Below are 66,048 nucleotides of genomic sequence, written 5' to 3'. Positions count from 1 at the left end.
TTCCAATAGATGACCTACATGTTACAATATATGACTAAATTTGTTTGATAATTTCCAACAGATATGTCGTCTGTTGCAACAGATGCATTATCTGTTGTAATATTTGAATCCAATTTTTCATTTTAATTAATAAGTTCAAATCAAAGGATAAAATAAAATTCACAAATAAAATAAAATAAATCAAAGTCTTCAAAAATTACATAAAATAAAACAACAAATAAATGAAATGTAAAAAATTATTATGGGTACATATGATCTACTCAACAAATAAATCAACAATTTAATTTTTGATGTCAACAATTCCTAAGAAGAAGTTATTCCTTTGACAGACTCAAGCTATAAAGATCTACTCAATATGGATAAGTTTTTCTTCATTCGGTGCTATGGAGTCGGCGTACATCTTTAATGTCGCTTGCGTACGGTTTCTGAGCTTTAGCTTCTCCGTATTTCCATAAAAGAGTAGCATATCTTTTACGAAGTAATCTGACATCAAGTCCATCATTTGGTACTTATAATTCATCGCTCGAATACTCAGCGTAAGCGGCAACAAAAAGACCCCAATCCTTATGTTTGTAAAAATTAGATAATCCATATTTTGTAATTAATGTAAGCGTTGTGAAATTTACGAAATAAAACTAAATCATGATACTTACAGGCTACTAATGGATTGTTGAGCAATTCCTTCAACATATTCTACATCAAATGGATTATCCATTTTATCCCGATATGCTTCAATCATCGACCAATCAGTACGAACCTTTTGATCCAAAAAGCCACCTATATCAAGGTAAGTAGGCAATATTTTGGACAACTTTTGTATCTTAGATGCCAGACCAGAGCATCTCCTTCTCAACATCGAGTCGTAAACTCAGATGTACCTCTCTTTTAGAACGAAGACAGCTAACACCTAATGGAATTCATCACCATAATTAATTGGGATATACACTTCATCGATCAAATGCCAAGGTAAGCTATCTAGAATGCTAAAACCTTTGATGATGTTGATTAAGCATTCCTCATTTTGGAAAACTTACGGTTGTTGTTGACAATACCTATCATAGGCATTATTGATGTAAACTTTGTAAGAATAATTGCATGTCGTGTATCTGTATTGTTCTTGTATTAGCAACTTGAACTTCTTTCGGATGTAGTAAAAAATGACATTGATATGCTGCACATATTATCAAATATTTCAAATTATGTGACAATAGAATTAAAGCACAGATACAACTAAATAAAGTATTAATAGTAAGATGTATGACATTTAAACCCCATTATTCCAGCAAGTTTGGGGTGTGACATTAAATGAAACTAATTCTTTATTCTGGGATGTGCAACAACAAAGTCGAACATATCAAAACCAAGACTCGATTGGTTCACTTTATAGTATTCATCATTTTATTTTATATATGATTTATATGTGTTAACGTGATGTTCTTACAAAAAGAATTGTATAAATTAGTATATTAAAAATGATTTATGTACCTGCTGGCATGAGGCTTTAACAGCCCTTGACAATCCATTCTGAATAGTCATTAATCAACTTTGTTAGTTTTTTTGGAGCCTCATCCGAGATATTGAATCCTTTAAATGGGTAATTCTTCTGTTCTTCTAGAATGACCGACTTCACTTTTTCTTCATCTTTGGAAGCAGTTGATGGATTATCAATTATGATATTATGCTGTTCAGCAATAGTTTTTATTGTGACATCCACCTGGAAAACCAGAATTGTCAATGCTAATCATAAAAATACAAAAAATGAAAAAAGATAACTCATCTGTTGGAGAATCAAATAGGTCTTTCTCCAGTTTTAAATTATCCCAACAGATGACCTATATGTTGTAACAAATAGATTATCTGTTGGGACAAATTAAAATAGGAAGAAGACCTGTATGATAATTTCCAAAAGATGACCTATTTGTTGCAACATATGACACATCTGTTTGGACAAACTAAAATAGTAGAAAGTCTTGATTTAATTTGTCCTAATAGATGACCCATCTGTTACAGAAAATAGGTCATCTGTTTGTACAAATTAAAATAGTAGAAAGACCTATTTGATTTACTAAAATAGACGAGACATATGTTGAAAGAAATAATGCATATGATGCAACAGTTTAGTCAACTGTTGCAATAGATGTATATATTGGTTTGATAATTTTCAGAAGATGTGTCATCTGTTGAAACAGATATGTAGTCTATTTTTATTAGAATAGATGATATATATTCACCTTCTTCAGCTCATGCTTCTCTCTTGTGACCATTGTACATTGATAAAAAGTGCAAGACAAAGATAGAGGAGTTGCAATTTTGCTTTGATAATACCTTGAAAAATTCTTTTCTTCTCCTCTTAGCCGCCTTAATCTTTAATAGAGTGTATGGATATGAAATCCTCTTTGATGGAATGACACCCCTCTTAGATGTCAATTTCTTTACAGAAGTAGTTAATGCATTAATAGCATTAATCACTCCATCATATTTACTTACAGTTTTGACATTTGCATGTAAACATTCGCTAGGTTGGGCAAAATTTGTAAAATCAGTATGATCATAATCATAAAGGTTTGTTGTTTCAAAAACTGCAAGGAGAGCATCATTATCCCCAACAGCAGCACCACTACCACCACCAACAGCTCCATCACCACTAACACCATTAGCAACAACAAGCCTACCCTCCAAAATTATTTTCTTGTGATGGTTATTGCTCCAAACAATTCTTTTTTTTATTCTATCAATGACCTTAGGGTCCAATAAAGTTTGCACAGGCTGTAAAGTAAAAAAAAATAGCATCTTCAACTCTCAATTGGTTAGAACAAGTCACGAATGCACAATCTAAAATAAATCAGTACATATATTAGAATAATAATTAAATTATTTAAAAAATTATTAATTAAAATAAAAACTTAATTAGAATTAGACTTACTGCTTCCTCTGGGGGTGAAGAGATTAAGAAATTTTGTTTTTTTTATCAATTGTGACCGACAACTATCTCAGGATTCTTGGACATGAAACTTTTTTCGTGTAGTTCACTTATTGAATCAAATAAGGAATGACTTCAAATACCCAAGCCCATAAAATAATGCCAATAAATTAAAAACATTATTAAATAAAAATAAATGAATCATAATAAAAGAAATATTTACCATGAAAGCCCATGAAAAGTCATATAAGTTGACTGTCATTAGCGTTAACGGAGTCAATAAATATTTAACAGTAATTTTAAAGCTTTAATAACCCCAAGGATACTTGTTAAATGCCTCAAGATCCTCGGAGAGCTTTATTAAACCAAGTGGTATGTTGTTGTTAACATCTCTCGCCCAAAGAATACTATGTACAAACCAAACCAAGCACAATGATTGCTTGTGCTTCTTTGAAAGTCTTTACCTTTCAGCGCTTCTATCAAATTTTTGTTTTTGAAGTTTGGACCAACAAGGGACACCAAGTCATCACCATCACTTGACTTGCCTTCACTTTTTTTAGAGTGCAGGTACTTTTTGGGGTTAGAATAGATATAAGCTGAGAAGGAGAAGGAGGATAACATTTTAGTCTAGTAACTATGGCAAACTCCCTCCAACCAAAACAAAAAGGCATGCCACAGTAATTTATCTACACCTCATCCATCTTATCTTTATTTCCATACATAAACCTATGCTTGAGAAGATCATATACTATAGACATTTGGAAACAAGCATCGTTGTCCTCCGACAAATCAAGATATTGCCCAAAGCAGTTGTCTTTGGTCTCAAAGTATTTTTCTGAAGGCATCAAAAAAAATTTCCATGGCTAACTTAACCACCAAATCACCAGTTAAATCTGTGGCACCATCGTACTGCATTCTCGCAGGATAACGATCAATGCTGAAGGTTTTGACCAACTCTTCAGTGGAAGGACTATTAGCATTTGGACTATCTATTTTAAAGCATTCCTCATCTCCATGTTCATTATCTTCTAATTCACATTGAGATATCGCTTGCAAAGCAATCTCATAGAGTGGTGGATATAGCCTAGCTGCTTCACTTGTTCCTTTACTTGGACTTAATTTATTTTTTTCATTTGAGAGCCATATTGTCTAAAAATAACAGAAAAATAAAAAAGATTATAATTGATTAATGCATCGTTAAAAAAAAGGATAACAGTAAATCTAACATGTACAACACAGTAAAATAACAGTTTCAACATATCGGACATCTATTCCAATAGGTGAGTTATTTGTTGCAACATATAACTAACTTATTGCAGCGGATGAGTAATCTATTGAAAACAATAAGAACACACCACATATTTGTTGAAACAGATATTGGTCTATGCAATAGATCATTCATCTGTTGCAACATATGAGTAATCTGTTGGAACAATTATCAACTGTCAATATTATTTTAGATTTCTTCCAATAGAAGGGTCATCTATCACAACAGATAAATGATTTTTTAGAAGAAATTAAAGTCTTAGACATGTCGTCCTATTGGAATAGTTGATAGAATTTCATCCAAAAGATTGTTTATTTATTGCATCAGATGGTTCATCTGTTACATCAAATGGTAAATATGTTGCATCAGATGATTAATCTATTGCAGAAAAAAATCAGTAGCAAGATTTTTTTTAATAGAACAACAACAATATCGCCATTTAATATCATATATACCATTTTTACTAAGAACGACAACAAATCAACCCAGCAACACCAAGACAACACACACTAAGAACATCAACAATGACCAAAAACACCAACATTGTTGTTTTATTTGTACAAACACAAACTTCAAAAAACTCAATAGACACCAACAAATCGAATCAACAATTCGACAACAAGAACTACAATAACAATAAAAAATATATTTCACTCCGGAAAGAGAAGATAAGAAATATCAGAAATTAGGATTTTCTCCAGTCCCCATTTCAAATTTAAGCAACAAATATTGAGATTGTTTACCAATACTAGAAGAGAAGTTGGCTCAAGTTCCTCTTTTTTTTTCATAACTAAAAGGCCATAATTTTTTACCTGTGAAAGAAGAAAAGGGACGATGAAGAACTCGAAGTTGTTGTCGCTGGAGAGCAATGTTGTCACGTCGATTGATAGTTGAAAGTCGAAAAGAAACTCGAAGCCTAACTATTTGTCGCCGGTGGCTGAAGTCGCTGCGGATTGAAAGGAGAAATTTGCAGAACTGTTGGTTGGGAGAAGTTGAGAGAAACTGTCGAGAGAGAGGAGGGAGATGAGAGAGACGGTTGATTTGGAGAGGAAAAGGGTGTGGATTGATTTGTATTTTTGAAAAAATTAGAAAGTTTTGAAAATATTAATCAAGTCCACAATTAACTTAATTAAGTTTCCTAATTGTGTTTGACCATTTAAGTTGGTCAATGTCATCAATCCTTCATTCAAGAATTAAAAGACACATTTCCTTCAATTTTCTCAAGTAAACAACTTGATACTTACCACCTTCTAAAAAATGTAATTTTCTTGAATTTTGAGTGGCCCATTTTTAAATTTTTTATTATTTATGATGTAAAAATGTGTGAATTTATCAAATTTCTTATCATAGTCTTCATTTTTAGTTTGAATTACAATGAAAAAAATTTCTTCCAAGAAAATTCATTGATAATCTTGAAAATCAGAAACTACAAAATATTTGCTTTCACAATTGATATTACGATGATAATGACGAAATATCAATGATGAATGTTATGGAGTTGATTTTTGCAACGGTGATGTTAGTGATGGCTCTTGTAAAATCAATAAACAAAGATGATAAGGAATAGGATAGTAAGTTATCTATGGGCTAGTGGAATGAAAGTGGTGGAGTAGGGCGGGAAAAAAGATGGAGGAAGAGGAAAGAAAGAGGCTCCATAAAAGAAGAGCGATACTATGTGCAGTGAGCTGCAATGGAGAAAAGATAAATTGAAAAATACAATCAAGATTTTCAAAAAATAAGAATTAACAGAAATGTGAGACCATAAATTTCATTATTTTAAAATAAAAATTCCAATATCTAATATATCATGAAACGAATATTAAAAATCTTAGTTATATGTTAGCGAATAAAATAATGCCATGTGTATGATTTTGTCAATTGAGATTTTTTTCTTCTCTTTCCACACACTTTTCTATATAATAGAAGCACTGGTTTCGACGAGTGCTTCATCAATTACTATACTACCCCTAATTATTTCGTAATTTATTATATTATCCCTAATTAATTATTATAATTCATTTATATATTAAAATTAATACTATTTTTTATTATATTTTTTGGATTAATTATTATAAGTCATTTATATATTAGAATTAATAATATTTAATTAAAAAAAGATATTTATAACGTTTGTTTCAGCTGCTTTAATTTGATTTTACTATATCATCCCTAATTAATTATTATAAGTCATTTATGTATTAAAAAATTAATAATATTTAATTAAAAAATAGATGGCAAGTCTGCCTATATTGCCCCTAATTGCTTCGTGATTTATTATATCACCCCTAATTAATTATTATAAGTCATTTATATATTAGAATTAATAATATTTTTTACTATATTTCCCTAATTAATTATTATAAGTCATTTATATATTAAAATTAATAATATTTAATTAAAAAATAGATATTTATGATGTTTCTTTCAGTTGCTTTAACCCTGATTTTACTATATCATCCCTGATTAATTATTATAAATCATTTATGTATTAAAAAACTAATAATATTTAATTAAAAAAATCAGCTGTTTCGTTATTTACTATATTATCCCTAATTGCTCCGTGATTTATTATATAACCCCTAATTAATTATTATAAGTCATTTATATATTAAAATTAATAATATTTTTTATTATATTATCCCTAATTAATTATTATAAGTTATTTATATATTAGAATTAATATTATTTAATTAAAAATAGATATTTATGACGTTTGTTTCAGCTGCTTTAACCGTGATTTTACTATATCATTCCTAATTAATTATTATAAGTCATTTATTTATTAAAAAATTAATAATATTTAATTAAAAAAGTAGATGACAAGTCTGTCTATGGTTTCTACCAGTGCTTCGTCTATATTACCCCTAATTAATTATTATAATTCATTTATATATTAGAATTAATAATATTTTTTATCATATTACCCCTAATTAATTATTATATGTCATTTATATATTAAAATAAATAATATTTAATAAAAAAAATAGATATTTATGACATTTGTTTCAGCTGCTTTAACCGTGATTTTACTATATCATCCCTAATTAATTAATAGAAGTTATTTATGTATTAAAAAAATAATGATATTTAATTAAAAAATGGATGACATGTTTGCCTATATTACCCCTAATTGCTCCGTGATTTATTATATTATCCCTAATTAATTATTATATGTCATTTATATAGTAGAATTAATAATATTTTTTACTATATTACCCATAATTAATTATTATAAGTCATTTATATATTAGAATTAATAATATTTAATTAAAAAATAGATATTTATGACGTTTGTTTCAGCTGCTTTAACCGTGATTTTACTATATCATATCTAATTAATTATTATAAGTTATTTATGTATTAAAAATTAATAATATTTAATTAAAAAATAGATGACATGTCTGCCTATATTAACCCTAATTGCTCCGTGATTTACTATATTACCCTAAATTAATTATTTTAAGTCATTTATATATTAGAATTAATAATTTTTTTACTATATTACCCTTTATTAATTATTATAATTCATTTATATAATAGAATTAATAATATTTAATTAAAAATTTGATATTTATGATGTCTGTTTCAACTGCTTTAACCATGATTTTACTATATCATCCCTAATTAATCATTATAGGTTATTTATGTATTAAAAAATTAATAATATTTAATTGAAAAAATAGATGACATGTCTGTTGCAGCTGCTTCAACCATAATTTTGCTAAATATCGCTTATAATTAATTATTATGAGTCATCTAAGTGTTAAAAATTTAATCATTTTCTTAAAAATAAAATAGACATAAAATGATAAATTAACTCTTAATGTGTTAAATTAAGTTGACCTCCTTCAACCGTGATTTATCTGTATCACCCCTAATTAATTATTATAAGTCATTTATGTATTAAAAATTTCATAATATTTAATTAAAATATTGGTTTCTACATGGCTGCTTCAAGAGTTGCGCCGTGATTTTACTATATCACCCCTAATTAATTATTATAAGTTATTTATGTATTAAAAAATTAATAGTATTTAATTAAAATAAGAAAAATATGTGTTTATGACATGTTTGTTGCAGCTTCTTCAACCATAATCATCTTTGAGAAGATGATCCAAGACTCTATTGTTAATTGAAGTATCTTTTGTTCGAGTTTTTATATGAAATAATCCTATGAATATTCGCTCTACATCTTTTCTATATTTTGTAACAGGTCTCAATCTTATCATCAAACAATTAAAATAATCCGACTACATAACACATCACACTTTTTTATCATGTGGAAAAAAACTATCTTATAAAACTTCACTCTTTAGCGAATACCGTCAAATAGTTATTATTTAAAAAATTATCATTTTAAATCAATGTACATTTATGTTTGTATCTCATCAATATCGAATATTGGTGCTAAAAGATGTCTATAGTGTTGGGCCCGTGCTGACACGGGACATGCACCTCTAGTATTGAAAAATAAGTACATTCTCTCTGCTTATGAGATACTTAGGGTGTGTTTGGTACGAAGAAAAATGTTTTCCTTCCTAGAAAACAAGTTGGTTTCTTACTTATTTTCTCATGTTTGGTTGGTGAGTGGAAAATATATATTTTTTAAAAAATGTTTTCTACTGTTTTGGTTGACGAATGAAAAAATATTTTTCAGAAAATACAATTTAGTGTTTAGCTACAGAGTAAAAATACATTTTAAAAAAATAATTTTTGATCCCAAAAAATAGTTTCTTGAGGGTGTGTTCGATATGAAGGAGGAAAAACGTTTTCTAGAAAAATAAGTTGCTTCTTACTTATATTCTTGTGTTCGTTATGCAAAATGGGTAAGTATATGTTTTCTAAAAGTATTTGTATATATTTAAAAAAAATAATGAGAATGAATAGGATAAGAAAAAAATTGAATTTAAAAAAAAAAACAAATTAAAAGAATGATTTTTTGAGGAAGAGGGTTGGTAGGTAGGGGTTGCAGTGGCGGATATAGAAATTTTCTTCAGGGGGTTTGAAAAAATAAAAATATAAATGTGTAAATACGTCAACAAAATATAATTTCAAGGATGTAATAGTATATAGTTTATAGATATAAAATACTTAAACTTAAATAAGAGTAATTAATAAGTAAAGCAAAAAGTCAACCCTTTACAAAGTTGTACAAAACATCCAAACATGAGTCTTTTTTTTATATATTAATTTTAGCTACAGGACAGCTACTAAAGTTGTACGAAACAGATATTAAAAAAAAAAAAAGCCTGCGGCCCTATTGAGAATCAAACCCGCGACACAGGGACCGAAGGAGCAACCCAAGAAGTGGACTTAGAACCAGTGAGCTATCCAACAACCTTATTTCAGGTGGTTCAAATTTAATATATGTACATAAATACTGATTTTCTATCTTATATATACAAGGTAATTTTTTGCTGGCTACACCGTGGGTCCCCCCCTGAGGGGTTTGGATTATCAAAATAGGTGGTAGGGGTGCGATAAGAAATTTTTTAAATTTTTTTAAAAAAATAAATTATTTTAGGAGGGGGAGGGACAGGCTAATAGGAGGTGGGGGTTAGGGTAGGGGAATGGGGGGTGGAGTAAGAAAAAAATTAAAAAAAAATAATTTTCTCTTTTTATTAGGGTGGGGGGTAAAAAAGAGTTTGAAATATTTTTTTTGGATCGGGGATGGTAAGGGGTGGGGCCAGGGTAGGAGAGTGAGAGGGTAAGAAAAAAATTAGAATTTTTTAAAAAATAAATTTTAAAAAGTTCTTTTTGGGGGGTGAGGGTGGGTAGGGGGAGGGACGAGGGGATTGGTAGAGGTGGAGGGTCGGGTAGAGGGTAAGAAAAAAGTTTGTATTTTCTTAAAAAAAATTAAATATTCTTTTTGGAAGGGAAGAAGGGGGGTAGGGTTTTGGATTTTGGATAGGAAATGAGGTAAAAAAATTAAAATATTTTTTATGGATGGCGGGTCGTAGGGTGGGGTAGGGGTAGGGGATTGGGGGTCGGAGTAGAGGGTGAGTGATTTTGAGAGTTGTATGAACATTTTAACTTAAGAGTGAGGTTCAAAGAGAGTTTTGGAAAATATTTTCGTTACTTTTTGAAGGAAAGTCATTTTCCTTAGATTTGAGAAAAATAAGTTTATTTGGAAAACATTTGCCAAAACAATTAAGTCAACCAAACATGAGAAAATTGAAAAACATTTTTCAGAAAATGTTTTCCTTCGCACCAAACACTCTTAATTCGGTCAAAAGTTGTTTAGAAGTTTGTATTTTCTTAAAAAATATTAAATATTCTTTTTGGAGGGGAAGAAAGGGGGTAGGGTTTTGGATTTTGGATAGGAAATGAGGTAAAAAAAAAATTAAAATATTTTTTATGGATGGCGGGTGGTAGGGTGGGGTGAGGGTAGGGGTAGGGAATGGGGGGTCGGAGTAGAGGGTGGGTGATTTTGAGAGTTGTATGAACATTTCAACTTAAGAGTGAGGTTCAAAGAGAGTTTTGGAAAATATTTTCGTTACTTTTTGAAGGAAAGTCATTTTCCTTAGATTTGAAGAAAATAAGTTTATTTGGAAAACATTTGTCAAAATAATTAAGTCAACTAAACATGAGAAAATTGGAAAACATTTTTCAGAAAATGTTTTCCTTCGTACCAAACACACTCTTAATTCACTCAAAAGTTGTTTAGAAATATTTATATGTCCGTAGAATTAAAAGTCTAAAGTAAATTAGTATTTTTCTCATAAATATAAATATATATATATATATATATATATATATATGACTTATTATACCTTCTAAAACACAGTATACCTTCTAACATACCTTTATATTAATTTAGATTTAGATTTTAGAGAATTTTAAAAAATATATTTTTTTCTACACTAACGTAATAATCGGGAGTACCTTTTTCTGACTCGAAATACTTATATTTACTATGGCATCTTCAATCAAATTAAAAAAGAGTTAATATATAAAAATTACCCTAAACTTGACACCAAATTATAACTTTGACCTTAAACTTTGATAGTGCACAAATATGACCTTTAACTATTCAAAATTGCACAAATATGACCTCCAATCCTACGTGACAAAACGTGTGTTCAACACGCAAAACTAAGCGCTTTAGCTTAAAATCTAAGGACATAATACATAAATATGACCTTAAACTTTGACAATGCACAAATATGACCTTTAACTATTCAAAACTGCACAAATATGACCTTTAAATGACTTTTCACTATTATTTTTTTATTATTTTTGGCTAAAAGATGAAAATAACATCTAATTTTTTTGTCATTACGGAAAAAGAGCAATATTGAAGATTTATTAATTAGGTGGGTCAGTCTCATACGAAAAAATCGCGTGGGTATGTATATATATTATAAAGCAGAGGGCAAATTTAAGTTATATAATATATCTAAATATAATTTATTTAAATATTAAATTAAAGATGAAATTATACTACTAATAAAAAAATTATAGTTTTAATAAAATGTTATTAAATTAACGTTATTAAGGATTGTAGTAGTCTATTAAATTAACGTTATTACAATGTTATTAAATTAACGTTATTAAAATATTATTAAATTAACGCAAGGGCGGACCTATGTGGTTGCCATGGGGTTCACCCGAACCCCGTCGGTAAAAAAATTATGTTATATATATAAGGTAGAAAATCTATATTTATGTACGTATATTAATGTTGAACCACATGAAACAAGGCACTTAGATAGCCCAGTGGTGTTATTTTCTCTTCTTGGGCGCTTCCTTAAGCCTATTGCGCGGGTCCAATTTTTTTAATAAAAAAAAAAGCTAGGTGTTGCAGCTATAGAAATAAAAAAAAATAATACTAATTAAAAAAAAAAAAAAACTCCTTTTTAACACAAAAAGCAAAACTTTGATAGTGCACAAATATGACCTTTAACTATTCAAAACTGCACAAATATGACCTCCCTCAAAGTCAGCCCTTTTAACGATGTGGCATCGTGTGATTGGATTACCTTTCCACGTAGGCGTGGGTGAAACTCATGCATGGGGTTGCAAAATCGGAGGTCATATTTGTTCAGATTTTGAATAGTTAAAGGTTTTATTTGTGCACTATCAAAGTTTAAGGTCAAAGTTATAATTTTGTGTCAAGTTTAGGGTCATTTTTATGTATTTATATTTTTGCATTGGAAAGTCTTCTCCATGAATGATCTTTATGCGTACTATGGGTAATTTTCTCGAGGCCAAAGTCATCGACAGACACTCAAACTTGTTGCCAAAATTCACTTAGACGCCTCAACTATGGCATGTACCCTCCTTACCCCCACCCCCATCCGATACCCTACGCCTCAACTATGGCATGTACCCTCCTTACCCCCACCCCCATCCGATACCCTTCTTCTTCTTCTTCTTCTTCTCCACTCTTCTTCCTCATTTTTTTTCTTAAACTTAAATTTGTTTATCTGACACTTTTGTGAAAAAAACCCAAAGTAAACTTGAGGAGCAATATATGTGCTACTTTGGTCTAGAAGTTCCATGGATAGTGTAGCAGCAAATTACCAAAAGTTCAATTGATATACACAAGTTTTCCAACTCAATTGACTCCAAACAGTTCGAACATTGTGTACAAGAATTAACTCAAATTAAATGCATTTGTTGAACATTATTGTATCCAATTTCTCCAAACAGTCAAAGTAATAGAGTTGTTGGTCATCATCATCCATGATTCACCGCCGTTTAGTGACGATAGACTCCGTTTCATCAAAATGCCAAATTGGGTGTAAGGGAAAATTGGTCTAGAATTTAATGGGCAAGAAAACAATTTTCTTGAACTATACCTAAAAGGGTGTCAATATGAATAATTATATGAAGAGTTCAAACAAGTAATTTTACGAAAGTTAGGATCTTTAATACATAAAAGAGTTAATTTTGACCTTGAATGAACAAAATGGTGCCTAAAAATAAACATTTTACATTGAATAGCTGGAAAATAGATCAAGAAAATGTTTACTATTTGGAATTCCAGTTGTGAGTGATTTTTTGGATTGATAGATTATGTAGCCTTTGGTAATTTTTTGAAATGACCCAATTGAATCTGGGTTCATATTGCTAGCTATAGATGGAAGAACAAGACTCGCTGGAAGAAATAGAGAAAGTGACTCGTCGAAAAACTCTCGCCGAAAATAGAGTGAAAACGAAGAAGAAGGTTTATTTTTTTAATTTAAAATATTTTTTTTTAATTTAATATATTTTAAAATAATTTTTATACTCTTACAGCCACGTGTCATTATTCTATTTGTTAAATTGCCACGTCACCACGAGTGTAATTCACATACTTTAAATCTATAGTTGATTGTCAAAAAAATGCCCAATTGAAACAAAATTTGGGGGGTTTAGGGGTCTGATAGGTATAGGCCATAGTTGAGGGGTCTAAGTGAATTTTGGTAATAAGTTTGAGTGCCTATAGATGACTTTGGCCTTTTCTCGCTGACATGTCATGCATTGCTATGTATGACTAAACAACATAAATGACCCTTATAATTGGGTGGTCTTACTTTTTTTTTGCTGAATACATAGACAGATCCATGAACTTTTTGACTTTTTCCGTATTAACACCTCAATTAGGGCATGTACTTATTGAATTCTTTTATCATTCACAAAACGTGTCAATTAAGCACAAATTACACAATTTCATATTATATTTGGCACGTGAAATTCACTTGCCCCGGCATGGAAATTATAACCAATGAAAAAATTACATGTCATAAACAAAGAAATCAAAAAAATCATTTCTTTTCCTTTCTTCCTAGCTCTACTCTTGCACCATTAAACCTCACTTTCAATTCTTTATTTTTCCACCAAAACAACACCCAACAACCATCAAAGGAAGAAAAAGAGTACCTATTCAACACACGCTCATATACAACAAGCAACAATAATAATTAAAAAAAATCCATTTTTTTGTCTTCTTCTTCCTCTAGTCTTCCACCATTAAAATTCATCTTTACTCCTCCATTTTCCACCAAAACAACACCCAACAATCTTTCTTTTGAAAAATTAAGCGATGGCATCAAGAATTTTTCAGTGGTGTTGATGTTGCACTATTGGTCTTGCTGCAGCGTTCATGTCTGATTTTTTCGGCGAAAATTTCATCGGAAAATTCATTTCAACACAATTAACCACCCTCCAACACCACTAAATCACCACCAAAACACCGGCAATAGCCTCCAACTCATTTTCCGGCGAGCTGCCGGTGAGACCAATTTAAAACCATCATCCACTTCACCGAAAAACAATCATTTTTCTCTATATTTATACGTTCCGTCATCAATTTTCACTAACCAACATCAATTTTTAATGTTGAATTTTTCCACAGAAATTCAATTGTAATATTGAGAATTTTGCCCTCGACTGATATGAAAAAAAATATAAAAAAAAGAAAAATTACAGTAAATTATGGCTTCTTATTCTCCCTATGGAGAGTGTACTACACATGTCATGTCATATCAGTGTCATGTCAACAATTGTACTTATTTGACATGATTTGTGAATGATAAAAGTTCAATAGGTAGATAGCCTAATTGAGGTGCTAATGCGAAAAAAGTTAAAAAGTTCAGGGTCTGTCTATGTATTCAACCATTTTTTTTCTCTTATAAGAATAGTCATATAAAACTAGTCTCCCTTCTTTTTTTTACATAACACAATTACCTATTTGCCCCTCAATATCTCAAATATTTTAAAACAATTTCATACTTATTTATCTTCCACCTTTTATTTTATTTTCTCTTTTTTATTTCACTTTAATTTTTATCTTTTCTTTTCTCTCTCTTTCTCTTTTTTTTTTTCTCAATCCTTACTAATCCTTACTTTTTTTTCCCTTTTCTTCTCTCAACTTCTATTTTATAAAAAAAAATCTCTTTTTATTTTTCTTTAATTTTTATTTCTTTTTAGTTTTTCTCAACCCTTACTTTTTTTTCTCCTCTCAACTTCTATTTTTTTTATTTTTTATTTTTCTTTGATTTTTTTTTTTATCTTTTTTTACTTTTTAATTTTTCTCAATCTTAATTTTTTTTCCTTTCCCCCCTCTTCTTCTATATTTTCTTTATTTTTTTTATTTTCTTTGATTTATTTTAAAATATTTCTTCTTTTTTTTTTTTGCAGTTTTATTATGTTTTTCTTTTCTTAGATTTCTTCCAATCAAGTTCTGCCCCATGAACAAGAGTTGACACTACCATATTGTAGAGACAAGACTTAAGACTTTCAAATAAGAAGTTACATTTCATGTACAAGAATTGACACTATTACATTGTAGAGGCAAGACTTATGACTTTCAAACAAAAAGTTACGTTTCATGTGAAAGAGTTGACACTATCACATTATGTTTTGATTTATGCGATGTTCTATAACTCTGACCTTAGAGGCACTTAAGAACTTCATACAATAAATTATGTCCCACGGACAAGAGTTGACTCTGCTACGTTATGTTTTTATTTATGAGATGTTTTACGACTCTTGCCTTAGAGGCAAGACTTAGCTCAAGGACTTTCAAACAATAAATTATGCCCCACGAACAAGAGTTGACACTACCAAATTATGTTTTTATTTATGAGATATTCTACAACTCTTGCCTTAGAGGCAAGACTTAGCTCAAGGACATTCAAACAATAAATTATACCCCATGGGTAAGAGTTGACACTACCGCATTATGTTTTCATTTATGAGATGTTCTACAAATCTTGCCTTAGGGGTAAGATTTAGCTCAAGGACTTTCAAACAATAAATTATGCCCCGCAGACAAAAGTTGATACTACCACGTTATGTCTTCATTTATGAGATGTTCTACGACTCTTGCCTTAGAGGCAAGACTTAGCTCAAGAACTTTCAAACAATAAATTATGCCCCACAAGCAAGAGTTGACACTACCACGTTATGTCTTCATTTATGAGATGTTCTACAACTCTTGTCTTAGGGTCACGACTTATCCCAAGAATTTTTGAACAAGTTATGTATATTGGGCAAGAGTCGACACTAACACATTGTGTTTTTTTGCTTATGAAATGCTATATAACTCTTGTCTTAGAGATACGACTCAACCCAAGGAACATTAAACAATAAGTTATGTCTCATGGACAAGAGTTAACACCACCACATTGTGGATTGATTTATGAGATGTTTTATAACTATTTCCTTAGAGGCAAAACCTAGATCAAAGGCTTTCAAGCAACAAGTTGTGCCCTATGGGCAAGAGTTGACATTACCACGTTGTGTTTTGATTTATGAGATATTCTATAACTCTTTCCTTAGAGGCAAGACTTAACCCAAGGACTTTTAAACAACAAATTATGCTCCATGGATAAGAGTTGATACTATCACATTATGTTTTGATTTATGAGATATTCTATAACTCTTGCCTTAGTGGCAAGATTTAGCCCAAGGACTTTTAAACAACAAGTTACACTCTATGGGCAAGATTTGATACTATCACATTATATCTTAAGTTATGAGATGTTTTATAAATCAAGGACTTTCAAACAACAAGTTATGCCCCATGGGTAAGAGCTGACACTACCACATTATGTATTGATTTATGAGATGTTTTATAACTCTTGCCTTAAAGGCACGAATTAGTCCAAAGACTTTCAAACAACACGTTACGCTCCATGGACAAGAGTTGATACTATCACATCGTGTCTTGAGTTATAAGATATTTTATAACTCTTGCCTTAAAGACAAGATTTAGTCGACAAGTTACGCCCCATGGACAAGATTCAACACTATCATATTGTGTCTTGATTTATGTGATGCTCTATTATTCTTGCCTCTAAGACAAGACTTAGTCCAAGAACCTCCCAAAGAACAGGTTACGCTCAATGGACTAGTGTTGACACTACCACATTGTTTCTTGATTTATGAGATGTTCTATAATTCTTGCTTTAAAAGCAAGACTTAACTCAAGGAATTTCAAATAACAAGTTATGCTCCTGAAGCAAAACTTAACACTACCACATTGTGTCTTGATTTATGTGATGCTCTATTATTCTTGCCTCTAAGACAAGACTTAGTCCAAGAACCTCCCAAAGAACAGGTTACGCTCAATGGACTAGTGTTGACACTACCACATTGTTTCTTGATTTATGAGATGTTCTATAATTCTTGCTTTAAAAGCAAGACTTAACTCAAGGAATTTCAAATAACAAGTTATGCTCCTGAAGCAAAACTTAACACTACCACATTGTGTCTTAATTTATTGTTGTTTTATAATTTTTCCCTTATAGGCAAGACTTATCCCAAAAGACTTCCTAACAACAAGTCATGCCCTTAAATTTGCTTTGATGTAAAACAAAAAAAAAAGATTCCTTTGCGGATTATTCAACTTTTTATCTATTAGCAAAATATAATAGACGTTGAGAAAAAAAAAAGAACAAACAAAATAGAGAAATAAAAAAAAAAAAGAGATTGAGAAAAAAAGAAAAAAAAGACAAGAAAAAATAAAGGTTAAGAAAAAAGAAAAGGATAAATAACCAAAAGAAATTGAGAAAACAAACATGAGAAGGAAAAAAAAAGTTTGAGAAAACAGAAAAAGAAAAAAAAAGATTGAGACCAATGAATTAAAAAAAAAAAAAGAGAAATGAAGAAATAAATAATGTTTGAGAAAAGAAAAAAGAGAAAAAAAAATAAAAGAAAACTAAAAGTTGATACAAATGAATTAAAACAAGAAAAAAAAAGGCAAAGTAAAAAAATAAAAAAAAATTAAAATAGAAGTTGAGAGACAAATGAGATGAAAAGTTTAAAAATATTTGAGATGTACAGAAACAAAAACTTATTTATACTGTATATTAAAAAAAAGGCTAATTCTTAAAAAAAATAAAAATTCATAGAGTTCAAAAATCTAAAGACACTCACTATTACAATCATCTGATTATTTGATTAGAAAACATGCATTCACAATATTCTGAATTGTTTTCTTTGTTACACGAGGAATTGATGACCTTATTGTATAAATCACATTTTACTTTCACTTCTCGATTTGTTATTTTAATCAAAAGTCATTATTCATATAACTGATGAAGGAAAGGGTACTAGTGTCAAAAGGAGAAGAGCTACTGCCAAGTGTTTAGGTTTTTTATGTCTTATATTTTGGTTTAGTCTTTATTTTATTTTTTATTTGCATCGAAAATAGATTTTAAAATACCTAATTAAATCAAATTGAAGGTAAAAAAAAATGAAATTAAAATTATAAAAAGTCGAACTAAACTGAATTAGTTAGACTCTAGCAAAGCTACACGTTTCTGCAAAATCAAAAATTGAGAAACAAATTAAAATTTAATAAAACTGAACCAAAGAATTGAAAGTCCGCTCCGATCACGAACCCAATATACACGAACCCAATATACACATACGAATAAGCATCTCCACGTAGAAATAGAAAAAATAGTGTACGTGCTAGCCCAGGATAACTTAACATGCACCCTCTCTCTTTCACAAGTGGAAAATGGCAACAAAAAGCATAACAAAACAAACAAACAAACACATTGCAGCTGTTATAAGAAAGCTCAAACACATTACAAAAAACACAATTCCATTAACCTTCCATTTACGCTTTCCAATTTCAACCCTTCACGCCTCCTCCACCGCCACCGCCACCGCCAACCGCCAACCGCCAACCGCCAACCGCCGTTGTCACTCGCCGTCCGATCGCCGGAGATTCATAGGAAGTAGAAGCGTCAAAAACGGTGTCGTTGTTGTTGTGAGGGTTTAGATGGCGAAGAAAAGGAAGTCGGTGGCAACGAGTATCGATGAGGTGGATCGAACCATGTATTCGACGTTTTGTAGCACTGCCAATTCGCTTTCCCAGCTTTATAGTCAAGCTATGAATCAACAGAAGCTTTCCTTTCAGGCCGGTGAACGCCATGGATTGGTATTTTATTTATTTATTCATTTAATTAATGTTAGATATTTGTTAATTGTTTTCTTTTGTGTGTGTGTGTGATACTTTGCGTTTACATTTTTGATTAATTAAGCAAAAGAAAAATTGACAATTAGTTGTTTGATAAATGCTGGTGTTATGGAATTGATGTTCTTGTGTATTTTTGAGACTTGAGAGGTTTTAGTGTGAAGAATTATATAATACTCCCGATGTTCCAAAATACTTGTCACGATTCCTTTTTGAGAGTCAAATGATATGAGCTTCACCGACATTTTAAGATAATAGTTTTTCATTATATTTATGTGAGAAAAATTGCAATTTATAGTACTTTGTGTATAGCTTTTGAATATTTAAATTTAATTTTAAAATATCGAATTAATCTTTAGTCACTTTGACTCTCGAGAAATGAAATATGACAACTGTTTTGACATGGAGGGAGGATATATTTTTTTTATATGGTAAACCTCAATCTCGAACTGATCTCCGTCAGAGTGTAACAGTGGGGTTTTCAGCTTTTGTTGAACCCCTGACCTCATGGTTGAACGTAGAGGTCCGTATCACATGATTGCTATTTCCAGTTGTCAAGAATTTCTTCTTCTTTTTTCTCCTTTTGGATAATTAATCTGAATAAGCTGGCCTAACCCCTGTTGGCCTACAGGTTTGGAATTCGGGAAAGTATGAGTAAATACTAGGCTCCTTGTTAACTATGTTGCTCAGATTTCAAAATGTCAAATGAACCGTGTCGGATTCTCCAAAAATAACTTAAATACTAGGCTCCTTGTTAGCTATGTTGCCCGGACTTCAAAATGTCAAACGAACCGTGTCAGATTCCCAAAAATAACTTAAATACTAGGCTCCTTGTTAGCTATGTTGCTCGGAATCTTCAAAATGTCAACGGGTGTATATCAGATTCTCCAAAAGTAGTGTAATTTTGGAGAATCCGACACGGGTGCGACATCAAAAGCGAAGAGTCCAAGCTACTTAGCTTGTCAGCGGCAGGTTCTAACTCATGACATATGTGCAAGGATGTCCTTTTGTTGCTCTTCCTTAACCCTGCACCAGAGCCTCAAGGACAGCTCACTTAGTCGAGAAATGTGCATTTCAATTAATTTTAATAATGTTGTTTGAATATTCCATTAATAAGTGAATAATAGTCTAAGGGGGACTCAATTTCTCTTCATTCTGGTGTTTAAAAGAAGTGAACTGGTTGTATCTGGATGATTCAGCTCTAAATGTTTTAAATGCTTTTCTAGTACGTGGAGAGCTTATGTATGGTGTGAATGATGGGGCTTAAGTTTGTTGCTTAGTTGTTTTCAGTGTGTCTACTCTCCTCTATAAGAATTTTATTGATGTCTGCAACTGTTGTATCAAAATGTTCAACTAGATAAAGCACGGTTAGAGAACTATCATGTGAAAATCTTGCACTAGTAGCCTCTTTTCTTGATGATAGCTAAAAGTGTTGGGTAATTTTAGGTTAGACAAATGCTTGTTCTTAGCTTGAGTTGCATGTGCCATGTTATGTCAACTCATACTTCTTCATTCTCTGGCTTAAAAAGATTCTCCGAGTCTTTATTGTGGGCTTTATTAGGTACATTTGGTCTAAGTTTGCAGTTCATCTGGCAACCAAAAATTATCTGTTTTCTAGAGTTTTATAGGACACTGAATAGAAAGTAACCATAATTTGGTTGCTTCCGTTGGTTCAAAAGTTTCCGGATTGGTTTAATGTTCTCCTTCCAGAATTTTCTTCTTCCAACACCAAATTCTCAAGCTTATGATGTTTGTCGCGTTCAGTGATTACATTTTGTATCCAAAAATTAGAATGATTGAGCCTGAAATTATAAAACTGTGTTCAGTGATTTGATCTCTTTTGGAACTCATATTGCAAGCTTGTATGGCCTCGCCTTTGCCAGTTGCATGAAGTAAGAGTTCATCGATTGGTTTAAGGCAAACAGTGAGACTAATAATCATTGTTGTCAGTCGATTTTAGATAGGTAGTTTAGAACCCCCAAACATAAGAGCTACTTGTAAGGGGGACTTTTTCCCCTTTAATTAGTGAAATTATTCCTTGATAAGAAAAGGGATAAACTACAAGGGAAGGAAGGTTGGAGTGGCTGGTTAATATACGTGAAGACCCGTGGGGAGGAGTATGGAAGGGGAAAGCATGCACCTGATGCACTCAGTTGGAATGTTTGCAAGAAAGGGATTAAGAAGAATCAAACAAAGTCACCGGAAGAAGCAAAGGCAGAAATTATAGGTAACAGGGAAAGAAGAAAGGTCAACAATTTCTACATGTTTTTATTTGAGAAGGTAACATTTTTATGTATTCACTGAAACCAGTACATAGGTTGCACTGAAAACCATATTTACAACTTTACAAAATGAAGAAAATGAATCTTAACCACTTAACCATCTTTTTGGTTATCAAAAAAAAAAAAAAAAAAGCTGAATCTTAATCCTAATAGGAATCTAGGATATCTATAGTTGATTCAGTATCTTTAAATACATCTGTGTGCACCAAAAACGAAAAAGTTTGATGCAGTTCAGCTTGATCTTCTGTAGATAACTGCTTTTGCTCTCAAAATATCTAGCATTCCTATCTGTCCAAATTGTCCACCAGATGCATGCTGGAACAATTTTCCATAACAGTTTCTACAAAAAAAAAAAATAAAAACAATTTATACATGTTTAGGATAGCTTTTTGTTGAAGACACTAAGTAATGGGCGACTAGAGATGGAAGAGAATGTTGGAAAATCCCTAAATTCTAAATTTGTACTTCAGATTGCCTTTGCCTGTAGCATGAAATAAGAGGTAATTGATTGGTTTTGATGTGAAGAATGAAAATAGTACCAGACATCGATTGAATTTTACCTATCAAAAGAAACATCAATAGAATTTCAATAGGCAGTTCTGAATACGAATCAACCAGAGAAGAAAAAAAGGAAGAAGGTAATAACTAGTTTGATAGCTAAGTAGAAGGTAGTTGGTAGGCAGATAATAGAAGGAAAGAAGCAATGAATGATTGATTTACTGAAGAGGTGGGTTTGTGCAGAAACAAGCAGAGGCTTTAGAGAAGTTTGGGAGGAGTATGGAAGTGGAAAGCTTGCAGATGATGCGTTCAAATGTAATGACTCCCTTTGAAAGAAAGGGCTAGAGAAGAACCAAATAGAAGCAGCTAAGAAGCAAAGGCAGAGCATAAGGTTAACAGGAAAAAGAAGAATGATGAAAAGCGCCAATGTGTAGGACTAGTTACTGCACGTGCCAACAAGTGGGTGACGGGAGATTGGAAGTGGGTAGGTCAGGAAAATCCCTAAATTCTAAGGTTATATGTCATTGTTCTTGTCGGTAGCGTGACATAAGTGAGTATTCATTGTCTCTTTTGTCTAAAAAAAAAATAAGTGAGTATCATTGTCTTATAAATTTTAGATAGACAGTTGATAAGCCATGTGACAGATATACTTGAAAGGTATGTGTTGTGCCGAAAGAAGCTGAGACGTAGAGAAGTTGGAGGAGTATGTTAGGGAAAAACATGCATGGGATGCCAGTATCTGGAAGATCTTCCCAGGGCAGAGGTTATTATATAATACAACAGCAATAAGAACATATTTAGAGAGTATTATATAATGCAATGTGGAAAAGAAGAAAGGTAAAAGACAACTGTTAAATGATTCTTTGCTGAAGGCACTAAGTAATGGGTGATTGAAAATGATTGAAGAAAGTTGGAAAATCCTTGAGGGGCCGTTTGTTTTGTCCTAGTTATGTTGGGCTTATGGTGCGAAGGTTGTTTAGAAAAAAGGGCAGGCAAAAAAGAGGGCAGGCTGGTGCCTAAGCTCCCACTATGCGCGGTGTCCGGGGAAGAGTCGGACCACAAGAGTCTATTGTATGTAGTCTTGCCCTGTATTTCTGTAAGAAGTTGTTTCTGCGGCTTGAATCCTTGACCTCCGGATCACATGACAACAATTTCACTAGTTACTCCAAGGCTCCCTTTCAAAAGGGATTGTTGTAGAATTGTTATGTAGTTGATAATGGGATTGTTGTAGAGCTGTTATGTAGTTGATAATAGTGTATAAATTATTATGTAGAAAATTAACTTCATTGTCTTCAAATTTAATCTCCATTTACGCGTTTTCTTATTCACATTATTCGGCATAAATAGTACTATGTTTGGGCCAGTTTATGTGACACTATTTTATTATTAGTATATTTCAATAGAATCACACATTTCTATATTTGAAAACAATCATTTCTATATTTGAAAACGTTTTAACTCTAAACTGTCATTTTACCCTTTATGAGAAGCTTTTATACCCACACAAATGTTGTAACATCCTTAAGACCACACGTTTCAAAAGTGTCACTTATATCCATAAAAATGTTATGGCATGCTTAAGACGTTCAACCAAAAAACCTCAAAATGCTTAAGGAAGCTTTAGCTCCCAGGATAGGGTAGTGTGGAAAGAAATATGTACAAAGTGAGGAGTGTTAGGAGAAGTCGGAAGAAAGAAGAAAGTGGGAAAGCTTTAATTGTTAAACGATGCTTCTAGCTCCCTGAAAGCTAATCTCTGTGCTATCGTACATTTTTCTTCATCCCAATGCTCTGGACTGAGCTTTGGTTCGTTTAAGAGATAGACCTTGATGGTAGCCAAAGAAATATACCCCCAGAAAATTCAGTTTGAAAATCTGTTTGAGTCGAATAGCATCTTAGGCCCCTAGTTGGCCTACTAAGGGAGCAGATAAAAAATATTGATTAGCAGCTGTGGGAGAATGATATATGCTGTTGTATACAAAAGTGTTAAGTTGCATAATGATGCATTTGGTCTGTAAATAATCAATCACGGAAAAGTAATTCATTATTTTGTTCCTTGCTTATGTGTACTAATGGTACTAGATTTTTCCTTGCTTACAACATTTTCTGGTCTTCTCTGTTCTCAATTGTATGCATCAAGAAAATTAGGATTCGAAGTATTAATACCTCAGTTTTGTTTCGATTTTAGATAGGACTTGGTGAAAACTGATACTTACTTCTCAAACTGAACAATGTAGTTATGCCTTTAATCTAGTTGGGAACATGCAAGTACATCTAGTTTGTAAACTTTCATTGTGTCTTGTGCTTATGAAGGTTTTCCATTGTTTTTGCTGTTAGACATTTTGCTTTGTTATGTTCTAAACTGAATGATCTAGTTAGGTGTGGGGGTTTAGTTTCCAATGAATCATGACATGTAATTTTGACCTTGTACAACATGTTTTTATAGGAGAAAATGTATCAATGGATCTTGAGGCAACAAGAGGGAGGATCCAGAGTAACAACTGCTGACATGATGAACTACCTGCAGGTTCTTTTGGTTAACTTTAAGATGATTTCTTTTATTTACCTTTCCTTCTTATATGCTAAGGAGTTCTTTATCTGCTAAGAAAATAGCTCGTGAGATTTGATCTTTGGTTAGAAGCAGTATGATCCATGAAGAGATGTTTGAGATATTCTAGTCCATCAATCCCTATTTGGCTCAGTTTCCTTCCATAGTGGAAACTCTGCCCTTTTCCACTGGAATGTAGGGATATCCAGGATTTGATCTTTCTTGGGGGATTCAAAATTAAAATAACTGATCATTTTATTATAATAAGAAAGGGTGGCCCGGTGCGCGAAGTATCCATGTTCACACAGGCTTTGGGAGGGGCCGCTCCCAAGGGAATAAGGAAACAGGAAAAAATTCTTTATGAAATAAAGAAGAGATAGAAACTGATCTGAATTTCTATTTGGCGCATAAACTGCTCAGTTCATAGAATCTGCCAATCTGGTGACTTACTTACTGTTCACAGTGCACCCTAATTCACTGTTGCTCACCATAGTGTGGCCTTTAAGCTCTCCTTTTCAGAGTTCGTGTGCTTGAAAGGCATCAGTTTATGCTCACATCTTATCTCAGTAATTTCTATTCCTCTACTAAAAGTAACCAGAAATCGTTGCCGTTCACCGGGGCTTAGGTTGCCGGTCATCACTTCACTCGAAGCTCCCAACTTACACTTTTATGCACAATTCTGTGGCCTTTACGTACCAGCTAGTAGGGCATATATAATATGCCTAGCATCCAAATTGTGCTCCTCTTGTAGTTCTCCTCTGACGAGGAACTCAGTTCTTCCTAATCTTATTCAATATTCCTCATCATGAAATCCCGCAAAATGATAATAAACACTTTGTTTTGTACTATTGTGCTTTCTCAATTGAGAATAGCTCTTGTATTATGGTGCTTTTCTATTATCAAGGAAATTACACTTTTCTTGTTAATCGACAAATCTCCGAGGGCGTGATGCACTATTAGAAAACTCGGAGGTAAATGGGCCCATGCTTTTACTATTCATCACGTAAATACTGGGCATGTGTCTATGACAAACTTGTGTTGTGTGGCCAACCACACATCAAGTGTTGAGCCCCTTCCCTCAATAGAAAAAAAGAATAGAGTAGGAGGAAAGGAGAGATGATTCGACAGAGGGAACTGGAACCAATGGGGATTATGTGCAAGGAGACTCAAGATAGTTGTATTACTTTGCTTGTTTAGAAGTTATCTGATATCTCTGTAGATTAGACGGTAAGTTTTTCCTCTAATTGCTGCTCTCTGCCGTTTTAGCACTAGCTTAGTGCAAAAACTAATTAAGAACTTACAAATTTGAAAACCCCCACCCCTCATCCCCCAAACAGAAAAAGAAATAAGAAAAAGAAGAAGTCATGCTTAACGTGAAAATATAGGATTTCAGATGATTTCACCAACTTCCCTGAGTCCAGAACGCCTGAGCGTGTTTGCACCTTATTTTCTTTATCTAGACTTCGTCTGAAAAGTTTGCTTAAAGCTAAGTTCTCCAAATTGATTAATGACTTGGAGATGGCTCGATAAGAATATTTCACTTTCGCGTGGTTCCGTGAAAAGTTTATGTTGTTTTACATTGATGAATGATACCATCCTTGCTGGATGACATGATGCTAGCTTTCCTGAAATTTCTCAAGAACGAAGTATATGGTGTGAATGCTACTGATATATTTGTAGTAGATAAAGCCTACTGATTTCTGGACAATTCATGTAGTATTTGATATGGCATGGAAATTTGTACCAAAAGCTAAGCTAAGCTACTTATGATTAAAATCTGGTTTTCTTCAGTTATGATTTATATTCTTGTGTTATTCATTAAAAAAATGATTTGTCTACTTGTGTTTATAAGAACATTGTAAAACTGTGAATGAGTTTGTGAATGTGTTCTGCATGTGGTTTTCATGTTTACAGTCTATTGAACTAATTTACTTCAAAGAAATGCGTTGTTGAGATAAGATGATTGCTGATTATAGATTTGTAATTGTCCTTGTTAACGTTTGATTTCGTTTCTTGCAATATGTTCATTCTGATCATTTGGCTTTTAAAGAGGAACCAGTGGCTTTTCAGCTTTATTGTGATGGTGTTCACTGCTTCTCGTGCTCTTTGAGATACTGACCTTCTAATTCTCTCCCGTCTCCATTTGCCTACTTTTACTTGAAGAGTACATGTACATGTCTTATTTAAATGTAGAACAAAATTTATCAGGTACTGAAAAGATGGTCTTTCTATAATATTATTACGATCTTCTTGCAAGTAATTCATGAGATCATGCATCTCTGGATCGTTGTTATAATATAAGGAAAAATAGTACCCTAGTTAATGATAATTTTCCTATATTCTGTGCGTGAGAAGCTGGTTTTGTACTATGCTGATTGAATTGAAAATTTTGCAGAGGTTGCAAAGTGTTCTTTTACTTGGATTTCCTGTTTTCATCCTCTTCTGATTGCTCTCTTCAGTAAATAATTGGTCATAATAATCTATAACATCATCTACTTTTAAAAAAACATTTGATCAGTGTTTTGTTTGTCTGGAAGTGCTTTTACTGATCTTCTCTGAAAGTGCATGTAATGTCTTGTCAGTCGGAACTGGATTATAGTGGGGAGGACCATTCAATGTCGCCTAGACCACCACAAAACCAACATTCTCAACCAATGCATGTTGCAAATTCAGGCTTCCCACTTTCTTCAGGCTCAATTGGTGTAGCAGCTCCAGGAAATGGAGTACGATCGGATTATGATCCGCAATCGAAGAATTATGTTTTCTCAAATGCTCTCTCAAGCCCTGTTCGGCAAAGCCTGCAGAATTATCAAGTTGCTCAAGGAGGTTACTATTTAAACAACGTCCAGCCTTCAAATGGAGCAAGAAACAACGAAGCGAACTGTAACTCAGCTGATGCGTCCATGGATATGCATTCTGATAGCCCTGGTCATGACTTTACTTACTGAAGTAGTCTGTAAATAGAATGTTTCAGGAGTGGCTTCTTGTCATGCCGTGGTATTCAAGCAGCAAGTTCAGGTTGATTGAGTAATTGTGTTGCAGCTGTTGTCGAGGAGAAAATGCATTGTTGAACTGGCTGTTTGATTCAGAGATTGAAAGGTGCGTTCGTGTTGGCTCGTAAATCCTCATTATGTAGACATGCACATGTGCTCTTAGAATGCAATGTGATGGCGGCACAATACTTGCCGAATACATTGTTGTTACTGTTGAACTAGTTAGGTCTTTTAGGTCGTCTATGATATTTGTGGAGTGTTTCTTTAGTAGGTACAATATATATGTTTGAGCTCGTGATCTTCGATTGCATATGTTTTCTCTTCAAATAGACATACTGGCATCTTTGTTTTATTTTCAATGATTGAACTCCCTCGGTACGAAAGGGGAAATTAAGCTGAACTACTTGTTTTTCAATCGAGGACATTTACCTCACCAAATACACCCTTAAATGTCTCCAGGTTCTCCCACGCTGTCATTCGAATATATACTCGTATATGTTGTGTGTTACATTTATTTGCTTGGTGTGTACACCGAGTGAGATACACTTTCTCCAATCAGGAAATTACCCAAGTTGCAAAGTGTAAAGTTTCTGTGATTATCCACTTTAGAGCTTTAGGAAAGAACCTTTTCTTTAGCCAAACAATACAATATTCAACATTATAAACTAGTAGAATTTTCCAATGTCCAACGATGTGGACAACATAAGCTACAAAGTACTATGATGTGTAATGAGATTATAGTTGTCAGAGTATTAATACTGGTCATTTTTATCCAACTGCATAAACTACTTCATGGCACACTTTAAACATGTTATAGTTTTGTCTTCAGAACTTCTTGCCTACATAGCAAGAACCTAATTCTCTTTATTGCAACTTCGAAGGTTAGCCCCTTATCAACTTGAAACATAAATCCAATGGGAAATTTTTAGGTTTATCCGTTTTAATAAATTAAGCATTATAGTAGATCATCAATCGCTGAGCATAAATTACAATTTACGGTCTACTTTTACCCGCTTTAATAAATTAAGCATTAGTAGAACAATTAATTATAATTTTCGGTTTAATCCTAATAGTTTGATTGGTTGACTGTTTAAATTTTTATTTTATTGGTGGTGGTGCAATTTTCCACTTTGTAATTCCATTCTCCTTCCCGTATGTGTAACAACATTTTTTAAAAAAATTTATGAATGAATTCATAATATTCTCCTTTTGTTATATATGACCCCCTTCTTGTCTCTCATCAATTAACCACTTATTAAAGAGGAAGTTGAACGAGTATATATGAAGACCAAGGGTCGTTGTACACGAGCCGAGGATTTGTCATAAAGAACTTCTCTACCTCTGAGATAGGATATAGGGGGTACACTCTATCCTCTATAGAGCTCACTTTGTGGAACCAACTGAATATATTTATTGTTGTTGTAAGGGTGGTTGTACCTGAATTACTTCCTCACGTATCAAAAGGTAAAACACAAACAAAGAACAAGAACGATTTAGGCCGAAAATTTGACTCCGGATGAATTCTTCTATTTCTAATAATCCAGTTTTTGATAGAGGATGAAATTTCCCTTCCTAAATTTAGGTGAAGTGTGTTCTTATTCAAAGTAAAATCTTCCATGTCCTGTGAATCACGATTCTAATTTACATCAAGTTGGCAGCAATAACAACTAATATCAATAGGATACTAAAGCTATTTCTCAAGAGGTAGGTCGATGAAAGAGGCTTGACATGGACATGTCGGTAACAATTGTACAAAGCTAAAGCTAGAAAGAAGAAAAAAAGCAAATCATAGATGGGGGTCCAACACTCCAAATTCTATAGGCACTATTTTAGGGCATTTGCATAAACAAGTAGACTCAATGAGGGCAACGAGGGCAGTCCTATGCACTAAAGCTCTCGCTATGCATGGAGCTCGAAGAAGGATTGAATCATAAGAATTTATTGTACGCAACCTTACCTTCCGTTTCTGCAAGGGGTATTTCCAGGGGTGTTTTCACGACTTGAATTCATGACCTTCTATTTCTGCAAAGGGTGTTTTCACGACTTGAATCCATGACCTCCTGAAGTAGGGTCTGAGAGAAAACAAAAAATTCAAATTGCCTACACATAATTATCAAGTTGGTGCTACAAAGGTGGAATCCCATGCAACTTGTTTGCACCTTTATGAGTCTGAAAAATTGATTGATGTATTCCAATTTGGTCTTCTTGATATTGAAATTTCTAGGACCCTTCTTACTTAATTTAATAGTATACTATAAATCAATAATATTTTTCATGTGCTGTATTGCCCCACTGCTACAATTAAGTTTGGAAAGATCAAAATTCTCAATCTTGAAAAGTGTTAAGTGGAGACAAACTGAAAGAGATGTGGCTTTTTAATTGCTAAAGCTTTGATTTTTTCTTTTTTTTTTGACCAACTTTTACACTTTAAACAAATAAAATTTGCCTCCATTTCTAAAGGTAAACTTTTGAAGCCTCTCTTTTCAATTTACAAATAAAAATATTGTTGAACTTCTTGAGAATATGCTTCTCTTGGCCTCTCCTTTCTTCTCTCTATGTAACATCATGTGTATTCATCTTTCTTTTGAGTCAACGGTCAAAAACACACTTGAAGTATCATTGTTTTCATGGGTCTCGTACCTTAATTGTATTCCCTTGACCTACCTAAACTATAGGTTCTTTTATATTGTAATACACGTTGATGTTGAATTAACCAAATATTGTTCCCACTCAACAATATGCGCGTGTAAGTCAATTCAGTATGAAAGTGTGTTTTTTACTATTGACTCGTCCTTCTTTCTCTTATGAAAGAATTTTCATATAGCTGATCCATCTCGATTTCAGTTGTGGATGGAAAATATATTTCTGCACAAACTGTTTTACTTTGGGATTTTTTTCAGGTAAATATTTTAGTATTTGATTGAATATTATATACTAATAATAGAATTTGAGGGACGGAAATGGGGATGGAGTTGGTGTTCTAATAATAATTGGGGATGGAGTTGATGTTCTAATAATTAATAATTTTAAGAATCAAAGGTTGTTCACACATGGACATAGGCTAAGACATGTGACATGAAGCATGAGCCCAAGATATTAGTAGTGGAAGGTAATATATGCCCATTGATAATGTTGCTTATTTTAATAAATTAATTTCTTACTTATGACTATTTTAATGTTTCATAATATATATACCATATGCTACGAAACATTAAAAGATAATTGTATCAACGATTGTTTTCGGAAGACGTCTTACGCCACAAGAAACACATAATATTGTAGGCAAGATCTCAGCTATATGAATCTTTTAACTTTAAGTGTAACGTAACGCCTAAGATTATATTAGAAGATTTAGACTCCAGCACGTACTCTACTGATCTGAGATTTACCATGCCCCAACATTGGTAAATAATGAATTGATATGGTTTTGATTTTAATATTATGATAAAGAGATAGATCTAATGTCGACGACTCAATGCAGTGAAGAGTGTTCAAGATCATATAAAGAAATGAAGACACTTACACTCCATCTACAGATCTACCTGTCACTCAATCAATTATTTATAGAAGTTCAAACCAACTGATTTCAAATTACAACACTGAAGAAACCTTATAGAACATATTAAAGAATTTTTCTGTGAATTTCAATTTTTTGAAGATGGCCATTTGAAAGGTAGTAAGTTTGCAAAAGAAAAAGAACTTAATGTCACGGATATATATATATATATATATGTGTGTGTGTATTTTTTCTACGCTAAATAGTGTGACATCATGGTTAATAAAATATGTGAGATTTTGAGGATCATGACATTTCAGGTTTAAATTTCAGCGAACACAAAACACTAATAACTTATTTCAATCTATTTTAACTTTGATGGATAGTGGTAAAAATCATGTGTCCCCATTTTGCTGTCAAAACAAAGACTAGGGTTTTGTCTTGCTTTTGACCATTGATGTATTTTGTCTCCTACAAAGTTTACAGTACCATGTACTTCATCTTATCATAAAATTTATAAAGATTAGCTTAATTATCAAATTAGTCAGCAAGAAGAAAAAATAAACAAATTAAACAGGAGATCTAGAAGTACAAGTAGGTTATTAATAAATTGTAGTACTCTTTAACTACCAATTAGGTGGTGAATGAGGAATACCAATATTATCAATGATTTGATTGATCCAAAATTCTTTTCAAGTTTTTCCTAGGACTTCAGCCATCCTTATCAACCACTCAAGTATCAACCACGAAGATAATTAAAAATATTGCTCCATCTGACAACTTTGTAAATGATTTTTTAGTCTTCTAGAAATAGTTCAAAATAGTATTGTGTAATTTTAAAAAAATAAAAAATTCTCGCCTTGCCTTTGCTGTAATAAAAAGCCTTTCAATGGTTATGAAAAATAAAGTAGAGAAGAACCAGATTAGAAAGAGAGTAATTCTTATTTTTCTTTGAGAAATTCCCTTGATGTCATTTACGGTGAAGGAAATTTTTTATAGGAGAAATTACTCCTAATTTCTCTCTAAAAGATACATATTTTACATTTTGATAGATATCAAATAAATATTGATAGATCTTATCTTGATAGATCATATCGATATTACTAATAGACATTCATTATAATGTAAATTATACATATAGGTTGCCTCATTAAAAATCTTACAAGGAAAATTCAGTGGGACAAAATTTCGTAAAGGAAAAAGAGTACAACGTGTATTAACTCTCCCTAATGATAACATCCTTGAACCTTCGCATCCCAGTCTTATGCATCATCCTCTTGAAAGTTGCAATTGGAAGAGACTTGGTGAATAAATCAACCACATTATCACTTGAACAAATCTGTTGCACGTTAATATCATCATTCTTTTGTAACTCATGTATATAGAAAGCTTTGATGAAGTGTGCTTCGTTCTATCTTCTTTTATGAATACTTCCTTAAGTTGTGTTGTGCATGTTGCATTATCTCCGTATAAAATTGTAGGTACATTATCACATTTCAAACCACATTTTTTTTCGAATAAGATGTATCATGGACCTCAACTATACACATTCTTGGCTTGCTTCATAAATAGTTATTATCTCAACATGGTTCGATGAGGTCGCTACGATAAACTGCTTTGTAGATTTCCAAGATATGGCAGTACCCTCACATATCAGGGGCGGCTCAAGCATATTCGTGGCTTAAGATAAAATTCAAATGGAGGCCTTAAATTTTTTTTAAAAAAATAACTTTTTTTAATGAACTTTATTTTCAAAATTATAAAATCAATTTTTTCTAAATATTATTTTTTAAATAATAAGATAATCAATGCATTTAATATTTTTTTAGGCATAATACTCTAGATATATGAACTTCTTCTAATAATTCTTTTCTTTTATAAAAAAAAAAAAAAAAAATTTATAAATAATATATATATTTTTTAAATCTATAATATATTATCATAAAAAAGGAGGCCCCTCAAATTTGGGATCCTAAGGCGGCCGCCTATTTTTTTATGAGTTTGAGCCGTCCCTGTCACATATGAACACATAGCTTGTTTGAAATCGAGCTTTATGTGGATCAAATAAATACCAGCATCAGCATAACCAATCAGATCAAGACTGTAATCTTTAGAATAAAATAAGATCATGTATTTGGTCCCATTTTGATGTCTCCTAGTAGGAGCATAGTTATACCTTGCTAACAAATTAATCGAAAAAGGCTATATCAGTCTTTGTAGTGTTTAACATTAGTGCATCAATTGCACTAAGATATGGTACTTCATAACTAATCCAAATTGACATATTTCTTATTTCAGCAAATAATCTATTACTTTTGAAAACTCTCTAAGAGTTCCAACAATTTTCAAGCTATAAGCTTATACAACATAAGGATTGTAAATAAGTTTCTCAGAAACTTTTATATGCTTCAAACATCTTGAATCCTTAAAAAAGTTTTCATATAATTTTGTCTAGTGATAATATTCAATATTTCATGTGTGACATCTTCAAGTATCTGGACTGCAAATCAAATAAATCTTACACTTATCAAAATGCATCTTTTCATGTCACTTGATAAATGTTTCTACGTCAGCATGCTTAAATAAACGTAGAATTCAGATCCTCGTAATCTTTTATAATATTGCCTCAATATTGTATCAAAGATATTATCGATGATATATCATTTTGTATCTATTCATAATGTGATATAACATTTTGAGATCTCACCACTTCATTATTTTCAGATACTTGAACCTCTCATAAGGTTTCATGAAGTGTTATGTCGTAGGCTTTTCAAGAGCACATTCTCTTCTTATTGTGATTATGTGCTCCTTGTCCTTTTCAAGAATTATTTCATTTGAAATCGATTGGTCTACCACGCTTCACGCATGCATAGACTTTGTCCTTTAGGACATAAAATATAAGCACTTGCAGCTTAAACATGAGATGCTTTCGACATATGACTTGTATTATCTTTTGAATGGGGACCTGATGATAATTCCTAATCCTAACATATTTCATAACTGCTTATAATTCCCCCTTTATGTTAGGAAAACTAACATACATCTCAATTTACTTTAGAGAATCCATCTTTATGCATTATGGTATATTCATTAATCGTATACCACACATCAAAACTATTAGATGGACAACGTGTGGTTCCTGACTCAGAATCAACTTTGAGGGGGAATTAATCATAATTTATTGATTTGATGCATACACGTACTTTTTTATATAATGTTTCATATTTCAAACCAACACATGAAGCTTTATTCTCATTAGCAATGATTCAGCTATTTATTGAAGGTATTCAATACCAAACTGGCATTATCAAGATGAATTGACTTGATTACACAATCTGAAAATTATGCTCTTAACTCAGTTTTATTGAGCAACAACTTTATGAATGTCAAACTACAGGTTGACAATAAACGTACAAGTAATCGTCTTATATCGATACATCTTAATAGATCACATGACTGGTGAATGACCCATATTCAACTTTTTACTTTTCAGAATTCAGAGAATCCAACCCCAATATTAGTTGATACAGCCAACTTATCATGAGAACACGCAACATTAAAAGTTCATGAAGAATTTTTTAACTCTTTAATATTTATTTAATACTTAATATGCACATCTTTGGAATGTCATAATCGTTCATGGCAACTTATGAACTTATTTGTACTAGTAAATCCCAAGTTTACCATAACATGTGTCTTTTACTTTAGTAAATTTCATATTTACTATTACATGAATAAATTTCAAAGTTACTACTTCAGAAGTAGATTTCAAAATAACTCTTCTTAATTATTCAGCCTCTTTCGAAGGTGACTTGTGATACCACCACAATTATCTATTGCACGTTTGTATTGATAAGATTTTCTAAATATTATCACATTCACCCCAGGGAATGAATTTATACTTATAACAATCAAAAGTTTCATTCCTCGAAAATGGAATATAATTGTGCCTTAAGCCTATCAAATTTTGATAGCTTATAACCTCTTTCATGATATTACTACTTCAGAGGCAAATCGAGGCATACATATAATGTAGAGAATTTTTCTTTAACATATATTATAGTCATAATAAGCGTGTGAAAATATTATCACTTTTGATGATTATTATTTCATTGTCCCTCTACGCTTATATTCATACGTTCAATCACTTGTCTTCTTTCAGACATAAGCATTGCCACCACATTCACTTCAGGAAATGAAGTATATTCAATGAGACATGTTTTCGTGTCTTTTCACAAAAAACACATTATTTTGCCTTAGCCATCATTATATCAACAATATAGTGCATTGAGATTTAAACTTGATGTCTTATCCATATAAAGGCGTCTTAGGACACAAATCGGTGGGGTTTGAACCCAACATCTTATTTTCATGGTGTATGCATTCATATCGTGCTTTTGGGAGGATGACCATCTTCAAGTGGTCAAATCTTTCCTTTAGCCTATTCCACAAAACAAATGAATCCTTAGTAGTAAGGTATTTAATTTTCAGAATTTCGTCAAGACGGCGACGCAAGAAAATCACAGTTTTAGCACAATTTTGATTAGATATTGTATTTTCTTTTTTTATGGCATCTCCAAGACCCATAACATCTAAATGAATTTCAGCATCTAGCATCTATGAAAGGTATTTCTTGTTCGAGGCAACGAACTCAAGTTTTGTAATATTAATTAACCATATGAAAAGAAAGAAAATAATACTTTAGCCTTCAAATTTGAGATGGCAAAGTCTCGTGCCGATAACGTATTATGAAAAATAAAGTAGAGAAGAACAAGAGTAGAGAGAGAAAGAGAGAGTAATTCTCATTTATCCTGAGTGATTCTATTGATGTCATTTACAATGAAGGAAACATTTCTATTTATAAGAGAAATTACTCTTAGTTTCTTACTAAACGATAGATATTTCATATCTTGATAGATAACAAATAGATTTTTATAGATCTTATCATATTCTTAATAAAAATTCAATATAATGTAAATACATTTATAACATCAACAATATTCTACTACATTTTCTTTAGGAGTACAGTAGTAGTCCTTCCGCTATTTCATTTTACTTGGATCTATATTAAAAGAGTTTTAATTCTTTTATCTTAAAAGAGTTTTATTTCTTTTATCTCATACTGCCGATATCTAGTACTCCCTCCGTCCCATTTTATCCGTCCCAAATTTTCTAATTTAATGTTCCATTTTATTTGTCCTATTTTACTTATCAAGACAAGACAATTTTTTTTTCTCATTATACCTTTAGTGTAATTGATTACTCCTTGTTATTAGCATTCTTAAAAAATGTTGTAAAGAGAAATATCATTAAAAATACACCATTAAAAATATAAATGGTGCTTTGATATTAGTCATCCATCAATATTGGAACTAACAACAAGACACAATTAAAAGGGGTAAAATGATAAAGTTACATTATCAATCATTATTTTCTTAATAGCCGTGTCATCCCAATTTGGAACGGGTAAAATGAGACGGAGGAAGTATTAAATAACTATATCTAGTACTCTATTCGTCCTTCTTTGCATTGTCCATAGCTAGTTCAATATTAAGAAATATTAATTATCTAACTTTACTTTGTCTAGTTTTAAAAAATCAAGAGATACTAACCTTTTTGTATCTATTTCATCCATGTGATTAAATACTATTGATTTTTCAACATTTAAATGATTGATATAGTAAAATTATTTTTTTATTTATTATTTTTTAAGGAATGCGTCAAGTAAAAATGAATAAATATACTAATAATAATAGTCAAATTTAGAACATCAAAATATCATTAATAAAATACACTTTCAGTTAAAAAAAATTTAAAAAATATGTCAAAGTAATAAAGACCAAGTAATATTAAACAAGTATATCAAAGAGGAAGTATTTTTTCCAATTCAAAGATAAGGGATAACACATTCCAGTGGCCATTTTAACAAATTTTTAATGAAGTGTGTATTTTTACGTACCTATTTTTTTATAATAATATTTATTTAATTTATAAGATTAATAAATAATAATAATTTTATTTTATTTTTTATTTTACTCTTAACATTAAATATGATTCATTATCTAATATATCTTTTAAAGCGTTAAATTCATTATATTTAAAGAGTAATATGATAAAATTACCCCTATCATTTCATGTTTCTTAATTCGCGTGTCAATAAAAATATAGACAAGTAAAAATGTACGAAGAAATAAATAGATTAGATGGAGCATATTTTTTGTTAGGGTTTTTGCCCTAATTTTCTTACCAAATTTAAGTTTTAATTTAATATAAAAGATATCATAATTATTTTTATTTTTCCTAAAAGAAAAATATAAAAATCTTTTATATTTGGCTAACATTTTTTTTGGATCAATGATTTTGAAACTCTATAAATAAAAGACCCTTTTCATACAATAAACACAGTAGCATCTACAATTTAATCCTTAAAGAGTCTTGTTTATGGAGAGATTTTCTCCCAATAAATTTTAAGTTTTCAATATTATTTTCAATATGTAGGTCGTTCGACTAAACCATATCAATGATATGTCTTTTTAGTATTATTTCACGTGTCGTCTAAATTATCATCTTTATGACTTACAAAATATTAGCTTCCACAGAACGCCCTCTCAATTTCGAACCCAATATTTTTTTTTCCATATACTGATGATCCAATGTTTTTATTCTATTTATTTATTTATTAGAAAAATCTTTTTGGCCATAATGAAAAAAATTGCGTTCACATTTAACTTTTAGATTTTTTTGCCCTTTTATGGTAAAATATGGTAAAATCTAAATAAGACTATGAAAACTTTTTTTACAATTATAGCCAAATTTAGACTAAAAAATTATGGCTATTTATCACTTCCCTTATTTATTATTCTCAAAACTAATTGGTTCGAAAATTTAGAGGTTCTTGGGTTAAGAATTTTTTAAGTTAGAGAATTGATCAAGAAGTCAGCTTCGGTCAAACTTATTTCTCGAGAGTGATACAATTGACTTCAATTTCCAATAGGATCTCCAACATTAAGGTGCATTTACACATCACCATACATTATTTAGTATCCTTTTCGTCTCAAAATAGTTAAGGATGTTTGTTAAATAATTTGTATCAAAATAATTGATATATTAAAAAGATCAAGAAATACTTTCTCTATTTCTTTTTAGTTGGCCTTTTTCAAAAAAAATATTTATTTCAATTTAGTAGTTCTTTTAATAAAATCAAGAAGATTTTATTATGTTCTTCCAATATTCCTCTCAACATTAAATAATTAAACAGAGTATATTTATTCAAATTTATATTTTCAAATGCATAATTAATAGGGTTATTTTAGTAAAATAAGCCTCTATTAAATAATTTTTTAAGGAGTGTGTCAAGTAAATAAGGCCAACTAAAATAAAACGGAGGGAGTAATTAATCATTTTTTTTTCAACTCTATTTGAAGTAATTATTATTCTAAAATTAAGAAATACGTAAATATATAAAGATTTAAAAATTAATAAGGACTATTATCAAATCCTATGCAAAATTAATTCTCTTTGAATTATGCAAACTTTTAAGAAGTACTCCCTCCGTCCCATTTTATCCGTCCTAAATTTATTAATTTGATGTCTCATTTTACTTGTCTTATTTTACTTATAAAGATAAAGACAATTTTTTTCTCCATTATACCCTTAGTGTAATTGTTACTCCTTATTATTAGCATTCTTGAAAAATGTTGTAAAGAGAAGTACCATTATAAATACACCATTAAAAATATAAATACTGCTTTGGTATTAGTCATCCATCAATATTGAAACTAACAACAAGACACAATTAAGAGGAGCAAAATGATAAAGTCACATTTCAAATCATTATTTTTTTAATAGCTGTGTTATTCCAATTTGGGACGGGTAAAATGAGACGGATGGAGTAATTTCTTTCTTAAAAATAATGCAATATTTATACATTTCAGCTATCTTCAAACGAATAGAATACTTGACTACTTTCTCAAGGTCAACTTCTTTATTGTGTTTTTTATCTAGATACGTTGCCTTTTCAGAAAATATATTACTCTATCCCGATCACCTTAGCCTTTGTTTGAATGGTGGTTTGATTGAGTTTCATAATATATGATACAGTATGGTATAATATAGTATAGTATGGTTTAATATCATGTTTGAATGGATTATATCATTCATTATGGTTTAATAATAATTTTTTTATTTGGTTTGATGGTATGGTACTGTGGTTTAATAATAGTTTTGATAACATGTAAATTTACTAAAATACCCCTAACCATGAGATGATGTTTTCACCAAGACATAATTGTTTCTAGTTTTATTGATAAGTAGCCATTACATTGCTACTATGAAGCAAATAGTCCAACAGATATAATATATGTCCCTGGAGTCACTTGTTGGCTTTGATGTGCTTATGTTCTTATCTGCTCAAGTGCGTGACTTTGTCAGACCTAGTAATGGTTACCTGCTTTGACTCTCCATGTTTCTTTTTGTTCACTGAACACAGGGGCGGAGCTATCGCTATCGAAGGTGGTCGGATGAACATCCTTCGTCGAAAAAAAAATTTCGAGTATATACGTTAAATATATATATTTATGACTATATATATATTGTTGAACATCTTGTATTGGTCAAGGGTGTGCAAATCTGCAGCAACAGCCTGCGTTCGATTCCTGGTGGGAGCAGCAGCTTTTTTTTTTGAACACCCTTAACCTAAACTCTGGCTCCGCCACTGACTGAACAGATCCAGGAGATGTTACATGTATTGTTTGTGAGATGCATGATATGTCTGTTTTGGGTTACAAGTTGCAATGGCAATGGCTGCAAAAGCAAAGCTTCTTCTTCTTTGGCAATGGCAATGGCTTTTGCTAAAGAGCGTTGTGCGCAGCTTGAAGAAGAAAACAAAATTCTTTGATACAATCGTGAAAAGAGTGGCTATCCTGAAGATGATGATTTGGTATTCCTAATCCCTTGATGAACACTTTCATCAGTGAAAAAATAAGTAAATAATGTAAAGCGTAAAATAGGATCAAATAAAATTAGGAAAAAGACCCGAAAAGTCAAAGTCACACTTAAAATATACTATTGATCTATTACATACCTAAACTATAAAAAAGTGAAACTATTTACACCCTGTCAGGCTACCACCACTTGCATGTGGTGTAGTGTTTTACACGCGCTGCCACGCCAGTAAAAAGCATCACTTTTTTATAGTTAAGGTGTGTAATAGGTCACTTATATAGTTTAGGTGTGGATTCGACTTTTCGACTATAGTTTGGGGTGGAAACGATGTCTTTTTCGTTAATGTTTTTAGCCGTTTACTTTTGTTATTTAATAGGCTGGACGCGCCTAAAATAAGTGTAACACACGCGCCTTAGAATGGGGGTCGTGAGGAGGTAATAATATCATTTTTATATAATTAAGGTGTGTAATGATCACTTATATAATTTAGGTGTAGCTTAAACTTTTCTTGTATAGTATGAGTGAAAATGATGCCTTTTCCCAATTAAATTATATAAGAGCATACTTGAAAGAAGAAAAATCATGGCGTACCACCAAATTGGTGATTCAGGAAATTGGTGGACTTCATGGTTATCAAACCATGGAAATATACCATACAATACGATCCCTTTTTGCAAACAATCAAAACAAACATGATTTTTATGGTAATCATACCATATCATGGAAAACCACCATCCAAACAGACCGTAATAATCCTTACTAAAAGTACATAAATAATCTAAAAATACTTATCATTTTAGACGATTAATTATAAGTAATTATATTCTCTAAATTATCCCATCACATAGCGAGCTCCTTATTTTCCAGCTGATCAACTTTATAACTTAATCAAACATTAAGGGGTGTTTGGCCATGAAATTTTTTTTTTTTTTTTTTAAAGTTATTTTATTAGTGAAAATTATAGTATTTGGCCTAAAAATTCTAAATACAATTTGAAATTATATTTGAAAAAGTGAAAACAAGTTAGATTTATTTTTACTTTTTTCTCTCACAAAAAGTAAAAAACAACTTAAATTTATATTTATGGTCAAACACAACTCTAAATTTCAACTTTAACTCCAACTCTAATTTCAACTCCAATTTTTTTTTTTTTTGCATGGATAAACACCTACAAAATGCTACCACCAAATAATGCACTGAAGGTATATGTATCTACAATTTCTAATTAAAGATCTCAAATTTAAATTTTAAAATTAAAGATCATTTTCAATGAGGAGCTTTTTTAATTCAAGGATAATACTTTTCAAGGCAATATGTATCAGACAGAAAAATACAACAAAGGCATTCTGTAAATTGAAATTTTTGACGTGAATTTAAGCGTTTTATAAAAATTGTGAAAGAGCATTTAATACTCAACGGTTGGGTACAGTTTGCTTTTGTTGCCTACTTGTTACTCTTCCCCACAATTATTCTTTTTCCCTGTTTTGTTAAATCCAATGTTCTGAAAATCTACTGGAAAACTACAATTGTTTCCTTCTTCAATTCTATTTTGATCTGTACAAGTTACCTCCAACTGAATAATTACTTAAAAACAGTGATAGAGGTAGAATTTTTACTAAGACATTTAAAAATAAATATATGTTCAAAAGTCATAAATTAAAATGTCCAAGATTTTTCACTTATAAGCAAATCCAAACGTGCTTTTAGAAAAACTATATCTAGGGTCGTTTGGTTGGGAATAAGTTATTCCGAGATAATTAATTTCGAAATTACCTATCCCATATATGAGATAACTTATCTCATCACTAAAACATAAATGGTGGGATAAATATTTCCTTGACTAACTAATATCTCCAACCAAATATGAAATAAAATAATCTCACATTTTATCTCAAAATTATTATAATTTATACCTCGCACCAAACGACCCTAAAATGTATTAATTTTTTAGAGGGCGAAATGACATTAAAATGGATCAGAGCTGATACTTATTTACATGGGTGGATCCAGGATTTTCAGTGAGGAGGTTTAGTAGTACATATATGGACTAATAGAAGAAGGTTCAACTTCTACTATTTATACATAAAAAAAATTTTACCATGTAAAAATAGTATAATTTTTCGACGAAAGAAGTTCGAATGAACCCCTTGGACCCTATGTAAATTCGCCACTACTTATTTGGGTATAGTGTAATTATAACTTATAAGGTTTTGAGCGGGAATTGGAAAAACTCGCACGATACATTGTTTCACCTACAAATTATATTGTTCTTCTATACGTACATCCTAGTCAAGCTTGTAATTAAGGAATCATAAAATCGAATGATGAATTTTGTTACTTCACCTTTTTTATTCATATTAATGATATTCATTGGGCATAAAAACGGATATTGAAATTGTAATTATTCACATTTAATGTATAATAAAAATAATTAATTCTATCCTTATTTATTAAGTAATCAACTAAAATGGGACGGAGGAAGTATTTGGTTAAAGATATTCTTTGAAAATCAATGTTTCTGTTTTACGTATTTATTGTTCATTATGTTAATATAACCTGAAATAGAAATTTGAAGTTGAGATTCCCTTGAAAAAACTTTGTTCGAGTAGTATTCAAATTTCAAGTGGAGTAGTGAGATTTTCGCTTATGAAACTAATTCAATTTTTTATCAAAGTGAAATTCATGGGAGCTCAAATATAATTTAAAAACTTACTTTTTATTGATATTCTAACTTCAGATATTGATTGTTTTAGCTTCACCAAAATATTGTCAAAACAAGCGCAACACTCTATGTCTACAACAAACTATATTAGTTTATTATATTATGGTCGTGATTATAAAATTGAAATGAAACTATATACGTAGTATTTATTAAATGACAACAGTTTACATGCATGAAGTCACATGGTCAATATTTATTAAATTTTATTAAACAAGTATAAATAATGAATTTGAGCTAAGTGAATCAACTAGAATCTCCAAAGCATAACTAATGAATTATGTTTTAACTTAAACTTCTCTCCTATATATGTTCCAAAGGGTAAACAAATAGGCTCAATCACCTAGGTGATGATGATTTCCAAAGTCATTCTTATAAATCGTCTTTGATAATACTCCCCTCGTTTCGGAATAAGTGAATTGTTGAGGTATTTATTGGTATTTCAAAATAAGTGAATCATTGAATCTTTTTTCAAATTTGCCCTTATGATTTGACAACCAATTACCTTTTGAAAAGGATTACAAGGTCAAGTTATAAACCCAACTCTAATCTACTCCTCTGTTCAAAGGGTGGGCAAATAGAGGTCAATCATCCTGGTTGTTGGATTGTATGACCTATCATCTAAAAGCTTAATATACATGTAATTAAAAAAAAAATACGTCTTTATTTACTTATTATATCTTAAACATGACCTTTTATGTGCATATTTCATTCTTTTTTATGAGTCAAAACATATTAAAATACTTTTTATGAATATAGAAAATAACATTCAATGACCTCAGAAGTCAGAAATAAGGGATATTTATCGTTCCTAAGAAAACCTTTGAGGTCAAATGTTAAAATTTGCTAATTAACTTAATTTTGCTAATGAGGGAGAGGGGTGGAGGATCAAAAGTTTAAAACCACCTCTAACGCCATTTTTATAAATCATCCTTGATAATAAAGTAGTTGTAGTGTGACTTTTTATTTTGTATTGTTTTAATTTTATCAAATGTTTTTGTAGGAACATAACTTTTGCTTATCTGATACTATGTTAACTTGTATTCTCTTGAAAGTTTACATTATTAATTAAAAGAGTACACTATATTTGGTGACCGCGCTTGAGCTTAAAGGAAAATTAAGGAATGTTAATAGGAAAAAGTTCAGAAATAGCGAATTAGATCCAGTAATTAAAAGACACGTAATAATCTTTTGCTAATTACCTTAAATGGCAATATGTATATGTATTTGAGGCACAATACTATATATATATATATATATATATAGTTAAATACCTTATTTTTAGATAACAATTTGAGTTTAAAAAGACAAAAAATAAATTTAACTTTATTAAATTACGTTCACCGAATTAATTAATAATTAATTGAAAATTCTATTTCTAAAAATAGACAACTTTCTTTCAATGAGTTTCAAAACTCAAAATATGTTTGAATGATAAAAAAAAAAAAATTCTATTTTTCTCTCTCTTTGTTTTTCTTTTTAAGTTTCTTCCTTCATTTTTTTCACATTTTTTTTGTCATTGTTATACTGTTTCTTTTTTTTTTTTTGCACTTTTTTTTGTATTTTCTTTTTTTTTTATTGTTTTTTTATTATTTTTTTATCATTTCTTTTTTTAAAAAAATTACTTTTTTTCTCGTTCTATTTTTTGGGTTGTTGTATTTTATATTATATATTTTTTATATTTTATATTTATTTATATAAATTAATATATTTTAAATAAATTTATTATTTGTATTTGAATATTTTAGCCGTAAATATGTACAGTTTACCATTTGTATTTGTATACAAACAAGTATATGTATTAGTTATATTTACTAAGTTTAAAATGTACAATTATATATGCAAAGTATCATTGAATACTAATGTATCATTAATATCTGTATGTCAAATTTATCATTTGTATTTGTATATAAATAGGTATCATTTGTATACGTATGATTTAATGCTACAAGAAAATAGCCTCTAGGGAAGGGAATTCTCGTTCTTAAAAGTCCAATTCTGATCGCAAATGATCATTTAGGATGGAAAAATGCTGGTCGTGGCTGGTCCTAATAGCCTCCTTCGCTAAAGGTCTATTGTGACGAGATACTCTAGCTGGTCATTAAATGCCATTAGAGACGGTAACATATCCGGTCTCAAAAATACTTTTAGAGACTATATATCTCGTCCCTAATAGATGATTTTCATCTTTAAAAATTAATTATTTTTTGGTCTCTAAATATTTTTTTCAATGAGTAACTACCTTGTCCTAAATTAATCTAGCACGACGAGCATCTAACTCGTCCTAGATTAATCTTTAGAGAGGAGAGACTGCTCATCCTAAATTAACCTTTAGAGATGAGCAACTAACTCGTCCTTGATTAACCTTTAGAGACGAGCAACAAACTGGTCCTAGATTGCTACTGAAATCACAAAATTTATATATTTCATTTCTAAATATAAAATGGCTACTGAAAATGTCAAAGGATGATAAATATAATTTTAATATTTGCTAAACAGAAAAAACTAAATCAATTAACATCCCTAACTAGAATATGATGTTGATAGTTTCAATTTTTGCTAAACAAAAAAAAAAACTTAATCAATTAACGTCCCGAGCTATATGATGTTAATAATTTCAATATTTGCTGAACAAAAAAAAAACTTAACCAATTAACATCCCGAGATAGAATTTGATGTCAAATTTACGTAATGTTCTTAGCAAAATAATAATGAGCTTGTGCATTCTCTGAACTTACATCTTCACTTGTAATCTCAATCTTCAGAAATCTATAAGAACAAAATTGTTGAAAGACAATTAGTAACTATTGTTATATAATTTAATATACGTAAGAAGAAAAGAATTGAAACACAATATAGCAATGAATAACTGACTTAACCAACCGATAAAAAAAGTACACAGAGTTGAAAATTAAGTCCAACTATGAAATGAATATGAAAAAAGTACTCGCTTTCTTTCAATTCTCATTGTTTAATTCACAAAAAAGGAGAAAATACAAGCATTAACTAGATTAGCGAAACTACTTAGATGTTTTTTTTGGATGAAGTGAGAACTACTGTAAAATATTAACATAAGTGAAAATCATGCATAAGTTTGAAAGCATTATTGTATATGGTTCAAGAAAAGCTGAAGCTTTATAGCTGAATGAGCATTAAGCACCTTGCCTATGGTACACATTAAAAACAAAGTCAAATAGAATTGTAGCTTTACCGAAATTATTCTTACACGGCGAGGGGTACTATGTTGTGAAATTTTAGAACCAACAGGATAGAGATAAAATCTTATATTTCGGACCTTACAAAATGGTAGATAATTTGGGAGAACCAACGGAATAGAAGATGTTGCCTCGCTGGTAGATAATTTGGACAGGAAGTTGTTATGGATAAAACTTTAGATGATGATCAAGATGGTGTTCATGATCTTGATCGAGCCAGGATTGTGTTGCCTGAGCTCCATAAATCTGGATCGCAAATTGGAATATAGTTTTTGGGAAGTGGAATATAGATTTTGGGCAACAAATCTTGATCAAAGTGAAATTGCAGCTATAGAAAAAGTGTAAAAATTCATATAATAATATAGTTTCTGGAAAGCATTTTTCTAAAGAACAAGGCAAGGACACTGCAGAAAATTTTAGTTATGAATGGACCGTGGTCTCACACAAGAAAATTAGTGTTCTAAGTTCAAACAACCCGATTTGCATCATGAAAATGATTCACAGGTTGGGTTTGATGCAACTAATTGTGTAGCTGGAGGTACATAGTTGGATATGTTGTGAGATGAAAATTTTGGACAATAGTTGATGGCCAATACAACTGGAGTAACGAGAGGAGAGAAGGGTATTTCTTAAGATGCCCAGGGGAAATGCCATTGAAATGGGAGCAACGGGGGTTGTATACAATGCTGAAATACAACACCAATGGTTGTTGCAGTAAAGAAGTATGGAAACATTCAACACTAATATATGTACAACTATGGTTGTTCCAGAATTGGGTCAATGAGATTTGTATGTACAGATCAACCATGTACTCCTTTTTTGAATTTCATTGAAACAGTCTCAAGGAGGAATCCTGTATTAAAATAGGAAGGTTATTGATGCATTAAGCCTTTACTTTTTAGGAAAAAGGAAAGGTTAAATTTTTGTGTGCAATAGGACATATCCATTTCAGTTTACAATAATGTTTGATTGGGCACAATGTTTAAGATATCTATTTTGACTTGTATATGTTAGTGATCGAAAGAAACAGTAAAGAAATAGTTTAAAAGTTAACTGGCCGAGAAACAAAATCACATCAAAGTTTAAAGCTTGAGTAGTTTAATGATTTTGCATTTTTGAAAGTTGTGAAAGTTGGAGAAATAGTTCTGAGAACAATCACAAATATCTCAAAGACACAAACAAAATTTCATTGTACCGTACAAATTTATGAATTAAATTGTGTTGTTCAAAATAGTTATGATATGTGTTCTCTTATTCTTTTGTTTGTGTTGAATTTAGGTGTGTATGCGAGGGGGTAGGGGATAAGTAGATATTGAGTGCTTCTAAACTTTGAAATATATCTGCTCAATTGCAGGTAAATACTCAAGCACCATCTAATATTACTGATTGTAGTGATCATAACAATTCAAAGTACTATGTCGTCATTGTATAGGTAACTATTATGCAACTTCAGTTCTATTTTAGGGTTTAGAAATAATATTTATGACTAACATACCGCTCTTTTTATATTATCTTAATTGCAGTATTCTGCTCGATTCAATACCGAGACTGTGATAATTTTTTTGTGCACTCTCAATAATGGTAACATAACCAAAAAGAAAATCAACAGTAATTTCCTTCTCTATACAACATGATCATTAGATCAGGCAGTTGAAGTGATTGAATGATAATAAAATTGGAGAATTGTAATACCCCGTACTTCTACCTAACTTAAAATCGTCCCAAAAATGTTAAAGACTTGTTTTAAAGATGAATCCACTTTTATACATGTGGTATTTTCAAGATTTTCACTTTTTAACATGTGGGAGATTGAATAGGCTTTTCCATTGATACCAAATTGGCCCAAATTCGACACCCGTACAAAGAGTTAGAGCCATTTTAGTAAGACAGTGTGCCACCTGAGCCATCAAAGTGTCGCGGAGCCAGCCAAAATGGCAATCATCAAAATACAGTGAGCCTCGGCGATTATGGCGCGTAGCGCCAAGGCTCAAATTCATAGTTGTCAAATTCTAGTGACACAGCGCGATAGCGCCGCATCGCGCCAGGGGTCTAGGTCGAGAAATTTTCACAAAATTAAAATATGTGTCCAAGGGTTAAAAAGGTCAATTTTTCACCCTTATATATACCCAATAACACGTGATTCAGACATAATTCACCCAAAATATATTTTTTCTCTCAAGTTTCTCTCAAGAACAAGCTAGGATTTTCAATTGGGGATTCAAATCCAAGACTCAAATTCAAGAATCTCTCCATCAATCTTCGTAGAATCAAGAACTAAGGTATGCACAGTGTTCATTCATGAATTCCTTTCATCCATGAAGCCCATGAATTAAGTTTTAAATCTTGTATTGTGAATATTTTATTGTGGGTTGATTATGTTCATGTGATTATGGTTGTATGATTCCCAAGTTGAAATCTTTATGTGTTGTTCATGAACCTATTCTAGTATGTGGTCTGAAATATGTGAAATTGAGTAAAAATATAGAGTTTTTGTTGTATTAATTTGATGGTTATGCCTATGCCCTAAGTCATGCATCTTAGGTGTTTGATAAAATGCCTAAGACAATAGAAATTATGCATTATAGCTTAATTGTGACCCAAATGATAAGTGTATGCTTTACCCTATAACTAAGAATGACTTCCATGATATTGTATGCATTATGAATGGCTGAGGGAACGTCCATGAGATTAGGTTAATGAAAGTATGACATGGTACTGACAACAATAGATACTGAATCCTATATGTATGACATGTTACTAGGTTCAGTATCTATTTAGTTGGGAGTAGGATTCAGTACCTAGTAAGCCCGGGGATGAGGACACACATTGTCAGCCAGTAGAGGGTGTGATCCTTAGTAGCAATCCCTGCGTTCCAGAACTACGTAGCCAGCGTAGGTTGAGATGCACCCTACGCATTTTAGGATTTATACATCTCATTTGAGTTTTCTACTAGGAGGGGTTGACGGAAGAGCTCCTTGTCAGAGAGGGTATACTCATAATTTGGTTTTACCCGTGGCACGGTACTGACACTTTTCTAGCTGGGGTTACAGGTTGGACCCCACCAGTTCAGTTTTGGGGCATGTTGGTTAGATGATTACCTCCCACAATCTCAGTTTTAGATCAATTTTTAGTAATAGAACTCAGTTCAGTTCTATAGAAATCCAGGACTATCAAATACAGTCAAATCGGTACAATGCGGAACCCAGTTAGTTCCATCAGTATCAGGATTGTCAGATACAGTCACTCATGTTAGCAGTATTCAGACTCAGAAATTATGTTATCACGAACTCTATTAATAGTATATTAATAATACGAAACCCATGATATCAGTATTCAGTGTCAGGACTGTTAGATATAGTCAATTAGACTAGTTCTTCATAATCAGAACTGTCAGAACAGTCATCCCTTTATCAGTAATATGACATTAGTTCCTCAGTACTCAATAGACTCAGTCATTCAGTATCCAAGTATCAGTACTCAGATATCAGTAAATCCACGTTATCAGAATTCATGAGTCAGTGCTATCATGATCTCAGTTACAGTTATGTATTTATGCATGTATTCTCACGTTCATGTTATACAGTCAGTTATTATTGTTCATGCATATGAACCCTTACATTTAGCCTACCTCACTTGCATAACAGTACATTTAACGTACTGACGTATTTACGCTTTGGTGTTTTATACTATAGGTTTAGAAGCACGAGCTCCCGAAATCCTTAGTAGATCAGACGTTCAGTAGCCAGACTAGCAGTGAGTCCTCATCATTTGAGGATAGAATGATTATTTTATTACTTTATTATTTCAGTAGTTCAGAGTTAGTTGGGGACATGTCCTATCAACTCCACAGTTTTCAGACAGTTTAGAGGCTTTCAAACTACAACATATGTTCAGATAGTTTATTTCAGTTTTGGGTATTGTCATACCCCACTACAAATATTGTATTATATTCAGTATTAGTTTAATTTTGAACCTTATGGCCTTACAGCTTATATTCCGTATATTTACAATGTATTATTCAGTGCTCAGTTATAGATATCAGTCATGGGTTAGGTTGTAGTCTTTCGGGGTCATGACCACCGTGTAGCATTTTGGGTATCAGGTTCAGGGCGTTTCAAACTTGGTATCAGAGCCTAAGGTTCAACAGCACCCTAGGAAGTCTGAAAAGCTGTATCTAGTAGAGTATTGTACATGGGTGTGTTGTGCACCACACTTATGTGCAGGAGGATATGAGTTGTTTTAGGAACAGATTCTCTTCTTTCAGTATTCATATCGTGCCAGTGAGCATAAGCTCAAAATTTTCTCTCAGTCTAATCCATTCTCTCTTTTATTTACAGAATATGCCTCCCAAAGGGACTAACGAAAGAAGAACGGGAAATTAGTCAGCACCTCAGTCCGTTAAGGCAGATCCTCTGGATGAGCATGTCTCTCATACATATACATATATATAACTGCATTCACTACTCTAGCCAATTCAATCGCAGCTCAAAATGAACGGCCAACTGTTGTTCCTCCAACCCAGTGGCCAATTCAGCTGCAGCCAGGATTCGGGACTTCACCCGAATGAATCCTCCTTTATTCTCAGGTTCTAAGTCCGAAGAGAATCCATAGGAATTTATTTTCCTCAATAAAGTATTTATTGTCCTTTCGAGTTAAACGTAAAGCCAACAATAATACAGTCTTTGAAAAAGTGTCCCCTTTCATATCTTTCGCATTTAGTCCACCGCCAAATCAAAATACATGACTATGATTTTAAAGTCCATTATATTTTTCTACAATCTTTATGCTAGGTAGAGATGGCTCGGCTTTCATAATTTCTTCGATCTGAGCCTACAAAATATATAAAAAGATATTTTCTATCAGAACCCATAATAACTTTAAGAAATTTACATATTCAATTTACCAAATGACATATATTTTTTAATTTCTTCAGGTTCAATAAGCTTGTTGTCTTTCTTATGAGTCTCACAGAAAATAGTCCCCAAATCTGGAGGATTGCCATCTTTTCTGCCTTTTACATTAAAGAGAAACATGTCAAATAATACCTCATACGTATTTTCTTTAGTAAATAATTTTTAATACTAACTGCTGATTAATTATCTCTCAAATAGGCTTGCTACCAATATGATGAAGCATTGTCAAATTAGCTCGGTTTGCTGTATTCCTTTTGCTTCTCGCCTATATTCTTAAATAATAAGCTTAATATCTATTGAAATACAAATTCTGAAATTGTTTCAACAAATAAAGTTTATAGGGCAACACTAGCAGGTAATACAGAGCAACACATACAGAACTATTGGATTTCTTAGAAAAAAAAAAAGCCACTCCATAACAATTGTAAAGGAAGTAATATAGAGTTACGAAATTAAAGCTTAAAGACAAAAACTGAAATGCAAATTTTCAAACTAAAAGTTTCATATTCTTCACTAGGAATACCTCAAAACTTTTGAAACAAAAATGTTCCTTTACTAACCACTCTCAGTCTTTCTTCTCTATTCTCTCTGGTTCAAACTTAAGAACTTGTACCACTGACTTATTCTTTACATACTTACTATGTAAGTGTCCTCTCCATTCGTTCTACAACTCATTCATTCATCCAAATATATGATCACGATGATTATTCATGTCATCACTCTCAAATTTATCCTATAATAATTAATACACAAAATCAAATTAAACAAAATAAAAATAAATCCAAATGCCTATTCATACTATCGACTATATTTGTTACCTCAATAGCTGTCCACATGTGATTCAAATTTTATTTCTTAATATCACTCTGCGATGATACTGCGAATGGACACATGTTACTGTCACAAATTAATTTTTTCAAGTGTCTCGAAAATAGATCACTATTTTTTCAACTTTTCAATTATTGTAAAAGGTTACTTTCAACTTCTGATCGACTTCAAGTGATGCAACTTCCTTGCACTTGTTGCTCCCTCAAACTCTTTTTACCTTTCTAAGGTTAGATGATCTTAATAGCTGCATAATTTGGTAAGAACTATACTAATAAAATTCAATTCTATAAATTTAATAATACATAAATTTTAAAATATCATATCTATTTCAGCAGTTTAGGAGGATTTTATAACTTGATCAATGGATGGAGGCAATGAAATTGGTTTGGATGTTCTCTATCTCAAGAATTTACAAATTATTATCTATTGATCGTATTTCTTGATTAGATTCAATATTATTCATAAAAACCCCTAACAAGGAGCACAAAGATCTAGGTATTAGATCCCATATTATTCTTAAAACTCCTAACAAGGAAAAAATATTTGTATGATGTGATGAAAGTGGACAAATACTACACAGATGTGGAAAAATCTTTAGAACTTTTTACATTGAGCATGATGTGATGAATGTGGACAAATACCCAACAGATTTGGAAAAACTTTCTTTTTTCAGTCTTTTTGGTATATTGCTTAACTTGATTAGTATATAGAGGAAATGGAGTATGAACTTGCATATATGCTTTCTCAAGAACCATGGAGTTCTTAAGTATCACTCTCATTCCTTGACTATACGACATGGTAAAGTTTTTAAGTCCTTATCCTGATCCCTTCTCAATAGCACCTAGAGAAAGCAAATCATATTACTAATAGTTAAGTTATATATGCAACCAAAAATACAACAAATTAAAAAAAAAACTTACTTGTTTCAACCTCTTTAATGAATTGCTTAACTTGATTAGTCGATGGATAAAATGCAGTATGAACTTGCATATACTCGTTCTCAAGAACTATGAAGTTCTTACGTATCGTTCCCATTCTTTGACTAGAAGACATGGTAATGTTTTTAAGTTCTTCTTCTAGTCCCTTCCCAATAGCACCTATTGAAAGTAAATCATATTACTAATCCCTAAGTTATATATGCAATTAAAAACTCAATAAATTTGAAAAAAAACGTACTTATTTCAACCTCTTTTGTGCATTGCTTAACTTGATTAGTCGATGAAAAAAATGGAGTATGAACTTGTATATACTCTTTCTCAAGAACCAAGGAGTTCTTACATATCGTTCTCATTTCTTGACTAGAGACATGGTAAAGTTTTTAATTCCTTCTGGTCCTTTTCCAATAGCACCTAGAGCAAGCAAATCATATTACTAATACTTAAGTTATATATGCAATCAAAAACTCAATAAATTTGAAAAAAACATACTTTTTTCAACCTCTTTGATGTATTGATTAACTTGATTAGTCGATGAAAAAATAGAGTATGAACTTGCATATACTCGTTCTCAAGAACCATGGAGTTCTTACGTATCATTCTCATTACTTGGCTAGAACGCATGATAGAGTTTGTAAGTCCTTTTCCTTGCTCTTTCCCAATAGAACCTATAGAAACAAATGTGCAGTTATGTGAGATTAACATTTTAAGTTTAATATGACAAGTGTAACAGGACCATATAGTTTCACTCCCAAAACTATATGGTTAACCATAATATTCTAGATATAAGCGGAGAACACCTCTATTTTTGTTCTTTGGGTACCATCAATTGATGTGGATTTTTGCAGTCTTTCGATGCTTGATGCATCAATGTAGTATTGACGTTTAAGCAGTGTTCTTTGGGTCGATATGTTGTGTATATCATACAGGGATCATGAAATGAATGATTCATTAAATAAAAGGTTGTAAATAGGTAGATTTCTTGTAAGAAGTAGATATCATCTGTGATCTGGAGAGAAAGAAAAGTATACCTTCCTAGCTATCTCTGACCACATCAGTAGAAAATTACTGAAGAAACTAGCATCACCTAATGCGTAGTCGAATGTGAATGTTATAAATATGCCTCCACATTTGTAATTTGTGAGTTGGACTTGTACCGAAAACTCCTAATTTATTGAAACTAATTTTCCTTCCTGACAGTCATTGAGATTATTAAATTTAAGTTATTTAAGACAAGTTTTGGCTTTTGTTCTCAGAAACAAAGAATCAGTGTTATCCCATATAATTTTAGGCTCATTAGTATTTGGATTTGGAATAATTCGACCAGCAAATGGATAGAAATGTGAATGGCAATCAGCAAATGACTTTCTTAATTTATCCGTAATGGATGTTGATGAGTCGTTATGTTTTAATTTGTGGCAGACGTAAAAATAAGTCACTGGTAAGCGTCCAGAGAGGAGGTCCAAGTTTGAAAGGGTGAGAACATGTAACTCAAGAATTGAACTACTGGCTTTTACTATAGACTTTCTGATAAAATTATACTTATTGTATATTCACCATCTCTTGCATCTATCAGTGTCATGAGATTGCCTATAAAATCTTAACATTAGGTTGTGATTGATTTGAGATATTATGGTCTAATGCATAGAACACCTTCAATATAGAAAAATTTAGTTAAGACACAGTGATGTCTGTTACCATTATGAATCAACATAGAAAAAATGGATGATTAAAACTGAGTACAAGTGAAATGCTTAGCGAAGATTGCATTATGAATTTGGACTAGTTAGGTTATTTGGTTGAAAAAAGTTATCTCCTGATATTAGTTATCCAACCCTCAAGGTGGAATATAAATAATATTACAATCTCGATATAACTAACCACGAGATAAGTTATCTAATGAATTTCATCCCAATCAAACTAACGGACTTTATCCAGAAAACATTATAAGTGCAGGTCATTTGGATTCGTATATAAAGGTACTCTCACTCCATATGGAGTATCTATTGCGGTTGAGCTTTAAACACCGACAGTGTGCACAAAGTTTCATGGCTGAATGACAAGTTGTAAAGAAACTCAAACTGCAATCTTCTCAAGATATGAACTGCTTAAGGATTTTGAGTCCAATGATTTCAGCAAATAGCTAAGACATTTGGCTGCACAAAAAGATAAAGCGAGTCAAATCAATCAATCAACTGCACCTCAATCTCAAACTAGTTGAGAGCAACCCAAGAATCCCTTATTACATAGAAGGGTTGATGCAATTGACACGTTCAAAAGAGAACGGTCACAACTATTGAAAATTACTTCGAATTGTTAATAATCATTGTGATCTATAAGTCAAACAATTTTTACTCGATAGGAAAACCATTGCCATGTAAGTAGTCGTTTGCAAGAATTAGATCTAGTGCTCTAGTGATATTAAGGGAACCAAAAGAAATGCAACTCCAAATACGCATTATGAGTCAGTTCATTTACTCGTATTAAAGGAACCAAAGGACATGCAGCTCTAGGTACACACCACGAATCATTTTAGATCTACTGATATTTAGGGAACCAAAGGACATATAGCTCTAGATACACAACAAAGTACAATAAGATGGTTCTAGAGAAAACATATCCATAACTGTTAATAAATCGATATAATAACTCTTAACTTCTCACCGAAAAAATATGAAGTAAGAAAAAGAGCATCATGTACATTTTAATATGTTGTAACATGTTTCCTAATGAAGCAGACTTAATCCCTTTTCACTTTTATTTAATAATCACAAGTAGACAATCTTCAATAGGAATTGAATACGAAAAACTTACTTGGTTCAAATTCTTGTGTGTATTGCTTAACCTAATTAGTAGACAGAGGTAATGAAGTATTAACTAGCATATGCTCTTTATAAAAAATTATGGAGTTCTTATGTATTGTTTTCATTCGTTGATTAGAAGGCATGGTAAAATTCTTATATTCTTTTTCTGGTTTCTTTCCAATAGCACCTCCAGAAAGAAAATCATATTACTAATACTTAAGGGATTATATTTTGTAGCACAATGGCGATCAAAAATAAATTAGAAGAACAAGTTATTTTGGTCGATCAAAAATAAGCTATGGTGTTTAATTCAAGTTATTTATGCAATTAAAAATTCTAATAAATTTGAAAAACCTTACTTGTTTCAACTTCGATGTATTGCTTAACTAGATCACTAAATTGATAAAATTAACTCTTAGTTAGAGTTTTTCCTCTTGTTGTCAAAGATCGGATCCCTTGTCCTCGTCCCTTTCCAATTGCACCAGGTGCACAGAAAGTATATCTAAGAGTACGTTGATTCATCCTCATTTTCAGTCTTCATATTGAACCGATAAAATTGCCAAAAGTAAAAAAATAGTAAGAAAACTTCTTATCCAGTGAACTAAAGAATACAGTCAACGTAGTCTTTGTGCTTCGCAAAAACTCAAAATCTATACAAAAATATTATAAGTTAAAATTTTAATGCTTAAAGAATAGAAGTTTTTAGCAGTAAGTAATTATCAGATACTTCACCTTATCAGTTCTTTTACGTTTATTGTGTGAAGGACTTGCTAAGTCATCTACAACATCTGAAGAACTTTCTAAGTCATTTACATCACCATCCATTTATTTCACAATCTCATAGGAATTACTAAGTTGAGTCTTCCTCACTACATAACAGCCTTTGTTGGAATTATCATTAGCATAAAACACTTGAGATACTTGATCCACTAAAATAAAAGGTTGATTTATTTTTAAAAATCTACTCGGATTCACACTTACATAGTCATACTCATCTCTTTTTATTCATATTATTTTATCATGCGCATCAAATCAATTACACCGAAATAAAATCACTCTTCTATTCGGGATAAATTACAATTCAATCACATCTATTAAAACTCCATAGTAAGCAAACATCTCACTGTCTTCATCATTCTTGCTAGCTACAACAACATCAAAATTTTAAATCCTTAAAGTTTGATCATAATCCTCTGCATGAAATCCATAATTATTTACAATGTAACCATTATAATATGTTGAATATTTGGTAGGACCACGTGAAAGTGAGAGAAGATCCTCCATGAGCTGACTATTATATGCTTTATGCAATTGTACGACCTAAAAATAAGATTAAATTTAATACTTTAGAATGATTAATACAACATTTAGCTGTCAAATCTAATGTTTATGTGTTGCTCATATTACTCACCCTATCTTTAAGTCATTTAATAAATTCTCGGTCCCATTCTGTATCCAACAAGTCTTGAGCAATATTCATATTTGCAAACTCTCTACAAAATTGAGTTTAACCATAAACGTCATATAGAAACAATATTACCTTAAAGGAAATTGAAAAAAAAAAGATGATACAAAAGAACTCTCCATACTCGAGATATGGTAAGACTTCAACACAATTCTTCAGAATATATATATATGTGCTTGTTTTCAATTCATTTGCTTCAAGCTCACATGGATCTTTATCTCCCAGAGTCTTTTCAGGTTGACAAAAAATAGATAAACCTCCATTTGAATTTTTTAAACCACCATCATAATTTCATTCAAACCAATTGAATTTCGTGTCAATTCTATACAGATACCTTGAACATAAAGTTTGCAAGGTAGCTCCCTGCAATAGAACCTACTGGGCATGCCCTATTACCAATGAGAGATTTCAAAAAATATAACCATCACTCGATAAGATACATCCACCGATAATAAATATCCCAACAATCTTAGCTTCACCAGCTAAATAAATAGGCAAGTGGTCCATGACATAAAAAAAAAGTGAAAACCTTTTTCTAACTTGCAAAGTGTAATAGGAATTTGCTCTTCAATATATTTCAAATTATCAATCCTCAACTCCTTTGACCTAAGAACACTAAAAAATAAAGATAACTCATTAAGAGGTTCACACGCTTCTTTTGACAATATACCATGAAGAGCAAGAGGGAGTTTATGTTGCAACAGAACATGACAATCATGGCTTGTCAAATCAGATATCTTGTGTTCTTTCATGTCACACATTGAGAAATATTAGATAAAAATTCATTCAGGACCTTTAAATTCTTCAAGAAAATACATAATTTATGCTTTTCTTCAGTAGACAATGTGTAGCATACAGTTGAAACTTTGACTTCATTCTCTCTTTGGATAGGGTGCAATTCTGACCTAATAACTAACCGGATTTTAATTGTATCTTTGGTCTTTCCTTTGACATTCATGAATGTCCCAAAAAAATTATCAAATATATTTTTTTGAATATGAATAACATCCAAATTATGTCGCAACAAGAGATATTTTCAATAAGGAAGTTTAAAAAAGATACCCTTCTTGTTCCAATTATTCTTTAGCTTTTCATGTGATATCTTCCTCCTCTCATTAGGATCCTTTTATTAATGATTGTACTTCAAGATCTTGCACTCGATTAAGTATCTCAATTCCCAGAATGCATTTTTAGTGGGTGTCTTTTCTCTATTGTACCATCAAATGACTTCTTATCATTTCTCCTTCTGTGACTCAAAGAAAGGTAACATCGATGATCCATAAAGCATTCCTTCTTACAATTAGCCAATTAAATTGAGGAATTATCTTTTTTACAAGATGTACATGCCCGTTTTTCTTTTGTACTCCATCTAGATAAATTTTCATATGCCGAAAAGTTATTGATAGTTCATAACAAAAAAACATTCAACTTAAAATTTTATTTAGTTGATGTATCAAAGGTTTCAATACCAATTTCCCATAACTCATTCAATTTCTCTATTAGAGGTTGAAGATATGTATCAATTGCTTCTCCAGGACTGCTTGGACCAGGAATAAGCATTGACAAAATAAAATTATCCTATTTCATACACAACCAGGCTGGTAAAGTATAAGGAATAAGAACCACGGGCCAAATACTATATGAGATTTTGGAATTTCAAAATGATTAGAATCCGTCACTAGCAAGTCCAAGTCGAACGTTACGAGGATCAACTGAAAATGAAGTATATCATTCATTAAACGTCTTTCATGCTATTGAATCAGCTGAGTGTCTCATTATTCCATCATCGGTTCTTTCATCTTTATGCCATGTCATTAGAGAAGTTGTCTTTGTAGACATAAACAACCTCTGAAGCCTAGGCTTTAAGGAAAAATAGCATAAAATTTTTAAGGCTATTTTTATTCTTTTTTATTCTTTATATCCTCACTATGTGTATCTAACTTTCATCTGAACGCACCATAAATTTTACAAGAATCAAGTAAGATATCCTTCTTTTAATATAACATGCAATCGTTAGTACAAGCATCAATCATGTTGTAAGAAAGCTCAAGCTCTCGAATTATCCTTTTTGCCTCATCATATAAATTTGGCAGATTAGCTCCATCTGGCAACAACTCCCCCTTTAACATTTTCAATAGCATGGTAAATGACTCATTGCCCCAATAACCCATACTTTTGATGTGAAGTAATTTATACAAAGATGAAATCTTTGAAACCTTTGAGTTTTGATACAATGGCTGCTTGAAATCCTTCAGAAAGCGATAAAAAATTTTAACTTCAGCATTTAGTTTCTCCTCAAGTTTATCATCAAAATTAGTGTGTGTATCTCCTCCACTTTTAGCATTAATATATAAATCTCTCAATAGTTCTTCCACTTGATCTTCGTCTTTACTCTCAAAATTTTCTGCTTCATCATCATCCTCATCTGCAAAGTCTGATAGTGGCTCACCTAATTGTTTTTCATGGTGAAATCCAAAGGTATAATTTTCACTTATCCATGGACTTTCAAATGTATCTCAATTGTTTTACGAGTTTCTAATGTTGCATTACAACACTCGTAACACAGACACCGTATTTCACATTCTTCTTATTTTCTCCAAAAATCATAATTCACAAACTTTTTCACCCCGTCTAAGTAGATTTTGTGAGTCCAATTATGAAGAAAAAGTTGCATCCATTGCTTACTAGGTGTCATAACCTTGGAGAATACATAAAAAAATAGATTAAAAAATATAAAGGATAAGAAAAATAATTAAATTCACGTAACGTATTACCATCAGATGATTATATCATACTACATTAGGTATTTCGACTTTAAACATAATATGACCTCCTCCTCAGATTAGAACTATATTATTTTATAAAATTTACAGACATTGTTTGAAACTGTCGGCTTACTACTCAAATAAGCATATAATCATCACAGACCAACAATATTTAAGCATCTCATCTGCTTTGAGAATAACACATAAAAAGGGAAAAAGGATCAAATATCTAAAATAAAAAAATAATAATAAAAAGTTAATAAGGAACATTCAATATTTAGAGGACGGCGGGATGTCTACCACATGGGAATATAATTTTTTTTATTTAGGTTATTACATAGGACTAGAAATCTTATTTCCAGGTTTCATACTGCAAAGCTTTAAGCATTCTAAATGTATTATTTCATTTATAGGTTGAACTATATTTATTACGGAAGTTTGAAAAAGGTTTGACACTTTTTTATTAGCATTAGTGATTTGAAGTTCCTTTACATTATGTTCACACCTTCTCTTTTTTTTTATACCAATAGATGTTTGTATTATTAACTATCCTGAATCTGTAGTTCATCTATCATCCTCCTGCATTATCATCCTTCTATTTTTTTATTGGATGAAGCACAATTTGATGAAGCCATATTTGAAACAGATGATTTTTAGTACTTCTCTATTTTCATTCAAGCATGGGTATTGTATCATAAGTCATCATGATATCAATGATTTTCTTTTACAGTATGTTTTGAGTTTTCCTTATTCAAATAATGTCTTACTTATAAACTTTTCAGTGTTCTTGTTCCATGACATGTACTGCTTGTCATTGAAAGTTCTCCAAGATGGATAGATATGACTGGGATCGGAGTTAACTTCAGAGATGTTTCAGATGACAATGGAGGTTCAAAACTGAAGGTTTTAGGGATCCTATTGGATGGCCCTGCCCATAATGCCGGTGTATGATAGATATTTCATATATGGTCTGTTTATTAAAAAAACACTTTCAGTATTTCTTTTACTTGGCTTTATGCTGTGATTATTTTGTTTTTCCTGTTGATGAAATGTTAAATATCTCGATTATTGTAGTCATGGTTACTTGATAATGGCAACAACAGGAAAATTGTCGTGGTTATTTATGAATAAAATTGAAAAATGAGAGATAAGCTTTAAACTGCCAAACCAATGGCCTCTGATTTAGTTTACTTTTCCTCAAGGTATTCAATCCTTCTCACCACATGTGCTGGGGGCCTTGCTTATTAGTTTGATAGGTGTTTTGTATTGCTTGTTGGCTTATGCTATTGTTGCGCTGCCAATGGAAGATATCAATCAGCGCAGTGTGTTAGATAATGCCATAAACAACCATCTTATATCACCTTTAATTGTATTAGACACAACACATATACTATAACAACAGTGTAGCGAAAAACTATTCTTGAATTCCCCTTGACTCAGATAAAGTCTCTATTACAACAACAATAACAACATCTCTAGTAAAATCCCATAAGTCACTACCTATAACTTAGATAAATCCCTGTAAAGAAACTAATAGCAAAGCTGCAACAGAATTGAAAACCACAACTATTTGCATGGATCGTGGCGGCAACCACTTTACACTTCCATATGCATAATTACAAAGTCCTAATGTCAGAGCTACCTGTTAAGATAGACTTACTCCATGAAACTAATTGAGGTCCATGTAAGTTGGTCCAGACACCATGGTTATGTCGATGTCAGCTTCCAGCTATCATCTTTAACACAAGTAGTAGTACATCGCACATCACAACAACAACATACCTTGTGTAAGCCCAAACACAAAAAATGACAGATCGAGAATCACTTGTTCTCAATCTAACTGTCGAAAGGTCACTAGATTTTTCTGCATTTTCTGGTGCAGAGATGTCTTCAGATTTGATTTTCGACAGCATAGAGCATCATGAGCTTAACATGGAAAGTAAGGCTATTTCAAAGAAAGATCATGTTTATGCTGATGTTTGCCCTAATAAGGTACCATTTGTTACCTGGAAATTTCTTTGATGTTTTTACATTTAGAAAAACCACGAAGAAATTTCTGATATTAATGAGTAATTTTATTTTGAGCACTCAATAGCCCGTATGCAGTGATTACCTATGTTTCTTTGTTCTCTTTTAGTCTTTAAACAGTGATGATCCACTATCTTGGACTAGTTTAAAATACTTTACTTTTATTACTGTAGTTAGTTTTGTTGTCAAGATATTTCCTCTTTCTGCTCTCTTTGGTATAAGCACCTAAGTATAAATGATAATTGGGCATCTATTTCCTGGTTGGCCATTTGGTATTAGTAGAAGAGTTTTGTGGTGCACCTAAGGGTGTTATCTAGTGGTCAATAAAGTAGGCGTAAACCTTGGAGACTAGGCTTTTCAATTCCTACAAAAGCAGAAACACTAGGCCATTTGTTTTTCATCTACCTTAAGCACACCAGTTTATTCAAGTTCTTCAACGAAAGTACAAGCTTCAACAAAATAGTGGTGTGTGTGCTAACTTGCAAGCACCTTGACTATTCAATTAGGACTCTGCTGCACTATTTAGTTTTGGCAGTAAGAAATTATTGAAAATAGAGTTAATGATTTTATGCAAGGAAAAGAAAGGCAAGGTTTAGCGATTTACGTGATATTCTTTAAACAACAATTATAGGCAGGAATCAAAGTCCCTAATATTGGATCATTAAATTACCACCTTCCCTTAAATGATATGTGAAGGCTTAAAAGGGTTACATACAAGAACAGTTAGAGAAAAGTAGTAGAAGATGACAAGTGAAAACACTATTATCTTATGACAAGAAAGTGAAAACACTACTGAATGGTGTACACATCAGTTTTCATACGATGATAATTTGTTGATATTCAGGGCATAAAGTAGGGTCTAGGTAGAGTAGATGTACACAGACCTTACCCCTACGTAAGAGGTAGAAAGGATGCTTCCAAAAGACCCTCAGCTCAAGAAAAAAATAGTTCAAAGCAGCCCGAAAAAAAATTTAACAAAAATACAGAAACCACAACAAAATACTATAGAAAATATGAACAAACATTCTCAAAAGTAACTACAAAAAAAAAATACGACAATCAAATTACAAAAAACGGAAGATAGTAATAAAAATCTAATAACACGAAACCAGAGGAGTAATGCTATGACTACTAATAGGGAAGTGGATAAGCAAAACCACCATGGCTCTACTACTACTACTTGTCAATCTATCTGTGTCCTCCACAACCTCCTATCTAAGATCATATTCTCGATAAGTTCCTCGGAAAATTGAATATACATTGCATGTAATATTAAAAGAAAACAAAGATGTACAACATCCAAAATGCAATAGAAAAAGCATCATAATCTTGATATTTGTTCTCCGAAATACACAGTATATTACCCGAATTAACAAGGGAAACGCAATGACCCATTACACAATTATAATTATTTAATAGTAGTAATATTCTACACAATTCAATACTTATATAAACAACAAAAGTCAGAATACAATTCAATACATTCGTTCATCAAATTTTGAAGCATCAATAACAAATGAATTCAAGTAATGCTACTACAGCTAATAAGGAAGGATACGCAAAACCACACTATACTATCACTACCTACTAACCTACTACACTGATTGTATCCTCCACAACCTTCTATCAAAGGTTATATACTCTGTCAGCAGAAAGTACATAACACATCATATTAACAGAAAATAAAGATGTACAATATCCAAAATACAATAGAGATATCCAAAGTACATAGCACATCATATTAACAGAAAATAAAAATGTATAGCCAGATCAAACAAACATGAAGGCTCTGTCCCCGCACCACAACCCCACAGTTTTAAAAAGCTAAGACTCTATCGCACCTCGCCCAACCCTGCCCCACTTTGAGACTGCCCCACCCTGATCCGCATAGCAGTAAACCCGCCCCACTCGGCACCTGCTAAATTTTATTGCTATTCCTAGTAGCTAGACGATAAAGAGACAATAATTAACCATCCACAAATTGATAAATATCATAATAAATTATTGAGCTGTACAAATTTTAAAAAATGACAGATTCTGATCGAATAAAATAGGAAGAATAAGAGTAGCTCGAACAACCAAGTAATAAAACTAATTTTGAATAATTTTGATAGAAATGGAGCAACTAGATATAATAGAAATCATACCTCGAATTTGCGAGAGAGATAAAACAGATATTGGGGAAAATTAGCTGCAATAACCCAAGGAATTGAAGAAGCAATTGGTAAAGATGTTTCCTCACTCGTTGTGCATCTGCAAAATTGATGCATATATTGATCGAAGCTCTAGGGTAAATTTGCGACCAACCGTTGTACTGTTATTTGAGGAATTGAAAACGTAACGATGTACAGTACGTACTAGAGAGCTCTTTTAATTAATCACGTTTTCATAAAATTAAACTAAAAGGGGAAAACGATGTGTATTAGTATATTTATTGAAATAAAAATAAAAAAATAAAATTTTAATATTACATTTTGGCGTTAGTTTTTTTCGCTCAAAGCTCTAAATTACAATTTGGATCAGTTAAAAATTTTTAATAGGGACCGAATTTTATTTTTTCGCAATAAAATATAATATTATGGACTAACATATAATCTCGTCCTAATACATGTACTTTTAAAGATGAGATTGCTAATCCATCCCTAAATGTGATCATAAATAAAATAATTTCTTGTAGTGTAAGTTGTATAAACATGTATCATTTGATACAAATGTAACATTAGTATTTGTGTAGTTTATTATTTATATTTGTGTTGTTCAATTTGTATCAATAAAATATAATTCGTATCAATGAATATAAATACAAGTGTTCATAGGAAGAAAAATAACATTTTTTTCACTTATTTAAAAATACAAATGATGCAATCAACTTCAATAGGTGAAACTACAAAATACAAATACAATATACGTTCAACTTAAAAATACAAACAAAATAGTTCTTAAAAATATAAGTGTATCGAAGAAAATAGAATACAAATACAAATAAAATAAAATTACAAAATACAAATATAATATGCAGTCAAATATAAAATAATTCTTTAAATACAAGTACAAATTATATAAAAATATCAGTGCGAACTATAAAATACATACAAATATAAGTGTGAACTATAAAATATAATTACAATGGTATCAATGAATATAAAAATATAATGATGGTGCGAATACAAATATAATAAGCGATTATGATATTTTCATTATCATCCATTGCTTGTGCTCAACATAGCCATATCTTTTGAAAAATACAAAAAGATATAAAATAAAACTGTAAAGAAGATAAATAAAGAAAATGAAAATCAAATATTTGAATTATTGAGTATTCACTGAAACATCAGAACTATCATAAATATCTCTCTATATATATATATAAGCAAAACATAAGTAAGACAAGATGCCACGTGTCAAGCTATTAAAATAGCCACGTGACAATTTTTAAGATAATATTAAAAAATATTTTAAGACAAAGTTAAAAATATTGTAATAAAAATTTTGAATTGAAAAAATTAAGTATTTGAATATGAATAAATTATCCTTTTACAAAAAAGATTTTCATTATCTTAAAAATAGAAACTAATAATTAAAAAGTTCTAATAGATATATACTATTTAAAACTTATCTCTTATAAAATTTAAATGTTATAAAATATATTTAAATATTATATAAAATATAATATTATGAAAATAAATAAAAATATTAATAATAAAATAATGATAATTATAATAGTATTAGTAGTAATACGCAGTAATAGCAAATGCGTAGTAGCAATCTTATTTTTTAGAAAAACTTAATAGTAATAATAATAAAATAAAAAGGATAAAATTTTAAAAAGAAATCTCCTACGTATGTTGGATTTATTGTTATTATTATTATTATTATTATTAATAATAATAATAATAATAATAATAATAATAAAAGTAATAGTAGTAATAGAAGATTACTTAATTTGCCTAAAAAAATATAATATCTCATTGACTTACATATTTAACTAAATTTAAATATATAGATTAGTAGATAAATATATATTATATTTGAAAAATATAAGGATAAGAAAGAATAACAAACTAAATCTTCATCTACCAAATTGAATTTGAATTTAAATAAAATTTGATTGGAATACAATTATAATTTCTTAGACTCTCTTATATATACTCCTTCATCATTAGCTTTATTGATGAAATTTACGGTCTTCTTCATATACTTCATTTTTTAATCTTTTTCAATTTAATGCTTCTTTTATTTACAAGAAGGATATGACATTTTTATATGAGATAATATATCAAAATCCCCCTAAACTTGTCCCGACAACTTACTTTAGCACTTAAACTAACTTTCTATTTATTTACCCCCCCTAACATCTTTAAAGTGAATTAATTTCACCCCTTAATATATAATACCACTCTCATGGGGGAAAGTGCATCACACTCGCTGACACGTCAGCGCCACGTAAATAAAGTATTTTAAAATATTTATATATATTTATATATATATATATATATATATATATATATA

At 31.2% G+C, this 66,048-nt stretch overlaps 1 protein-coding gene and 1 pseudogene across 1 annotated transcript; one reads left to right on the top strand and one right to left on the bottom strand.

Moving 5' to 3' along the window:
- Positions 1-18,576: 18,576 nt before the first annotated feature.
- Positions 18,577-27,825, top strand: LOC107855065. Its single transcript, XM_016700050.2, has 3 exons — positions 18,577-19,071; positions 24,331-24,411; positions 27,015-27,825. Exons 1-3 carry the CDS (start codon positions 18,913-18,915, stop codon positions 27,378-27,380), a joined length of 606 nt encoding a protein of 201 aa, XP_016555536.1. The 5' UTR covers positions 18,577-18,912; the 3' UTR covers positions 27,381-27,825.
- Positions 27,826-53,082: 25,257 nt separating this feature from the next.
- Positions 53,083-54,059, bottom strand: LOC124898034 (annotated as a pseudogene).
- Positions 54,060-66,048: the final 11,989 nt, after the last annotated feature.

The sequence above is a fragment of the Capsicum annuum genome, chromosome 4 (genome assembly GCF_002878395.1).
Source record: "Capsicum annuum cultivar UCD-10X-F1 chromosome 4, UCD10Xv1.1, whole genome shotgun sequence".
In the NCBI taxonomy this organism is placed as follows: Eukaryota; Viridiplantae; Streptophyta; class Magnoliopsida; order Solanales; family Solanaceae; genus Capsicum; species Capsicum annuum.
Note: the sequence above shows the minus strand (reverse complement) of the source record. Positions and strands in the feature narration are given on the sequence as shown.

Bases quoted from the DNA above. Each gene is read 5' to 3' on its own strand.
- LOC107855065 (XM_016700050.2), top strand. From the start codon at position 18,913: ATGGCGAAGAAAAGGAAGTCGGTGGCAACGAGTATCGATGAGGTGGAT. The intron at 19,072-24,330 runs GTATTTTATTTA...ATGTTTTTATAG, and splicing joins CCGGTGAACGCCATGGATTG to GAGAAAATGTATCAATGGAT. The intron at 24,412-27,014 runs GTTCTTTTGGTT...ATGTCTTGTCAG, and splicing joins ACATGATGAACTACCTGCAG to TCGGAACTGGATTATAGTGG.